The following is a 64032-nucleotide window of genomic DNA, read 5'->3' as shown; positions in this document are numbered from 1 at the left end:
CATGAAAAGTTAAAGTGTGGCTTAAATCCACGACCTTACAAAAATTGGCTTTTACGATATTCTGCTGAAACAGACATAAATGGAACAAAAAAAATGTTTTATTGTCAATTTGCAAGCTTGAGACTGTTCATTTGCCATTTATGGGTGTGAGTGCCTGTGGAATTGTAGCAATTGAATAGCGATTTGTGATTTAACTTTTGCGGACTTGCAAGATCAAAGGCTTAAATTGGCTCAGAGTTACAATTCTACTATGGTAACCGCAGCAATTTTCAGCCTGTAACCCAATTTTAAGGGAGTGGCTCATATTCGGGTCATGTCTTCCCCCCCCCCCCTGAATTTTAAAGGTGCAATTTATTTGCAGGTGTGGCTTATATTCAGGCCAATACAGTAGTAAGCCATTTAGAAATACTTTACAATGAATGAATGAATGAATGAATGCTGTGTGTGTGTTTGTGACAGTATCCCCTGCCCACTCCTCCAGAGGAACCCCACCTTCCTTTTTTTTTTTTAATTTTAAAATAGACTTTATTAGAAAATTTTAAAAGATGTACAGACACCAAAAAAAAAAATTTAAAGTAACTTAATAACATAAAATAACTTGGCAACTTAAATACTATAGTATATCAAGTAATATAAATAACATAACTACATATTTAAGCCACCCAACGTAACTTAATCAACATAAGTAAACAAATCAAGGTTGGTCTAAATAAATTAAATCCATCAGACTACAAATAATATACAAAATCAACTTAGGCAAACCTATCATAATATAACATAACATAACATAGCATAACATAACATAACATAATAATATAACATAACATAACATAACGAAAAGGGAAAGAAAAAAAAAGGAAAAGGAAAAAAGAAAAAAGAAAAAAAAAAGAAGGAAAATTAGCCCCAGCTTAGATCTTAACACATGGGCCTATCTCCATCAAATCCATTCATTTTAAATTAAAATTGGCTTCCAATCGCCAACATATCGCTTCTCTTGCTATTATTTCCCTCTTTAGTTTGCTTTCCCTCTTGTTAAATCCAACTAAGTTTTTCCTACATGTTTTCTCTATTCCAGACAAATCACTAGCTCTGTTTTGATATTTTCTTTTTTGAAAAACTCTTCTACGTATCTCCATTCTGTTATTATTCTCTGTTTTGGTATATTCCTAATTGCCGCCGTCATTCTTGCTAAGTTCATAAACTCTACTACTTTAATTTGCCGCTCTTGGATTGTTGGCGTTTCTGTTCCTTTCCATTTCTGAGCTAGTACTAATCTCGCCGCGGCACACGCATATAAGAAAATATTAATTCTATCTTTAGGTATACTTTCTGGGATTAAACTTAATAGAAAATATTCAGGTTTCTTTTCAAACGTAATTTTTATCATTTTCTTCATTTTTTCATATATCTCACTCCAGAATTTATATATTTTCTTACATTCCCACCAACAGTGAAAATACGTACCAGTTTTTTCCTGGCACTTCCAGCATTCTTTTGTTTCTGTCTTATAGATTTTAGCTAGCCTTTCTGGCGTCAGGTGCCATCTATATACGAGCTTCATCATATTTTCTTTAATTCCTGAACACGCTGTAAATCTCATTGTCGATCTCCACAATTTATCCCATTGCACTTTATAGATTGGTCTTCCTACATCCTGAGCCCATTTTATCATTACAGATTTTATCTCCTCATCTTTTAATTCCCACTCTAATAAAAATTTATACATCTTAGACAGTGGTTTAGCCGTATTATCAATCAAAATTTCCTGTAATTTAGATTTGCCCTCATTGAATCCTATTTCTTTATGTTTTTTAAATAAGCTTTGTATTTGTAAATAATGTAGCCAACTTGTACAATGATGTTTAATTTCTTCATATGGCTTTAATATAAGTTGATCCCCTTCTTTTACTGTTAACTCCTGGTAGGTTGGCCATTTTCTATTTTTACCTCGGCCATTTTCTATTTTTACCTTCTAAGCCGGCACTCCACTGGTTTTAACGCTGGCCTGCTGCTTGTTGTCTGTGCTAGTTGCCTGTGCTAACTAGTTGCCTTCTCTGAAAGCATCACAGACAGTGCCACTGGGAAAGACTTCTGACCAAGCAAGGTGGCAGAAAGGTAGCCAGTATAGACCATGCATTCCAGTAGGGATTGCATGTGCTCATGCATTGTGCTGTTCACATGACACACAGTGGCACATCCAGGGATGGAGAAGGAAATTCGATTCAGTTTGTACTTCAAGCCAGTCTCATCTAATTTGCACTTTCCAAAACTAAATGAGAAAGAGTTCTCCTTCAAAATCCAGACCTACCCAGCAGCGCTTTAAAAATGTATATTATAAAGGGGAAAGTAGGGTGCATACAAATGTGTATATTAGTTAAAATAGCATACAAAAATGCATTGTGTTAAGAGAAACTGCTTGCCAAAATTTGGTGTTCATTAGTCAAAACTGCATGCAAAAATGTGTTTACTAGGAGAGATTCACATTAAAATGCCGATTTAAAAAAATGTGGAAATTACTGCAGAAATGTGAAAAACTAAATTTATGGTTGGAAAAATTAGAAATGGAGAGAAATGGAAATGATGGATCTTTCGCTCCCTTGTGGCACAGCTGCCACCACAGATGCATGGCAGCATAATAATAATAAAAAAACAAATAATTTATTATTTATACCCTGCCCGTCTGGCTGGGTTTCCCCAGCCATTCTGGGTGGCTTCCAACCAAATATTAAAAACAATACAGCATCAAACATTAAAAACTTCCCTAAACAGGGCCGCCTTCAGTTGTCTTTTAAAAGTAAAATAGTTGCTTATTGCCTTGACATCTGCTGGGAGGGCATTCCACAGGGCGGGTGCCACTACCGAGAAGGCCCTCTGTCTGGTTCCCTGTTTGTTTGCGCAGGCAACGAGTGGGTGCAAGGGACAGCAAGGGACAAAATGGGATCCAGTGGAAACACTGCTGAACTGGAAGCACATTTACATGTGCTCAAGCGTTATGGCAGTCTTCCCCAACATGCTGCTTTCTAGATGTTGTTGGGCTAGAGCTCCCATCATCCACAACAACCAACCACACTGGCTGGCCCTGTTGGGACTTGGAGTCCAAAAGGTGTGGAAGGCATCAATCTGATCTATGGGACTATTGCTTGGAGGCCCTGGCACCAAATCTAAGGTGGGGGGGGGGCTGTCCTCTGGTACACTAATTTCCAGCAAATGCAATAAATGACTATGCTTTGGAATGGTCAAGGAACTGTTTGGACAGGCTATCAAATTTAGCATGTATATAAGTGCAAGTTGGCCAGAGAATCCAGCAAGGCCACATTTAATTTCAAAAGAGGAACCATTGCGAAACTGCAGAAATTAGTTGCAAGGAAATCGGAAAGGGCGTGTCTAGGGAGTGAAATCTCTTCAGGGTGGAAACAAAAAATAAATAATGATAATAATAAAATTCCTTCCAGTAACACCTTAGAGACCAACTAAGTTTGCCACCCTCTACAATCCACTTATCCTGAATGTTATTATTATTTATTTATTTATTTATTTATTTATTTATTGTTTTGACTACGTCAGACCAACACGGCTACCTACCTGTAACTCTTCAGGGTGCTTATTGAAAACCATAATAACTGGAGCTCTGCTAGAATGTATACCACAGATTTTAAAATGTCAAGTCCAAGTAGAGCAGGGGTGCCCAAACTTTTTTCAAAGAGGGCCAGATTTGATGAAGTGAACGTGCATGAAGGCTGACCAAGGTTGTTGAGCTTTTTTTTTAGGACATGCCTGAAGTAGAGGCTAGCATAGTTATGGAAAGAGTCGAGGAAACTAGGAAAGGCAAGAAGGCTTCTTTAAATAAATGAGACTTGCTCAAATGAGAACAAATAAGAACATAAATTCTGACTCCTAGTTCGAATACTCCTAGCTCATGAGGAGACCCTCCCCAGTGCAAAGAGGAAATCTCCAGGGTGCTCCCCATTTCTGGGATCAGCTTCTGGGATCCCACACCATGCATGTTCACAGTTGCACACAGGGGCAGGGCGCACTGCGGGGCCTGCAGAGTCTGACTGCCTCTTCCCACTCAGCCGCCCTACATCTGGGGGGCGGGGAGGTAGCAGGCAGACCGTTTGGGCAACACAGAGCCTGCGCGCGCACAAGCCATCATGTCTCTCCCAGGAGTGACGCATGGCTCGGGTGCACTGCAGGCCCCGCAGCATTTTGTCACCCCCCTCTGTGGTGACACCTGAGGCGAACCACACCCCGCCCCCTTCCTCCACCCCTGGATGCACGTGAATAGAGCACATGTAAATGGTGATTTGCTTGTAAACTTAAGGAAGAATAAATACTGTACCACCCCAAATATAAGCTGCACCTTTTTTTCCCCAAATAACGACCGTGAAAAGTTAAAGTGAGGTTTAAATTTGTGACCTTACCAAAAATGACTTTTACAATATCGCTGCTGAAGCAGACATATGGTAAAATGGAACAAAAAAATGATTTATTGCCGATTTGCAAGCTTGAGACTGTTGTGCAATTAATTCTAATGTCATTCATTGCTTTCCCCCCTATTTTACAGCGCAGTATTGATTATTTTAATCTCCATTTACAGTGCTACGAACGGGTGTTTAACCCACTTGTGGATCCTCTCTAGTATCCGTAGGATTTTCTTCTACATTTGCCATTTTCGGGTGGGAGTGCCTGCAGAATTTTAAGGGAGAAGCTTATATTTGGGTATTCTCTCCACACACACCCCCATGAATTTTAAAGGTGTGCCTTATATTCGGGTGTGGTTTATATTTGGGCCAATACGGTATTCATTAAAGAAGGACTCATTGTGTCCACCATCTCGCTCTCTTGATAAATATTAATTAAAAAACGAAATGCTCAAAATAGCAACCATAGCCTCCTCATACATTCAAAAATATGCTTTGAGGTGTTTGGAGGTGTAGCCTTCAAGGAAACATTTCTAAGCATCCTCAGGAGGCAGGGAGGGCTGCTCCTTACATCAGGGGCTGAAACACTGGCAATCATAATACTCAAATTTCACATTTTTTTTCCTGCTCAGAGACACATGTAAGGAATCTCTTTGCCATAGCTGCACTTTTTGATTAGGACTGGCTGAATGCTTCAAAGACCTGATTGGCCAGTGAACAGATTGGCAGAAATGTCTCCGCAAGCCTCTGTAAGTTCATAAAAGTATAAAATGTGTGTGGGACTGAAAGTAGGGGTGTGGCATTAGAGGCCACCCAATGAAATGTCACCACACATGTGACAAACAGCCCTCTGAAGGAAATGTGCTAAGAGCAGCGGCTGCAGGTACACAATTGGTTATTTTTACATATTGGCTTTTCAGCGGAAACCAGAATAAATGTATAAAGAAAAAAAAGGATGATATGGCATTATGATAGTGGCATAAAGTGAATGCTGCAAAAAAAGGGGGAGGGGAAGAAAAAAAGGTCATGCATAAGCAGAACTGATTCTACAATGAACTCCCATCTGGAAACACCCTTGGTATGTAAGCATACCAGTCATCTTTTAGGCGCTGAGTGGACAAAACAACCTGCATTACTTAAACTGAACACTAGGTGTCAGAGACACACCACAGTAGAGAGAAAAAAACATGTGGGCAGTGGGGAATGCTCCTGTATAATTACTGACATAGGGTCCAACATTTCTCCAATGAAAATAGGGACGTCCCATTCCATCATGATAATTTTACTATTTATACTCCACACATCTTACTGGGTTGCCCCAGCCACTCTGGGCAGCTTCCAACATATGTAAAAACATAATAAAACATTTAACATTAAAAATACCCTTCCCTATACAGGATTGCCTTCAGACCGTTTGGGGGTTGGATAATTTCATAGCCTCCAACATTTCTCCAATGAAAGCAGGGACATCCTAAGGAAAAGCAAGACATTCTGGGATCAATATAAAAACAGGGTGGCTTCTCTAAATCAGGGATGTCCCTGGAAACCCTGGAAATTAGGGACACCTGGAGAATCTTTCCCAATGGAATTGTATGCTAATTTACATATAGCCCTGAAAGTATCTGTTCAAGCCGTGTATTTTTCTGAATAGAATTGTTATCTGTAAACATACATATTACCAGTGTTTTCTTTTCCTTTAAAAATGTTTAGGGATACTCTCATTTTTACTCAAGAAAACCACCATTTTGTAGTTCAAATCAGGGGGAAAAATACAGTAAATGGACAAAAGTACAAAGATTCACAAAATGTTTAGGGGTATGTGTCCTCCTGAGTCAAAAGCACTGCATATTACTCAACACAAGTATAACCCTTCAATTCTGTCAACATTTAAAAAACAAGTCATGTTGCACCTTAAAGACTTATGTCCGAATTCAACCAAATAGTTGTGCTTGTGCAAGAGGGTTCCACCCCCTCCTTTTCCTTCACCCCTCCTAATAACTTTCTTGTTGCCGTTACAGACTGCCATGACTTCTCCTCTGTAACATTTTGAAAATATGGTTACATTTAGCAAAAAGTATCTTATAATTGTTAATATGTAACATTTTATAAAATTATTGTTCTTTTTGTTACTGAACTGAACTCTGGATTGGGGGTTTGTGTGTTAAGGCTGTTACAAAATATGAAAATACAGTAAAGGAGGCAGGCAGAAAACTCAAAAATAAGCATTCAGAGTAAGAGTTTAATTTGTTTGGTTTACAATTAAAAGTTACAAAGAATAAGTGTTTTTGAAATTGAATATTACAATAAGCTACAAGAAAGCAGGTTCCAACTAAGCATCAGAAAGAACTTTCTGATAGTAAGAGCTGTTTGCCAGAGGAATGCACTTCTTCAAGGTGCAGATACCTGTATGCATGTTGGTCGTTTGGGAGTAGTCAATGAATTATCCCAAGAGAAGCATGCATTCTGGCCTTATAATGCTTTCCAGTGCAACCTTATTTAGCAATAGGTTCCATTAAATGTACTGGGTCCTGCTCCCTAGGTAAGAGAATGTGGGATTTCAGACATACAGTACAGCCGAACTCTATGCATATCTACTCGGAGTAAATCCTGCTGTGGCCAATGGGACTCACTCTTCCTCGGCTTGTACGCATAACTATAAACTACAATTCCCATAATGCCGGCTCGGCCGGCAGCTGCGCAGTTCTAGCCGCGAGAGCGGAAATGCGCGCGTCCTCCGCAAGTCCCGCCTCTCCTCATTGGACGCCATTTTGTCACCGACTTTCACCCGCCACACGACGGTGCTTTTTTTTCTTAAAGGAGAAGCTACAATGTTTTTTTTTTCCTTTTAAATCCTTCCCGAACGTGAAGCTCCGAGTAACGAGGACGGCGTGAAGCTCAGGGAAACAGGTTTTCGGAAGGTACCGAATCTCTTTTCGTTTCTTTCGTCAAAACAAGAGGCTCTGGGTTACCAGACCGGCCCAAACTGCGGAGCGGACGGGGGGGGAGGGGGCGACAACGGCAGGACTGAGGGCTTGGCGGGAACAGCGTCACTGCGCGGCAGTGAGGGTTCCATAGCTCGAGATAGAGAGAGAAGACTCAGCAACGATGCCCCTTCCTCAGTGTAACGAAGGACATTTGGCGCGCGAGAGATAACTGTTAAACGGCTCCGCTCTACGACGCGCGCGCCACGGTCAGGATTCCGACAGCGCGCGCGCGCCCCCGACGAGACTCGCCCGTTGATTGGAGTGTCCTGAGCCAGCCGGGCTTGGCGACGCCGATTGGTGGAGTCGGGAGAGTGGTGGGTGGGGTGTGTCCGGCACCTTCCCTTCTGACTGGCTGGCGCAGAGCGAGGGGGGCGACCTTGCGTCCGGCCTGAACTCCGAACTCGCTCTTGATTGGCCTCGCTCGTTGCGGGAGGGCGGGGGCCCGCTGTACAGAGGCGGGGTGAGCGCTCGGCGCTGCTGTCACGAACAGGAGGGGCAGCAGCCGCCGCCGCTTGGGCCGCCCTTTGAGCCGCCGCCGCCAGCTGCTCTGATGCCGGGGGCGCCCGAGCAGGCGGAGACGCAGGAGGAAGAGCCGCAGCAGGAGCCACGAGAAAGCGAAGAGGCAAGCGCTCCGCCTCCCAGCGGCCGCCGGCGTCCCCCGCCCACTCCCGCAGCCGCTGCTGGACAGGGGGAGGAGTCCGGCGGCAGTCGGGTGCTCCGAGGAGGCCGAGACCGGGGACGGGCGGCCGCCGCCGCTGCTGCTGCTGCCGCCGCCGCATCACGCCGAAGAAAGGCCGAATATCCCCGCCGCCGCCGCAGTAGCCCTGGCGCCCGGCAGAACCAGGAGCCCGAGACGCCGTCGGTGCCCGGCTCCGAGGCTGAGCCGCAACCAACCGCCGCTCCGCCTGGCGCTGCCGGCAGGAAGGAGAGCCCGCGCGCCTCGTGAGTATTGGCGGTGCTCGCTGGTGAAAGAGAAAGGGGTTGCTTCTCCCCCCTTCCCTGTCGCATCCTCACTTTGCCCCTAATGGCTTTGCGAAAACGTACATTCAGTAACTTGGCCGCGTTGCTTCACTTTGTGCGCCTCTTTGCGTTATGGCAACGACCGGAGACGAGAATGCCGCGCGCTTCGCGTGCTGTGTAATCCTGAGCATGTTTACTCTGAAGTCAGCCCCACAGAGTTCAAGTCGGCTTTCTTCTAGGTAAATATCCCCAGAATTATTTCAGGCTGCAAAGTAGGGAAGTCTCCACGGGGAAGCACACAGCATCTCTGCGTGTTCATGTTAATTAGGTACGGTTACATTACTAATTGGGGATTAAGGCACACGCCCCTGACTGTTGTAGGGCCAGTTTCTATACAGCAGGGGTCAGCATCCTTTTTCAGTCGTGGACCATGTGGTGGGCCGGACTATTTTTTTTTGGGGGGGGGAATGAATTCCTATGCCGCACAAATAACCCAGAGATGCATTTTAAATAAAAGGACACATTCTACTCATGTAAAAACACACTAATTCCCGGACTGTCCGCAGGCCAGATTTAGAAGGCAATTGGGATGCATCTGACCGCCAGGCCTTAGGTTGCCTGCCCCTGCTATACAGGGTCAGCTTAACTTCATAGGAGACTAGTCCAGTGGCTAGGGAGGGTTGAACGTTAGTGGTAATAAATGCTTCCAGGGGTGCGGGCCCTGAAGTGGGGTGGCATTGTGTGGTCTTTGCTGAAGAAATCTGGCTTAGACTCAGTACTTTTGTTTTCCCCTCCCCCTTTTTTTTGGTGGGGAAAAGTGTTGGGAGAAAGTTTGGTGCTTTCTTTCAGACTTGGCCCTGAAAAGTAATGAATAACTGTAATAAAATAAATCAAATAGCTTAGCACTTGAATGTCGTCAGGAATCACAAGACAGAGTCTAAACCAGTAGGAGAACACTTCAATCTCCCGGGACATTCTATTACAAAAGAATTTCAGAAATAGACTGGAAAGGGAAGTTGCAACTTAATACCAAACTTAAAACCATGGAGAGACCTGGTCTGAAAAGAGACATTGGATTCTTATCTCATTATACATGATAAAGCTGTTTTTAGCCAGCTCACCCCTTGCTTTTTCCTGTAAGACCAATTGCAGTTGTTAACAGTTGTCAACAGGTTTACCACACCTATCAGCCAATCACCCATTCCCACCACCCTTCTGAATGAAGTAGTTGTGAGAGAGAACTGGAAAACCAGGACTGACATTTAGGACATTTCTCAACATTTGTGGCCCAAAAAATACATTTTCTGAAATTTTTCCTAAACATATAGTATTAGCACTTGTGAGCACAGCTGTGTACCTTTTGCTTAATTACAAAACGTTATGTCCTCTCTAAGGAGCTCAAAGCAATATATGTGATGCTTTCTCTCCCAGCTTTCTCCTCACAACAATCCTATGAAGTTGGCTAGAATAAAAGATAGTGTTTGACTGAGTGGAATTTTGGACATGTATTTCCTTGTTCCTAGTGCAATGCTTTAACCCAGGCATAGGCAACCTTCGGCTCTTCAGATGTTTTGGACTACAATCCCCATCATCCCTGACCACTGGTCTTGTTAGCTAGGACATGGAAGAGTTGTTAGCTAGGACATGGGAGTTGTAGGCCAAAACATCTGGAGGGCCAAAGGTTGCCTATGCCTGCTTTAACCCCTACAACCATCCTTAATTATGAAACTTCCTGAGAAGGAACATATATTTTGTTGAAGCAGATACAATGCTTAGAATAAATCTTATTTATCATGCTGTTGTGTTAGTGGTTTCAGCAGAAATTCACCATGTATTTAATTTCATTTCAGATGCCTGGATAAAACTGTGGTGAAAGGTAAGATTTGAATGTGTCACATAAAATACAATTAGTCTCCTCAACTGTATTTAGCCTGGCAATCCATTCCCTACTTGTAAGCATCTGGATATCCTGGAGAGGTTCACATGAATAGTAGAAATTGTTTCTTACCAACTGTAGAATCACGGAGATGTATTGCTTCAGTCCATTGTTTCATTTTTAGCTATTATGGGTAATAACAGCTGATTGATAGAATCTGTTCTGAACTTAACTAAATATTATAAAAAATGATCTTAACTCTTATGGTTATCAAAACATCTCATGTAAATGAATTCCATGAGTTGATTTCACATTGTCTGCTCTACTTCAATCTGTTTGTCTTAAACTACCGTACTGTCAATTTCATGGGCTAGATGAGTCCCATCTGGATCTGCTCACTTGTCACTTTTTTGCCAATTATAATTTAAAATGTAATATGATCACTTCTTTTATTGGTCATATGTACGCATATACATTGGTCATATATCTTGTCAATGAATGGTGGGTCAGATGTGGCTATGTCTGATGCACCTTTAGTTACAACTGATACCGATCATTCATTTGCCTGCTATATACCTTTAATTACTTCAAAACACACTTTAGTTTTTGCCATCCAACAGTTTTACTGTCTTTTTATCTGTAGCTGATGTATTTAAAGAAAGCATCTCTTTTTAGATATCTTTAGTATATATTTCCTCTTGGGTTTCCTGATAATATAATTAATTAAAATGTGGGAGACCTACTTCCAGGATAGCTACATTTCATTAATAATCAAATAGTACATTATTTAATTATTTGAAACTGGCATGTCTGAAGCAGGGTATGGTAACCGCATCCTGTGTCTTCTAATATGAGTTGCGAGTCCTATTTCCTCTTTTCTGCTAGCTAAGATTATGAGGGGTGAGGGGGGTTGATCAGCCTTTTCTTGGACCTTGAAGGAGCTGTTTCTGCCAAATAAATGTAGTTAGACATAGACATATAAGCTCTACTTTCTTTCAACTTGCTGAGGGCCCTCTGTCAAAGACTCAGCTACTCTGTAGTAGTTTTTTCTTTCTTTCAGAAGGTTTCGGGTCCTTTGTAAAGACTCGTTTGCTGCTGTTTGTACCAGTGAGAAATGCCTGTCCACTGAATTAGCACTCTTGTTTCTTCCAAAAAGCCCAATGTTATTTTTCTCCTTCCTTAAATGTAAAAATTAAGAGTTTACCCAGAGAGCAAAATATTTCAGGAGGGGTAGGACAAATTGTTTCCTATTGGAGAGCTTTGTGCGCAGGTGTCTTTCTCCTTACTACTGTTGGAGCTTTCCTATAGCCAGATTTAAATTGCCTTATATTAGATAATCACACAGCAAGTGTCCTACATGTCAACATTTATTGATTTATTATCTACTTGCTCATACAGACTCATAGGTTAGGTTGTGGAAGGTAAGAAGTACTGTATTGGGATTGTTAGAGCAAACATTTTTAGATGGTGTATAGATGTATTGGTAGCTTCAGACAAGTGTTGACAGTTATCTTGGAACAATGTGTCCATTTTGTGTCAACTATTTTTAAGAAATGCATTTGATCCAGAATAGGTGCAATGAACAGTATCAAAAGCAATCACTGGAAGAAAGAATGAATAAGAAGAGGTTATTTGTTTTGTATAAAAGTGATTGCACAGAGCAGCCTATTATAAAGAGCATTGCCTATTTACTTATTACAGTTTATATTCCTCTTTGAAACTAGAAGTTGCCAAAGTAGTGTACAACGTAAGTCAGTTCATGAAAAATCAAGCACATTGACCACCATTAGAATATAAAAAATATATCTGTATCTAAGAGAAAGTAAAACTGGTATAACATATCAAAGGCCCAGGTGAACAGGTTCATATTTACTATTGGTGCTGACTAGGTATTGACAGGAGACTACCCAGGGTGGGTAGTATCACAGCAAAAGCAATATTTATAAACAAAAAATTCTTGATTCAGATAAACTGACCTGGTCTCTGTGTACATCATTTGAGGCCCTTCTCTGTGGGCCCTGGGAGGTCTGTAGGATTGTAACAGGAGAGCAGGCCTTTTCAGTGGTGATTTCCTGCTTGTGGAATTCTCTCACCAAAGAGTCTTGCCTGGTGCCATCTTTTAGGCACAGGGCAAAAACTTCCCTTTTTACCTGCGCTTTTTGGCCCTTGGAAGCCTTTAAAATACATCTATATTTAAAATAAGTGAGGCAAGATCTGTAATACAGGCAACTCCTCATTTGCGTGGCAGTTGCATACCAGGTTATTGCATGTGTCAGAGGTTGGGCGTCAGCCCTCCCTGCTCATTCTGGGGACGAAAGTGGTGTGATTGTCGGTGGTCATACATCAATTGGACACACACTAAATGGTCACTGCCTGTATCTTTTATTTGTAAAAAGTTGGGGTTTTAAGGTTTTTATTGATCGTGTTTATTGTAATTGGTTATATTATTTCTGTTGTCCCTATAAGTTCCTTTGTATCATTTCCATGAGTAAAGCAACTAACAAATAATCATCATCATCTGTTACTTATATTTATATTACAGATCCCAAAGAAGAGACAGAAGAGGAAGAAGTCTCAAATATTCTTGCTGCTGGAACCCCAGTCGGAATAGCCAGGCCCAGTCGGGGCTGGCGTAGCAACAGGGCAGCGGCTGCTGTTCGTCAGTGTGATACAGATAATTCACGGAGCTCTAGATCCAAGACTGGGTCTTTGCAGCTCATCTGCAAATCAGAACCAAACACAGACCAGCTAGAATTCGGTATGTACTGCTTTCAGTCCTTGAAAAATGCAAAGCAGGACCAGTAAGGAGTGTGGCCTAGGGTATGATGTGAAGAGAGTCCTAAGCACCAGATGGAGAGGCTTGGAAGACTGCATTTGAAGTTCCCCAACCTTATTGTAATGTAAAGCATAAAATTTATAGGATTTGAAAGCCACAAATTAGTATTGTGCCTTAAGGTTGACAGTTACTAAAAATAGTTTTTGCCCATGTAGTCATGTGCAACACAGACCAGGTGCAAATATAGCTTAATTGTTAAAATGCAAGCTATTAGCATTTCACACAACACATTTCATTACTATTGATGCCTGTGTGGCTTGGGCTTGTTATTTTCTCATGTATTCTTATGTATTTTCGTTTTTGTGCAAAACTGGAAACAGCATCTCCATACATAACCATGATATGGATATTTGACATGTTGCATCATTTTGATGCAGCGCTATAGTTCTCAGGTGCTGATGATTACTGCCCATACTTATTAAGATAAAAATATGCTTTTGTTTCTAACTTTTAGAGGTCACAGAAGAGCATTCACCTCCAGCTGGAATCAGGTAAGAAGTTTTGATTGCCGTGTTCTTCCATACTTAGTGTATTTAGAATATTGGTTTGCGCATAAGAAACTGTTCCCAACAAGGTAGCTGTCAGGCTAAAATATCACTCAAAGATGCTTGAAGCATACAAATGATGGTCTAAAGTTAGGGGAAGCTAACCTGTGGCCCTATTATGTTACCTGATAGAAATATTGCCAGTAGCCGGGGTTTGAAGCATTGGGGATTAACTGTCTACCGTATAAATAAATGCTCAGCCAGTTTTAGAACTGGTGAGGGCTAAGTTGTTAACCATTGAAATTGATAGAAAAATAGAAGATATACCTAAAGAGATTGTTACAAAGAGAATGATTTAGATAATGTTAGTTCAACTTGGACTGCAAGAAGATCAAACCTATCCATTCTGAAGGAAATCAGCCCTGAGTGCTCACTGGAAGGACAGATCCTGAAGCTGAGGCTCCAGTACTTTGGCCACCTCATGAGAAGAGAAGACTCCCTGGAAAAGACCTTGATGTTGGGAAAGATTGGGGGCACAACGAGAAGGGGACGACAGAGGACGAGATGGTTGGACAGTGTTCTCGAAGCCACAAACATGAGTCTGACCAAACTGGGGGAGGCAGTGGAAGACAGGATTGCCTGGCGTGCTCTGGTCCATGGGGTCATGAAGAGTCGGACACGACTAAACAACAACGACAACAAATTTGATGCAGTCTCCAACAGAGTCAGATAGCTTGCTGTCTCTGTGGCATGTTCCAGAAAAAGTGCCTTTTGTCTAGTGTGTACTCTGTGCATAATATTGTAGGGCCCAGAAAAAGTGTATGAAGTTTATACTGTTCTTTCTATGTCCAGGAATATGTTGATATATAACTTCTGTTCATCCTTTCACTTTCTTTTCTCCTTTTCACTGCATCAACAGTGATGAAGAAGAAATGCTTATCAGTGAAGAAGAGGTTCCTTTCAAAGATGATCCCAGAGATGAAACCTATAAACCACATTTAGACAGGTGTGTTTCATTTTCCAAGCAAAGAGGAATTGTATGTCGTTAGTCTGATGGGCTAATGGAATAGCTGCCATTCAGACCCATAGTTAAACACACAAATATTAAGTTCCCACTTTTGTGAGCAACTGGAGTCTTTAAAAATCGGCAGAGACCAAGGCATGTTTACTAATTACAAGGATAGCAAACATGAAAACTTGAAGCGCCTCAAAATCCATGTTGAAGAAAAGTCTAGAAGATTCAGGTTGTTGCCAAACTGCAGATGAAAGGTTTCCTGAAGTAGAGAATATGTGATGTCTTAGAGAATATGTGATGTCTGTTTCTGCAGGGAAGCTCCAAAGCAGAAGAAAAAAACAGGGAAGGGAAAAGAAGAAAAAGAGAAACAGAAAGAGATTAAAGTGGAGGTGGAAGTCAAAGAAGAAAGTGAGTTTCGAGAAGATGAGGAGCCACCTAGGAAGTGAGTAAAATTCTATGGCTTTGTGCACAAGCCTCTTAATGTGGTCAAAATTAATTTCTATATCACCCATGTTATGAAGTCTGCAGTTGAGTGGTTCTGTAGATTTTTAAACCAAGAAGAATGTCTGGTTCATTACTTTCTGCTAGCTGGTATTCTAGCAACATTGAAGTTATCTGCTGCTTTTGCATGGCATTACACTGAGTACAAATAAGTTATTGAATTGAATCTAACAAAGTCAGTGCATAAACAGAACAACTTTCATTCACCCAATGGAACTTCACTTCTCTCTTTTCTTCTTCCCAAATTGGCTCTTGAGTGTTGAGGAGGAAATCCAGAACAGATTTAGGATGGGGAGTGTTGCATTGTACAAGCACATTATATTCATTTGTTTCTGAAGAACCTGTGGCATCTGATCATTTATAGGAGATTTCCTGCACTCATGGTTTTGGGTCTTTGTTTACTAGATAAGATATAGAAACTTGCAGCATTTCTCTTTTTGAGGGCAAGGGGTACTAGATCCTACAGTTGTGTTGTGTACACAAATTAAATTCCAGAATTTTAAGGTGTATGAAACATTGTGTTCTTGTAGCATCCATGCTATATTGATGGTACTGAGGGTAGGGGCAAATAATGATCCTGGAGTTGGCTAATTGTATCCCTCCCAAATAGATGCTCTGGGCCAAATTTAGGACTGCATGCTAGGACTTAGTGGGCAGGGAAAGACACCTCACTTTTCTCTTTGAGATCCTTCATAGAGGTGATGATCAGGGATTTCTCACCCTTCCCATGGGAGTGTTCTAAGAAACAGAAACAGTGAAAAGGATATTGCTTGCATTTTCTGTAAAAGCCTATCTATATTGTTATAAATCACTTTGAGTTTTTGTAAGTAAATAAAAAACTTAGTAAGTTTAATAAATAACAATAATCTTGTGTGAGAGAGAGACTACCTCTTCTTCCCTCCACAGAGGAGAAGGAGGGAGGGATTATATCTCTTCCCTCTGCTTTTGAAGTAGAAGGCAGCAGTGTACTTTTCACAAAACCCCATTGCAAAGATTTTCCTTTACTTTGCCTGCACACATATACCACAAGACTAGAAGGGAGGGGTTGACAAGACCTCAAGGAATTGGTTTGATTAGAAAGCCAGGTGAAGGTTTTAGGTCTCTGGAGATATCCCTTAATGAAAAGAAGTTCCTATTAGAAAAAACGTGTTGCAGTACTAGAATTTATGTCTTCTGAAAGTTGTACGTTGGGACGCAGGTGACACTGTAGTCTAAACCACTGAGCCTCTTGGCTTGCGCATTGGAAGGTTGGCAGTTCGAATCTACGCTGTGGGGGGAGCTCCCATTGCTCTGCCCCAGCTTCTGCAAATCTAGCAATTTGAAAGCATACCACTGCAAATAGATACGTAGGTACTGCTGCGTTGGGAAGGTAAACGACGTTTCTGTGCGCTCTGGCACTTGTCACAGTCCTCTGTGCACCAGTAGTGGTTTAGTTATGCTTTCCACATGACCCCAGAAAGCTGTGAGTAAACACCGGCTCCCTTGGCCTGAAAAGCAAGATGAGTGTCACACCCCAGTTGCCTTTGACTGGACTTAACTGTCCAGGGGTCCTTTACCTTTACCTTACATCTGCTTGTTTGGGGGTTGGTTATGTTAGAATGAGTTCTGTGGCAGCCGAATAACAGAAATGTATGTAACTAAGTTACATTTTATTGTGAATAAGCTACTTGTTCTGTGCTGTACATGTTCTATTTTAGTGGTAGATTTTGTCATTAATCAACTTGCCATCTGAAGAATAGTTCCCTTTGCTTGTACATCAGTAATTGTGCTTTCTTTTTCTCTTTGTTTTTGTTTTTGCCCTGGTGGTCTTGTTCTAGAAGAGGAAGGAGGAGAAAAGATGACAAGAGTCCACGACTTCCCAAAAGGAGGTGAGCTCCTTTTACTTTTTCTATATTAATATAGTGATACAATATAAACTTAGCTAACTGGATACTGGTTATCTAAAGTTCTGTTGAGGCAGATCCTCCCCATGCATTTAGTTTTGCATATAAAAAATGAGAGAAGACTTCTGTGTATCCTAGCAGGAGCGAGTTTCCCTTCTCTGCAGTCTGCATGGGAACGAACTAGTACCTTCTGTGGGCTTATTTTAAGGCTTGCTTACACTAGTCTCTTTTCGAGTAACCTAATCCCATTTGATACAGTATGTTTACAGGAGTGATTAAATTTCTATCCTCGATTCAGGTCCATTCTGTGCTGTTTTTTCTATACTGTATTTCATTTTCCTGCTCAATTCTTGCATACTTTGTAAAAGTGAGTTGTTTTGAAATGTTTAATTATGCAACTCTAATGGAACCATTTATAATATTCATGTTTAAACAAAAGCAAGAAAACCTAAACAAAGCTTCATAGTCCCAACTGCAAACCATCCAGTTAAGAGGATAATGACGCAGCTTGTATACAGTTCTAACTTCCAAATACATTGTGATCCAAAAAGTTGCTTCTGGGGATGGCTGACCGTTTCAGTGATTGTCCCTCTAAGAGTCATGCCCTGAAGAAAGGGGGTGCAGAAGTTGTGTTGAACACAACAGTGCAGAGGTTTTTCTGCAAAGGATTTTAGAAAACCACAATTACTCTAGAAAAATCTTTTTTTCCAGTAACATTTTTATTGATGTTTTTCAAAGAATTTTTCCATGTCAAAAGACTAATGTGGCTTCTTTTACTGCTGACCCCTTGCAGTCCACCTCTCTGTGTTCATTAGAAAAGTATACAGTATTGTCTACATTTGTAATAGTACTCCATGTCATTCTGTCCCCATCTTCTTCTCTCCTGTTTTTTTTCTTAGGAAAAAGCCCCCAATACAATATGTACGTTGTGAGATGGAAGGATGTGGCACAGTTCTTGCACATCCTCGCTATTTGCAGGTGAGAATAATTTATTACTATCTGTTTGCATCCATTTATTTTTAGTTATAAATAATTCCAAGACCTGTGCAATCAGTACTGTTTTCCTTAGCGCTCATACTACCATGAGTTGTTAGAAAATCCTTTAGGAGGAAAGGCAGGATGTAAACTTAATAAATAAAATAAATGTTGCATTATTGCCCTTTATATGCATGTACTAAAGTGTCACAAATGCTGGGCTTGACTTTACCAGTGAGCCTTTTTTCTGTTAGTATTTTTTAATATTTGTGAACCTTCTAAGTTTTCCTTGTTTTCAGCATCACATCAAATATCAGCATCTGCTGAAAAAAAAATATGTATGTCCTCATCCGTCTTGTGGGAGACTATTTCGGCTCCAGAAGCAACTTTTGCGGCATGCCAAACACCATACAGGTAATATAGGCTATAAGACAAAATTCCCACACTCTGCTAAAGAATATAAGACTAAAGCAATAGTGGCCAGCAGGCTGGTGTGGTGTTGTTTACCTGGATTCCCAATGTGAAGGTTGTTGCCTCTAATGGGGGCGGGGGGGCGGGGAGAGCAGTGCAGTGCAGGCACAGTGACAGAGCCAGTATGCTCCTCCCAACACTGCCGTCTCTCAGTTACTGGTGGCAACCTCTGCATTGGGAAGCTAGGTAATCAACATGGCCCCACCAGCTGCTGCTGGAGGAAAATGAATAGTTTTTCTTTTTGGGTGTGTGAAACCTCAATCCAGGTGTGACGTGCACAACAAATAGAAATTGTAGCAATTTCAGTGTTTAATAAAATGCAGAAATAAAACCTTCAGTGCAAAGGTGGAGGAATTCTCTTTGTGTATTTGGGCCTTAAAATGCCCATTAGGTCACAGCTTAAACTAGCTTTGAAAATAAGCACTTGCAGATTATGCTAGATCACAAAGTTTTTTATCACAAGCCAGCATCAAACCAACCCAAAAATATGAACTTGATGTGTGTGTGGAGGGAGGTTAATCTGTATACCTAGTACTAGTGGCTTGTTCATCAGTTTCTTCCATATAGTAGACTAGTGTCATTCAGCCCGTTAAATAAACGGGCGCTAGAACATTCGGCCTCTTTCTGCGGCGGCGGCACGTGGGGGGGCCAGCTGGCCCCTCCCACGGCTGCCGCTTCATCGGGGCGCTCCACTGAGCCCAGCTGGGCAGCGGGCGCCCAGGAGAAGGCCGCGATTCGGCCTCTTTCTGCGGCAGCGGGGGGGGTGGCTGGCCCTTCCCACGGCCACCGCTTCGTCGGGGCACTCTGCTGAGCCCAGCTGGGCAGCGGGCGCCCAGGAGAAGGCCGCGATTCTTCTGAGGACTGCGAGGAAAACTGTAGGCAGGGGGGAGTGTGCGCACGTGTGCACGACGCCCGTTTGCTGCTGGTCGCGGGGGGGGGGGAGAGGAAAAGGAAGCAGCCTCGCGCAGTGAGGCGCTTGTCCGGCCGGGAGCGGCGGTTGGCGGCCGCAGGTAAAGGGTAGGCAGAGGGATGGGGAGAGTGTGTGTGTGTGCGTCCAGTCTCTGCGTCCAATCCCTGTGTCCGTGGGGCACATGCGCAGTAGCGTGGACACAGGGACACAGGGACTGGACGCAGAGACACTTGCACATTATTATATAGGATGTTGGCATCCTTTTCCATATGAAAGGAGCTGCAATTACTTTTAACACACTTCTGGTAAAGGTTAATATTAAACTTACTATTTACTTATTATTACACTAATAGCCCACCTTTTCTCCAATGAGCACACTTCTCCCCCTCTCCGTTTTATTGTTGGTGCCTGAAACTTGTCAAGTGTCAGTGTTTAGATCTGAACAATCCTAAAGAATGTTTGTCTGGATACATATATTCTGACATTCATAAAAAGTAAACTGAAATGTCAGTATTCAGATAAGAAAGTAGACCATCTGCTACACATATACACTCAAAATGTTGAAGATGACTAGTACAGAAGAAAGCAGTAGGCAAAATACTAGGTCCAACCTCCTAAAGTTAGTTGGGTTCACCTGCTGTATTCCCCTCATACTGAATCTGATCTTTAGGGCAGGAGTGGAGAACCACTTTTAAAAAGTAGGCAGATGTATCAGTAACCTGATAGCAGATCAAAAGGATCTGAACCCACCAGAGAGTAGTGGTGCTTGCATTCAGCAGTCAGTTTGAACAGTGGCAAATGGAAGCCCTGCTGCAAAGGAACAATCAAGAGAACAATCTAAGCTGGATGCTTCCTATTTTCCCTTGGCAGTGGGGCTTGTATCCTGCATTGTTTAAATTTGCCAGCTTTTACTAGACATCAGGTGAATTATAGATGACCACGGCTGGTCACAAAGAGCTGTGATGGCCAAATTGGCTGGTCTCATGAGCCTGATTTAGCATGGTCTGGAGGTTCCCCAACTGATGTGAGGAAGAGGGGAAACCAAGTGAAATACTAGTTATTTATATATAAAAAAGAAATGACCAGCAGCTGTTACTCAGAAGCAAATTAAGTATTTTACATTATATCTATCAATACGTTTTATTTAATGTCCTTATAGAGAAATCTGGCCCTACCTCCTATTTCTGGCTACATCTGTTTGTTCTTGCATTTGTTTTGATCTAACCCAGACTGCTTCTTCCGAGGACAGTGTCTGTTATGGGTGAAGTTTTGAAAGGGCTTTGTGCAAGTATGCACATTTTCCCGCTTGTATATATTTGTATGGAAGCTGTGGCCTACAGGCACCTTAAAATGGGCAATGTGTAACTTTAATAGTCTTCAAAGAGAAATACTATTTACCTGTGATTGGCCCAGGAAAAAAATATAGTCTGGCCTGGATTCAACTAATGCAGCACAGTAGCCACCACAAAGGTTCCTACTAGTTCAGTGGGGCTTCCCCTCCCATGCCTCCCTTAAATACATTGAGTTCAGAAGAGTTCCCAGAACAGCATGGGGGGGATTGGTCCATTGGGCAAACAGAAATGCTTGCACTTATGGAGCAACTAGAAGAGTGTGATGCTGAATTTCTCCCTGTGTACCTTGCAAGTCCAGTGTGGAGGTTTTCCATACCTTCCCTCTTCATTGGAGTCCTTGTGAAAAAGAAAAAGTAAGAATGCATGAAAGCAATGTCTAGAAATGGCTTAGTAGTGATACACAAATGTATTTTCAGCTGAGAAATATATCCCTGTTACTGTTAAACTTATTATTGTTGAACACTCTTACAAGGAAAACATTTTAAAACATGAGTATTATGATTGGAGCATTAAGACATTTTCCAGATCTACAAATAGGGATCTGATTAGGAACAAGACTTGATTATAGAATACTGTGTGCTGCCTTACAGATCAAAGGGATTATATTTGTGAATACTGTGCCCGTGCTTTCAAGAGTTCTCACAATCTGGCTGTTCACCGAATGATCCACACAGGCGAGAAGCCATTACAGTAAGTAGTGTCATGTTTTGTCCTGCATCTCTAGTCCTGAGGGATTAGACCAGCTATATCTTTGGGTGCCTTTCTTAGGCTACCCTTCTGTATTCCAGTCTTATTTCTTTCTTAACTTATTTCAAATTATTCTGTCCAACTTGATAGGCCAGAGGTGCTCTAAAATATTTGTATAAAGTATCAAATTCCTGTAGTATCAGCATCAGAAATAACATCTGTATGGTGCCAGAATTATTCAGGCAGAATTTCTCTGCCCTCACCCTGGTGACACCTTTCAGCTACTTGCCTAACAGGGAACAGGCAGGTCTACTAAGGACCTCTGGGGCAAGGAAATAAGTACGGCTGAGCAACTCATTTGGCCAGTGACTGAGGCTAGGTTTCCCTTCTCTTGTAAATTACAATACTTTATTCTCACAGCCATATTTAATCTTGCTTTTCCCACCCCACTTTTTTCTTTAGATGTGAGATCTGTGGATTCACCTGCCGACAGAAGGCCTCATTGAACTGGCACATGAAAAAGCACGACGCAGATACATTTTACCAGTTTTCATGCAATATCTGTGGAAAGAAGTTTGAGAAAAAAGACAGCGTTGTAGCACATAAGGCTAAGAGTCACCCAGAGGTGCTTATTGCTGAAGCCCTGGCAGCCAATGCAGGCGCCCTCATCACCAGCACTGAGATCCTGGGTACCAATCCAGAGTCGGTTGTCCCGCCCACTGATGGCCAGGGCCTCCCCCTTCTACCAGATCCCCTTGGAAACACCACTCCTGGAGAATGTCTACTGCTGAACCCTGACGGGATGCCCAAGGCATATTGCAGTGGGGGTGACCGGGTCAATCTGATGGCTGACGGGAAGATCTTTGTTGGCACTGCTAGTGGCGAGAGTACGGAAGGGCTGGTCATGAACACCGAGATCCTTGGAGCGACCACTGAAGTTCTAATTGAAGATTCTGATTCTACAGGACCTTAGTAGGGAAAAGGAGCACATGGGTGTTGGGACAACTTGAACTTGTATTTAAAAAAGTAAATAAATGGGAAAAGCTTATTCAGTATAGAGAAACTAAAACATTTAAATTACTAGTCAAATAACTAAAGGGCCTGCTCCCCCTCTGCCCCACCTCTCCTCCCTCCCAGAGTGGATCACTACACATTCTTTCACCATTTCCTTCTTGTAGAGGAATGTTGCCTTTACACAGAGACTGACAAAGCAAGGAATTCTTGCAATGCAGTGAAGGGAAGCAGCCAGAGCCTATCCCTCTCCCTGCCCTTCCAAAGTAAGCAAACTTCCTGCTTCTTGACCAGTGTTGCAAGATTGAAGGTGTTTGTACTCTGGATCAGTATCTCATTTTCAAAACCCTACTTTGTGCCTCCCGGTCACGTCATCCTTTTCTATGCATTCTTGAATTCTGACCCTTTGCAGGCTCCTACTTCTCCTTCTAGGGCTTGGGAATATAGCTTGGCACTTTAGGACCCTTTAGCAGGATGAGCTGTAAAACAGCATATATTCCCCCTTTCTCTCATCCTTCCTTCTGCCTCAGTAAGGAGAGAGAAGGGGATTCTGGCACTCGGGTGCTCACTTTTTCATGAGGGGTGCCATCCTTTTCTACAGTTGCTCTGGCTGCAAAAGCCCTGTGTAGGAGAGGCAACAAGAATGGGTGCTAGACTGGTAAAAGAAAATTTGCACTTTGAACGTGTCTTGTTTTTAAGTTGTGATAACAAATTCCTTATTTATTTTTATTTTTTTTAAAAAAAGATCTCTTAGCTGCTGTCTAGGGAAGATTTTCTTTCAAAACCAATTCTTAAGGGGTATAAAATGGAAGCAGCCTCTTCAGCAAACCATGTTAAGGAATTGTCCATCTCCCTGCTTGAAGGAAGTGCTAGTGTAGCAGAATACTGTAGGTCTTTGTGCCCTTTCTAGTGAACAGGGAGATTTCAGCATTTGTTGTTGTTTGGAGGGGGAGGATTTCTTTGTGAAGAAGTAATACCCACTTCAAAGCTTTGTCCTGCGCCAGCCATTAATCTCTCCCCCAGCTTTCCTAACGCTTTGCTCACTTAGGTTGCATTATTAGTTTTGTGTTTCTCTAGTTTTGGTAAGCAAATGCCATTAAGGAAAAGCCTGTTTGTGAGGATGTGTTATATATAGACTGCTGAATAGATTGACTGTCCAAAGACACTTGGACCCAATCCTTAAAAACCTATTTAGATGCAAAACTGACATTGAGTGGTGGCAGCTCCAGACCTCCTTGGCCATATATCCAGCATTTTCACATAGGTGCATATCCTCTTGTCTCTGTCATACTTGGTGATTGGGGTATCACAAAGGAGTGCAATATGTCTAGCATTTTGTGGAGAGCTTAGAAAAGCAACTGACACCTCAAAAATTTACTTTGACATAATTTGCATGAGCTTTTGACTGTTACCTGACAGCTTGTGGTGATAAAGTATCCCAGCGAACCTACTTTTCTATTTTACTGGCCTAGTATATTCATATTAACAGGAACTGAGAATGAGGAATGATCTTAGGCATGTTGCCACCCTCTTTTAAATCAGTGGTTATGGATATAGGTTTTTCAGTCTATACTGTAGTTCTACCTCATGTAGTTCCAAATTACTCTGGATAGCACTAGCTAGCATTATTCCTAGCCACAGTTTTGATTATCTGGAGAGATGTGTAAATGGAGCTCCTTTATTGAGTTGGAAGCTAAGCATCAACCGGGTATTTCCATGGGGCACTAAAATGATGCAAACTATTGCTGTCTGCCTGGGTTTTATTTACCAACTCATGTTCCTTCAGTTTCTGCAGACTGGTTGGAGGTTTGCCAATAACCTGCTAGGCTGCAGTGTGCTGCATGTGGCTTTAGGCTGCATGTTTTACAGGCTTAACGTGAAGCTACATATCCTGTGACTAGGGTGGACACCAGAAAGGTATTTGCAGTTGAGAGCTTCTTCTGTATACTGCTGAAGGGGCTGCCCTCTTATCTTCTACAGTACAAGGAATTTCACTGCTGTACCACCAAGAGCAGATCATAGGCTCTTTTTCAGTTTTGTAGGGGCGATTAACTTTCGCTGTAGGTAGGTAGTCGCCAAACTACTTGAAGTTCTTTCTCAGCTTGAGTTGCCCATCAGCTTATTACTTGCCTTTCCTAGACAGCTCTGTTGATCTTCCCCCCCCCTCTCTGTTGGTGTGTTTGTTTTTTTGTATGTGTGTGTGTATGATTTTGTCAAAGAAACATTGTCTTGTGTTTAACCAGGTCAGCTCCTTGCACTCTGGGGTGAATAACTTTTGGTCTAGATTTATGAACTGAAACCATTTGCCTTGACATAAAACTGTTCCTGCTGCTTCTCCTTAATGTGTCTCCCACCATACGCATGCAGTTTTGCTTCAATCAATTATTATAATACTTGCAATAAACTATTTATATTTTCTTCTTATAAGCTTTTTCCCATGGGAAGGAAGCATGGTGCTGGGAGCTGAAGCTATATAATCTCCTTTCCTCTGTAATATGGGATAGTTTACAGTAACTAATTTGATACTGACCCACTCTGGAAGCAGTTTGTAGTTTTGTCCAATCTGTAAACTCACCTTGGCTGTGTAAGCATTGGATCCCCTTCCTGTCAGTGTGAGAGATGGTGTGCATCCTGCACCCCAGCACCACACAAAAAAAGAGCTAACATAAGCCTATTTCCTAATCTGATATGTATGGATTCTCTCTTCGGCATTTATATGAACACCAATAGAAGTGATGTCAACAGGAAGCTCAGGGGTTTTTCAATGGTGGGTGAGCTTAGTATGTTAGAAATGGTCCATTTACTTCAAATAGTTTCTGAACAATGGCAATATGGTGCAGTCTTTGTAGGGTGGAGGAGAACTGCTAAATCCCCGAAGCAGCTTTCCAGGATGATAGTGAAGAACTAGAGGCAAACTGCACTAGCATTGTAAATTCCTACCAGAGAGGGAGCAGAATTTGCGATACTTAGCAGAACTACCTGAAGTAGTAGCCACTGGGTGGCAACAGAGCTGTGTTGCATTGTGGCACACCCCTATTTTTAGTGTTAAGGGAAGGGATGGTTGAATTGGCAAGTCTTTGATTGTTTAAAAGCCTTGTTGCATATAAAAATTTCCACCAAGTGATGGAGATTTGGGGCAGGGTGTCAGGGGAGGGCAGTGATAAATCCATGTTGATTAAGGGTTATGTAAACAAAAATAAATAAAACAATAAAAAGGGATACTGTTTTTCATCTCTTGTGTTTAAGCTGGGTAAGCCATAACCAAAATAAATACATAAAGGGGAAAAATAAAATATTTTGTGTCTCATTGCATGCTGTCTATATGGAGAAGACAAAGGAGGCTGCTTTCCATGCACCTGCATCAGTGCAGGAGCAATCCCATGCCACTGAAATGTCTCTGAATGAAACAATTCTGATATGAATTACACCACCTGGTGCCAGATTGTTTCCAACTGATGGGACGCACGCCAATCTATGTGGTTGGGTTCTACCTAAATGGTTGATTCATTCACATTCCTGAGAGATTATGGGCAGAATCCAATGAAGTAATTCAGTTAGCGCAAGGATCTATGGTTGTGCAATGAAACTTTCCCTCTTCATGTGACCTCCCCAAATCTACTTGGGAGAACTACCGTACTGGAGATCACATAGGGGGGCAAGGAGGGAGGGGTAATTTCTGTTACACAGCCAGAAGTCTTCGTGCTAATGGCACTACTTCATTAGATATCACCTTACATTATTTACACTGAAAAGATACTGGAAGAATAGCTACGGTTCATTTAAAGTGTAACTGGATTCTGTCTGGGAGACCTACTGTTTACTTCCACAATAAAGTATAAGTCTGTGGGTAGGTCACCCTTAATACAAAACAGAAAAATGAATTAATTGGCACCCATTTCAAGATTTTCTGGAAGAAGTTGTGTGGGATACAACAGACTGATGAAGGAAATAAGTTATTGGCCTCACTTGCATTATCAGGCAAGTACTAAGCAGGTTAGGTCACTGAATAGAAGCAAGCCCTGTTGTTTGGGGTAGATATAACCAGATTAGGATATATAGTGTCTTTAGGAAAGTTGCACAGGAGAGGAGTGGGCTAGAAGTAAATGTCAAACAAGAGGGCTGTAACATTTCAAGCCAAGTTCCTTAGGCAGCATAATACTGATTGGTGACTTCTTCACTTTGGAGTTGCTACTCTTTGCATATCACTAGTATTAACAACAAACAGATAAAATACATTGTACCAATTGTATCCCATCTGAGATAGTGTGTTTGTATATAAAGGGCAGAAGGGAGGCATTATGCCAAGCTGCTAAACAGATCTTTTTTTAAAAAAAGAAAAATATTCAAACTTCCTAAAACCATGAAATGAGAAATACCATTAGAACCACATAGAAATTTTGGCTGTTGTCAATTGGAACTGAAAGTGGAGGCAGTAATGAGAATGGAGGTCATTCTCGGTGGATTTGTGGATGAAGTTCCAAGTGTCTATGAATCCCCGATCGTTGGGGGGGGGGGCTGTCCCATACCTTAGAAAGGGGTTAAACTTACTTTGCAGAGACTCATGTTGTCTAAATGCTGTGTGACAGATAGTTAGATTTAATTTTTACAGACAATTTAGGTACGTATTTGTTGTACATATCTGAAGTAGAGAATTTCCTGCCTCCGTGCAGTTTGAACTGGGGGTACCTTCTAGCTCTTGTTTCTACTAAGGATTCAGTTGACACTGTCATATCATAAAGCCTAAAGATAAACAAAAAGGCATGCAACCTTCACTGAATGTTTGCCTGTTTGGAACCCACATGACATACTCCCATACAGCAGTGATGGTCAAACTTGGCCCTCCAGCTGTTTTGGGACTACAATTCCCATCATCCCAGGCCACTGGTCCTGTTAGCTAGGGATGATGGGAGTTGTAGTCCAAAAACAGCTGGAGGGCCAAGTTTGACCATCACTGCCATACAGCGTTGTGTAATGTTAGCCTGATGGCGGCTTTTCTGCTGCAAAACATGGAAGGGGGGCAATTTGCAGTGGATCATAGGAAATGCTTAATTCCCCCCCCCCCCCGCCCGGTGAAGGAGTAAATGTGTAGAGGGGCACAGCATGTCTGTGCTTTCCATGCCAGTGTAATGCTGACTCACACCCAGTTGCTTTTCATGGATAATGTGAACAGCGTGTATTACTGAAGCAGTTTGCACATGTCCTTGTATAAAGTAGGGAGCACCATGCAGAAAAAACCAAGAGAGGAACGTGGATCAATAGCTTGTTCTCAAAAGATAAGGCACACACTTTAGAATGTGCTACCGTAGATGTCTTCTCCGGCTTTAAGTGTTAGAGCTGACAGGGAAATGTGTTGCATATCCAGGCAAATATGTACCTAGCTAGCTGAGTCAGTCAGGTGGTGGTGTTTTTTTAAAAAAATGGTTCTGAGCAAAGAAACGGAGCTGGAGTATAAATCCTGCAGCACCAATTTCATGTTTGTTTTTTTAAAAAATGTATTAAATTTTCCATTTTAACAATCCAATAAAAACCACATTATCTGCAGCACCAATTGGACTAGACCTTGCTGAAAGGATTCACATTACAAGCCCAGTCCAAATGCATAGTGATGAATGGAAATGTTTGATGTTGGGAATCAAGCAAATGCAAAGCAACTCTTTGCTGTGTTGCTGGTTCCATTTGGGCTTTTCACAAGGTGTGTAGAACAAGCAAGAAGGAAGACAGTTGCTGGAGATAAAAATTGAGAACCACACAAGGTAATAATGCCTGAACTGGGAATGGTTCATTGGCATTAGACTCCTGCCGCAGAAAGTATCCGGCTAAAGGTGCTGTCAGTAGGGCAACTGGCTTCCTTTTGTGCCTTTTTTATCACGGATGGTTAGGCCTTTGTGGCATCGAATTTACAGGGATTAGTAGGTCGTTGAGCCAGCAAGGGCAAATCAAAATAAAAGCGTTAAGAAATAATGCAAAGAAGCCTCAGAAAAGCGGGGGACGGGACGTGTGGGAACAGACAACTCTCTGGTCTCAACATCTTGTACTGTACTGAGTGGGTTGGAGGTTCTCAGCTGGGGGGGGGGGGTGTCTGTGTTGCTGTCAGAGAGTTAAGCTCTGCTGCCAGGAATTTGCAGTTTCTCCCTAGGCCGCGGGGGATGGAAGAGGGCGGGAGAGCGGGCAGGCTATGCAACAAGTGGAGAATTCTCTATTGGCCTCTGGAATGCATGAGCTGAGCAAGGGATTTCTGTGGACACCCAGCCGCATGTGAGCTGTGCCTCTGCTCTCGCTGTCCCCTCTGGGGCAGCCGAACCGGGTGATGGCTTCATCAGAGCGGCCCCCTGGGATCTCCCACCACCGCGACCTCTGCCGCCAGACCGTTCATCTCCTGCGGAAGATGCGCTCAGATGTCAGTAGCCTCCTGGAGTCCTACGTGAGTCTTTGATTTGAAACTCTTCTTCCCACTCTGCGGCTCGGATGTCTTATATTATTTGCTTAGCCTCAAAAGCTCTGGTCACCTGTTTTCTTTGAATTTTGAAAGCAGGGCTTCATTTCAGAGGGGGGAAAAGAACCCTGTTGTTAATCTTAAACTTCGTTGAGCTTTCCTTCCACTGCAAGGAAAAAGCGATGCTTTAGCACTGATCAGGTGTGGAGCTTACCTAGCTGAGAGTGGAGCCAGAAGAGTCTTTCCCTTGAGAAAGCATAATGGGCTTTGTGCTCTTTCTTCTCTCACAAATTAGACCATAAGGCATCTTAATGCTCCCAGTCTGGGGTGCCTTTAATTTGGATTTCTAGTGAGATTCATAATTATAGATAAGTGGTGGTTTTTCCCTAATCAGGGCTTACCCAGAGCCTTCTGTGCATCGGGTTATTTAATTTTATTCCAGTTGAAACGATTAAATCGCTAATCTCTACCTGGTGTTTCGGGAAATCCAGACCTGCAGAGGGCATCTAATCTTGATGTGAAGGCACCGGTCAGCCGCTCCTCACTCCACTCCCTTTGAAAGCAGTCTTCGTAGTTTTACAATATTTAACAATGAAGGGGGAAATGAATCACTGCAGCACAGACTCAAGTAATTAGAAAGGGCTCTATATCTTCCCCAGTCCACTCCCTGCCCACAGGCAGAACCATCCACCCACAACTCGGCTGGCACTTTGTTACGGAACAGTGCAGGGGCAGAACAAATAGCTCCAGATAACTCATGCAATCATTTTAAGGCGCATATTGGGGATCAAAGAAAAATAAGGAAAACAAGCGGGTTTTGACCTGGAAGGGGTGGGGGGGCTTATTTCCATTGCCAAACCTTGGTGGTCCATCAAAGCAATTCTCCCAGAAGGAATATTTTGGAGCAGTCTTGCCATGGTAGGAAGTAGGTTTTCCATCCCTATCAGAAGTCAAGACAGAGTTCGAACCAGGGGTTTAATTTAATTATTTTGTGATAGACCTGCCCTGGGGCAGGGTAGGGGTGGAAAGAACAGGATAAGAACCGCTCAGGTCCTATAATATAGCGCCATCTAGTGGAAGCTACGTGTATAACTTTCTCTTCTTGGAGTACCTTTGGAGTCCATATCTGAATGTGGTTTATCACACCTCCACAGGCTTTCCACATTTGCCACACTGAATACCGTAATAATTAGTTATTAAGTTATATACTGATTACATGCCAAAATTGCTTAAGCGGTTTGCAATTATAAAATCAATCCGTAGTTAAAATACAGTGCACAATAACACTAAAACGTCCTGATTTAAAATATACAAGAAGGCAAGCAATTAAATAGCATAAGCATTAAAATAGCTAAAAACTTGATAAAGCAATAAAATCGCAAGTCCAGTTCAGGGGAATGTCAGGATGAACAGTTGTGGTGTAATGATTGCCTCGAGAAAAATCTGGGCAGAATTTCTGGAAACATTTTTATTTCCCCCATCTACTTGCTCACCTTCCGATTTCTTTTCTTCTAGGTTGAGAAACAAGAGTTGGACAAAAACTTCAACCTAGACTCGATTGACGGCGTGCCAACAGCTGGCACTGAACAATGGAGCGAGTTTTCAGATGCCGAGCGGCTAGGAGACAACCTGAAAGCTTATTGGGCATTTCAGATATTACTGGATGAAATCCTGGAAGAGCAGAGGTCCAGCTTGAGCCCGGATGACACAGATTTCCATGAGTCTATCCAGTCCGTTGTGCTCCAGGTCACGGGTCTCACTTATCAACTGGAGGAACTGATGGCATTGCTGGAGCACAATGTCCCAGCCAAAGAGTTGGGAAGTATCAGAGATGCTGGTGGAAAGAGCTCCTTTGAGAAGAAAATGAGGGGCATGAAAGTACTGCAGGAGCTTGCCCACTGGACTGTCCGGTCTGTCCGGGACCTGCACCATATCTCCAAGTCTGTTCAGACAGGCGCCATCCCACGTTTGAGTCACCGCTTGGCTCAAGCCCAGAAGAAATGAGGCTGCTCTTCTCTGTCGAGGTTCTTTCCTTTCCAAAGGCCGTACCTCCCTCTCAGCTGTGGTGTAGTGGATTGGTACAGTATGGTCAGAGTGAGCCCTCTGATGAGAGAGTTGGAGTGACTAGTGCTTTCCAGACGTTAGTATTTATTTCCTTTTGAGAAACCCTCAAATTCAAGCTGCATACCAACATTGATTTTGGGGTGGATTCACACAACCTTTGAAATGGAGACTTCAGTGACCGCATGCCAGTTGCGGCTGACTTACACACACTTTGTCCAAGGATTCAGGGTGGGTTGCAGTATGTGTAGCTTTAGAGAAACCTCGGGAATTAATCTGGGGGAGGTCAGCCAGCAGGTTTACAGGATGAACCAGAGATTTCAGCCTCTCCTTCCCACCACGTTCTGAACCCTGCAGTCTTATTTGCCGTTGCTGTTTGTTTGAAGTTTGCATCAAAATCCTTTTTGACTTCCATACACTGGGAGGGGGAGAAAGCTTTTACTTGAGTTTGACTTGACAGCAAGTCATGTGAATCCACCCCTGCTGAGTTTCACTTGGGCAAATTCAGCTACAGTGATTGTGTAAGCTGGATCCAATGAAGCATTGCAGGGGGTTGGACTAGATGACCCTCATGGTTCCTTTCGACTCTGCAATTCTATGATTCTATGCCATGGTACATGATAAAGCCCTGCTCAGATCTTGGAACTCACAACTTGTCACAGGCATCTATTTGGCTGTTCAAGAGGGTTGGACCTTTTAGGAAAGTGTGATAAGGTAGCACAGGAGACTACAGTAGAAAAAGTGAATTTGCAAAATCAGCTCCGCACTCCCTTTCAGCTCACAGAATTCTCCGCTGGAATAATGATTCTTCAATTCAGGGGAGGGGCACAGTACATGTAGGGTTGTATGGACCCTTTGAAGTCCAGTTTGTCCCAGTTCACCATGGGGATTCTAAAGTAGATCACAATCAGACCCAGGTCATGATCCACCCAGATCAGATCAGGTTAAGTCTGCTTTGGAATCTGGCTCCTGCGGATTCCTCCCCCAGCCCTAGATACACAAAGGCTAACAGCTGGGGAAAGAATATTTGTTGGCCTGGAGATCTGACGAAGCTCCGCTACTTGGAGTAAATAAAGATGAAAATGTGATGTCCAACAAATGGAAGAAATTAAAGCCACCCCTTTTCAAGTTCTCAGTTTTACTATTACCAGAAGAAGTTGTATAATCCACTTTCCAGGAATGCTTCATTTTGCTTATGAACTGGAACAGGATGGAGGCATAAGAGCTCCTGCAAGCTTTTTTTTTTTAAGTGCCAGGCAAACTAATGCAAATTCATTGCTAATTCATTCACTTCAATGAGAGGATATTATGGAAGTGTCTGAATAGGGTTCTAAAATTGCCTGTGCCCCTCGTGCATTCTTTGAAAAGTCTCACAGCAGGCTCCAGGAGACCCTGTTTCTTCCCATGGAAGGCTGGCTGTCGACAGAGAATGTTGCTTATGCGCCAGAAAGCTCCTGCACTAAACCTGCTTTGCTAACGCTTTGCACAGGGACAAGTGCTTCATTTACGCAGGAAAGGGGCCCATTTAATAGTTCTAGGCTCACTGACACTGAAACTATATTTAACCATGACGTTGAAAGACTGTACGTATACAAAAGCAGGTTAGTATTTTCTGGAAGTGGCTGCTTTCAAACCAAAGCAGTTGGCATTTTGTTTTTGCTAACCTAACCGGTTAGGTTTATTACATAAGGCTGCAATCCTTAGTAGAGAGAGGAGTAAGCGATGTTGAACACATCAAGCTTTACTTCTCAGTAAATTTGGAAATGCACAGCTTGGCAATGAGCTATGTGGCTGCAATACTTAGGATCAAATCCTACTGAACATAGGAATTATTTCTGAGTAAACATGGACAGGATTGTGGAGCTAGTCACTTAAATGGACTGCTGTTTTTTCTCTGGGGAAGGTGCAAAATCTTTTTTAAAAAATGGATTTAATATATAAATGTGTACAGATTGGCTAATCATTCATGTGGAGCCTTTAATCTATGCCAACTGTTATTTAAAATGAGCTAAAGGAGAGGGGGGTTTACTTTTTAATCTGCATTGGTTCTATGTTCTTGGAGCAACTAGCATGAATGAATTAACCCATAGGGTGACTTCTCTGAATGTGTGTGTGTGAGAGAGAGAGAAAGCAGGGGCAAGGAGACTTCAGAGTGTCAAAAAATCCCAGCAGGAAATGTTAAATGTTCGGTCCTGTGTGCCTAATTCAGAAGAACGAAACTAAAAGTGGCTAGAATGAGTTGTTGTTTGGGTCGAAGACTCTTTTAATTGGTGGGGAAGAGTTTCTGCCAAATGATCTAGGGCAATTATAGAAGAACAGAGTGTTTGTTAACCGCACAAAGGAGATGGTAAAGGGATGGGGTTTTTCAATCCATCTCTCAAATTAAAACAGGTTTGGTGATGGAGAGCGTCTGTGTGTTACATGGCTTGCACTAGCGTCCTGGGATTCTGCACCAAATTAATCCAAATTTTGCTCTCTGACTAAAAAGATCAGGATTGTAAGTCCTATTCAGAATAGATCCATTTACATTAATGAACCTAAGTTGGCCGTGTCTATTAACTTCAGTGAGTCTGCTGTGTGTGGAACTGGCATTGGCTGTCACTCATAGATGCCACTCATATATTTAACCTGCTTAACTGATAGGAGTCTTTTGTTGAATCTGGAATACTTTGGTGACAGAAGGAAAGAGACAAATAAGGGGGAAAGCAACAGAATGTCTGTGGGAAGGGGAACGTGACTAGAGTCCTTTGCATTCTTCCTTAGGGAGTGATTTCCATTGAACTCAGTAGGATTTACTTCTGTGTAAACATACTCAGGATTGGGCTGGGAAGGTTAAGAAGAGGAGCCAGGTCACACAGAAGCTTATTCTCTGAATACTGGACTTTAAAAAAAAAACCTACCTACTTCTGCTGTATAAAGGTGGGCTTTTTTTTCTTTCCCAAATATGACTTCCGCTGAATAAAGGTAAAATTCCCAACTTCTAACTCCAGATTCTGTGTAAAATTCAGCACTGGTGGCCAATGACCCCTTACCTTTCCTGTGAAGGTGTGTTGGGTGGGGTGTTTTGCTTCCGCTGCTATTCACACATGGGGAGAGAATGTCAAAGCACAGGTAATGCTTGGAGAGGTTAGGCTAGCCTTCCCCCATATGATGTCCTCCAGATGTTGCCAGATTTAGCCGCCAGCATCCCTGACCATTGGCTTGGTGATGCTACGGTAGCAGGGAATGATGAGAACAGGAGTCCCATCACAAACATCTGGAGGGCACCAGGCTGCAGAAGGCTGGATTAGACCAATTCACATTTCCATAATCCATATTTTGAAGGAGCTCCTCTGAAGGCTATGGCCTATTTTATATAGAGAGAAAATAGTGCTCTTTCATTGACTAGGATTCAGACTTAGCATTCTACGTATGAATGGATGGGCACTTTCTGTTCATAAAAGTGACTTGGTCTAGCAAGGGGAGTGGATTTTTGCTAATTTCCCTATTCCCCAATGCAAGTTCCCATGCTGTCCTCCCCCCCAGCCTCTGGATCAGATTTGGCAGAGACTGCATGGAAAGAGGAAATTAGTGAAATATATATGAATGGCACAATTCAATTTCCCACTAGAGGTCACCTTTATCCACTGTGCTGTTTCTAACTTGAATATTTATATTTATGCTATATTTTAAAATGTGAAATGTTTCTTCTAGCAAGTTTTTTTTTTTATAAAAAAAACCTTTAGAAATGTATGAAACCTATAATTATCGGAGGTGCTTCCTTATTTTATATTGTGAGTTAAGAAGAAATGCCTCCCGAAATAAAATTTTGAGTTTTCTAACTTGGAAGCAGAGTGAAAATATCACAGTTGCTTCCCAGTTGTGATCTCACTTGTTGCAAGAAGGCTTTTCGCATCTAGAAAAAGAAACGGCCTCGGTCCGGTATACCTGAAGGAGCGTCTCCACCTCCATCGTTCTGCCCGGACACTGAGGTCCAGCTCCAAGGGCCTTCTGGCGGTTCCCTCACTACGAGAAGCCAAGTTACAGGGAACCAGGCAGAGGGCCTTCTCGGTAGTGGCACCCACCCTGTGGAATGCCCTCCCACTAGAGGTCAAAGAGAACAACAATTACCAGACCTTTAGAAGGCATCTCAAGGCAGCCCTGTTTAGGGAAGCTTTTAATGTTTAATGGATTTCTGTATTTTAATGTTTGATGGATTTCTGTATTTTAGAATTTCTGTTTTGTTGGAAGCCGCCCAGAGTGGCTGGGGGAACCCGGCCAGATGGGCGGGGTATAAATAATAAATTATTATTATTATTATTATTATTAACATAACATTATTAAGAGGGTAATTGGTTACACACAACCAATGTAATTGCTTGAAAACCATTTTGATCAACTAAACGTGTCCCACAGTTACTCGGACAGATTTTTTTTAGAGCATACATTTAAATATAAGTAATTAGAAAAACTTTAGATGGCCAAGTGCAGTCTTAGGAGAAGCATTTCCCACCTCATCTCTCCCACATTGGAGAGAATGCCTCTCCTAAGAACATGGTGTCTAAAGCACATGCATCAATGGATCATCTAAAAGGTGGATGGGGAAACCTGTGGCTCTCCAGATGATTTTGGACTCCATCTCCCATCAACCCCAGCCAGCATGGCCAATGGTCAGGGATAATGGGAGTTGTACTTCAGCAACATTTGGAAAGCCACAGGCTCCCTACCCTGCTCTAAAAACAAACTATGCTTCTTACTATATGCTACCCATTTGTCAATTTAACCAATTAATGGATTAATCCCCAAACTGATGTGGTTAAAGATTTGTTTAATTGTTTGAGAGCCCTAATTATTGATTGCGCCAAAGTGTGTTAAAATAATTTGATTAAATAAAGTTGATTTATTTTTAACAGGATACTGTTCTGTTCTTGCTCTTTGTATTTGGGGTGATTATTTGGCGTTTTAAAGTTGTGCCACTATTTCGGGATGAATCTTCTGTGGGTGTTGGGTCGAGAAATTAGTGGAGCGGATCTTGTTGCTGCCAGCAGAGTGCAGCGATAGGAAAATGCACAGATTAGCCTCTTCTGCCTGTGGAATTTTGCCCATCGTAAAACAGCACCAATTTGGGCCAGTATTTCCTGTGCGCGCTTTGTTCCAAGGAATCTCATTGCTCAGGATTTTATCTCCGTTCACAACTCCTGCTCCCAATTATCAACATTTCTGAATCGGCTTGGTTGCCCTCATAGTGAGTCATAGGATGGAAGAGAAGAAAGGATCACATGTCCTATGGTGCAGTTTCTCATGTGGGCATTCTTTTTGGAGGCTGGACAGGTAGATTTGGGGACTGAGAGCTTGCAGTGCAAGTTATTCCTTCTAGTTGTTGTTTGCTAAATAATAGGAGTCAAATGGAAGCTTAAACCCTATGGATGAATGACAATACAGTGGCACCTTGGTTCTCAAACAACTTGGAACCCAAACACTGCAAACCTGGAAGTAAGTGTTCCGGTTTGTGAACATTTTTTGGAAGCCAAACGTGCTCTGTTTTGAGTCTTACGTTTCCAATTTGAGTGACACACTTCTGTTTTGAGTGTTACGCTGAGGTCTGTCTGGTTTTGCTATTTATTTTGCATTTTTGTTTTTGCAGCTTTTTTGTTTTGTTTCTGTGACTGTGTGGAACCCAGTTCAGCCACTGATTGATTGATTGTGTGACTGCAGTACATTGTTTATTCCTTTCATTTTATGGATCAATGGTCTCATTAGATAGTAAAATTAATGTTAAATTGCTGTTTTAGGGGTTGTTTTTAGAAGTCTGGAATGGATTAATCCATTTTGCATTACTTTCTATGGGAAACTGCGCCTTGGTTTCGGAACGGACTTCCGGAATGAATTAAGTTTGAGAACCAAGGTACCACTGTATATTAATGATGATGATAGCACCCTCCAAAATACTTTTTGGTGTCATCCTAGGACTTGGGAGAGCAGCTTTGAAATCCCCAAGTAGCTGTGATGACCGTGATGATAAAATGGAGAGGGGTAGAAGCATTACACCACCTTGAGCTGTATGTAGTAATAATAAACTAAATCACCGTTTCCCTATGAGATTCTCACCACCTTTCCATTCTGGAAACTGACTGCTCAAGGCAGTGAACATCAGTGGACCCACACCGTGGAGGTGCAGGAATAAAATGTGAAGGGTGAGTATTTATAACATCTTGCGGTGGGGCACATGCATTGTACGTGGCCAAGGGAAGGGAGGAGGAAGAAATGTGTTAAAACTGCACCCTGTCATTGTTCGTAGGCATGGGTAGGCAAACTAAGGTGCAGGGGCTGGATCCGGCCCAATCGCCGGCTAGATCCGGCCCGCGGACGGTCCGGGAATCAGCGTGTTTTTACATGAGTAGAATGTGTGCTTTTATTTAAAATGCATCTCTAGGTTATTTGTGGGGCCTGCCTGGTGTAGAATGAATACATGAGTACATGAGTAGAATGTGTGCTTTTTGTGGGGCATAGGAATTCATTCATTCCTCCCCCCCCAAAAAAAAATATAGTCTGGCCCCCCACAAGGTCTGAGGGACAGTGGACCGGCCTCCTGCTGAAAAAGTTTGCTGATCCCTGTTCTTAGGGGTTAGGAGTTCAGGGAAGTATGGAGGGGGACACACAACCTGCCATATACTGTGAACTTTTCTCCATCAGTCAACTTTCTTTTGGGCAGTATAATGCCTCAAAACCACCCCCTCAAGTCAGAGTCGACAATGCACAGCGAAACTTGAGAGCTTGTGGTTTATGTATTGACTCCTGGTCACGCTGTAAGTGACACTGTCTCCTTCCATCTCCCTCCTTCTTCTCTCTTTAGTAACCAGAGAGTATGAAACCCATGACTGATTTGAAACTGAGCGGAAATAAACACTGAGGCTGAGCCAAGTGCTCGATGAAGCTTTTCCTGAGACTCGCGGTAAACCAATGAAAGAAATCTCCCACCGGTGAACTTGGCAATTTTCGAAAATAACATAGCATTAGTTCAGACCTGATTAGCTGGGGAAATGTTCCCATGGTAAGAGTCTGACTTAATTAAACTGGCTCTTTTCTATTCATCTTGGTGCTTGAATCCTGCTTACAGGATGACCTTCAGAACATCACTCTCAGTTGCCTTTCATTTCTCCCTCTGATGGCGCTGGTGCCTGCCTGGCCAAACAACACATTATCCCTTTGGGTAGCAGTTGCTGGAAATCACAGGTAGACAGAGAGCTGCTGTGCTCATGCCCTGCTTGCAGACTTCTTCCCAGAGGTGCTGTGAGGACAGGAAGCTGGACTAGATGGACCATATGTCATGTTCATAACACAACCATTAAGTGAGACACAGCTCTCTTGTCTGATGTACACAAAACAGGTTGCATTTTCTTTTTGTTGGTTGATTACAGATTACCAATGTAGTAGTCGCTAATTCCCCATTTTTGAATAGGCAAACCTAGGTGGCCACAGAGGTATCAAAACTAGCAGACCAGTCTTGGGCACCAAAGCCCCTGTTAGGGTGAGCATGGTTTTGTTTCTGGGCTTCATGCAGAATTTGAAAGAAGGACCACTGTGGAGTTAAAATGTTTTACACTACATTCCTTCCATACTTGTCCCTTTTCCTGGAGTTGCCATCCCTGGCGGTTTGCTCAACATTTAATGGGAAACTCTCACATTGTTGTCAAGCTTTTATTCTGATGTTTTGTGTTGTCCTGTGTTTCTATGAAACGGGCTCTGGCCATTCCTCCTAAAGTACTTTGAGTGTAAATAATATACACTTCCAGTGCTCATTTAAAGCACAGTCGTACCTTGGATCCCGAATGCCCTAGAACTCAGACGTTTTGGCTCCCGAAGGCCGCAAACCTGGAAGTGATTGTTCCAGTTTGCAAACGTTCTTTTGGAACCAGAATGTCCGACGGGGCTTCCGCAGCTTCTGATTGGCCGCAGGAATCAGAAGCCACAAACTGGTTTTCGGATGCTTTGGAAGTCGAAAGGATTTCCGGAATGGATTCCATTTGACTTCCAAGGTACATGGTTTCCCCCCAAGGATCCTGGGACCTGTAGTTTACCCCTCACAGAACTACAATTCCCAGAACCCTTAAACTACAGTTCACAGGATTTGCAGGTGTGGGGGTGGAGTGATGTGCTTTAAATTTGTGGTGAATAATCTGTCCTTTGGGGAAACACTTTTACAAATATGAAGCATAAGTATTTATTTCAGACAATTCTCCAGTAAGGTGCCCAGCACTTTAGGTGAAAGCTGGCTGAGTTCACAGTGATTTTCTAATACACACTGGGGTACAATCACATGACCCCCTTTTGCTCTTGGGTATTAACTCAATAAGAACAAGAGAGATTATTGTTTAGCTAGTGTCATTAGTGTGCTTAACGGAGTAATATGAGCAAAAAAGACAGATCTCTGCCCCCAAAGAGTGTAGATACCAGGGTGGGGTGAGAAAAGGAGGGGGAACTGCTGTTTTGTCCATGATGCAGTGGTTGGCAGCGCTACACAGGAAGATCAGATTGCAAACAAATGTGTTTTGAACTGAATTCTGAAAAGTTCCCATCGGAAGCCCCGCCCACCCGTGACTTTGGCTCTTGGTGAAGAAGGCGAGCATCTGCTTCATCTGGAGCTAGAGCAGTTGCCACGAGGACTTGGCGTGTGCTGACTCGTCAAAAGGGTCATGTGCCTGTACATTGTCTGCTCTACTGTTGTGCAATCTTCCTATCCTCTAATAGAATGAGAGGACAGCTTATGCACCCTTCCTTTGCAGTCTGAGTAGGACAGGCGCAGGTTTATTCTCGGCAGCATACAAAACTGCAAGCTTGTCTGTACAAGTACGATTTCTGGCCTGAACCCGAGACAGGAGAAAGGGCTGCAACACAGTAGCTGAGCAGATGCTTTGCATGCAGAAGGAGGTCCCATGTTCAGGAGGAGCTGACAAAGCACTGGAAATTCTGGACAACCATTGTCTGAGTGTAGGCCATACTGAGATGGACCCAATGATTTGGCTCCATATGAGGCAGCTTTGTGTGTCCCTGCTGTGATGCCATATTTATTCAGATACAAGTCCCATCATGTTTGATGCATTTTACTCCCAGGTGTGTATGTGTGTATGCAAAGTATTGTAGCCTTGGACTCTTTTTTGGGGGGTTGCTCCAAAATATTCTCAGAGTAGAGGGTGTGATGCAGTGGGCAGGATATTGGACATCATCAGAAATACCTGTGTTAAAATCTCTGCTGAGCTATAGAATTTAGTGGGTGAAGATCAAACCTATCCATTCTGAAGGAAATCAGCCCTGAGTGCTCACTGGAAGGACAGATCCTGAAGCTGAGGCTCCAGTACTTTGGCCACCACATAAGAAGAGAAGACTCCCTGGAAAAGACCCTGATGTTGGGAAAGATTGAGGGCATAAGGAGAAGGGGACGACAGAGGACGAGATGGTTGGACAGTGTTCTTGAAGCCACCAACATGAGTTTGACCAAACTGCGGGAGGCAGTGGAAGAAAGGAGTGCCTAGTGTGCTCTGGTCCATGGGGTCACGAAGAGTCGGACATGACTCAATGACTAAACAACAGCAACAAACTTGGGCTTCAGCCTCCTGCAGTGAAAGGCAGAGCAGGGAAGAGGCAGTCATTGGCCTCCATCTATGTGTTGGAATGGAAACCTCTTTGTGGGACACTTCTCTAGTATATGTGCTGCCAAAGCGAGCGGGGGGGGGGGGGAGAGCACTTCTCTACCTGTGTTAAGGCCGCTGTGTAATTTAGAATGTTGAAAGATCAGGATTTTCTACCACACAGGGAGTCGTATGATTTGATGGCACAAGTACAGTATTCAATTCACTGATTGAGTTTATATACCACCTTTTCCTCCAAGGAACTGAAGGTGATGCACATGATTCTCCCCTCTCCACTTTATTGGTACAACAACCCCGTGCGGCAGGTTAGGCTGAGAGGCAGTGACTTGACCCAAGGTTGCCCAACGAGCTTCATGGCTGAGTGGGGATTCGAACCCAGGTCAGTCTAATACAGGCATCCCCAAACTGTGGCCCTCCAGATGTTTTGGCCTACAACTCCCATGATCCCTATCTAACAGGCCCGGTGGTCAGGGAAGATGGGAACTGTAGTCCAAAACATCTGGAGGGCTGAAGTTTGGGGATGCCTGGTCTCATATGTTAGCCAATACACCACACTGGCTCTTTCAATAGGATCCCCTTTGCAGAAGTTTCCCCTCCCAGGCTCTAGAAAGTGCTGAAGCTGGTGACAGGGGGGTGGGGGTGGAAGGGGGTGACATGGATGACATGACAGAGCAGGCAGGGTTAATACACTCATTGCTGTTGTCTACCTCATGTGGTGATGGGGTGCAGGAGAAGAACTACGAAAGAGGACTGTTCCCTCAGTCTAATCTACCAAATGGTGAGGATAAGAGATGACAGCATGTTTGCTTACCTGAATTCCTTGGATAAGGGTTGGATAAAGAAGTAATGACTCCTGAAAATCCAGCTCCTTGGGGAGGGGTATTCTATAATGCACTCAAGCGTCTTTTTCTTGAAGCTCCCAAGATTTAATTGCAGCATCCCTAATATAGGTTGGGGCTTGTGGCATGTTAAAGACTAAGGCAGGCATCCCCAAACTTCAGCCCTCCAGATGTTTTGGACTACAATTCCCATCATCCCTGACCACTGGTCCTCTTAGCTAGGGATCATGGGAGTTGTAGGCCAAAACATCTGGAGGGCCACAGTTTGGGGATGCCTGGACTAAGGCTTGATCAAATGCATGCTTCCTCAAACCCGGCCCTCCAGATGTTTTGGACTACAATTCCCATCATCCCTGACCACTGGTCCTGCTAGCTAGGGATCATGGGAGTTGTAGGCCAAAAACATCTGGAGGGCTGAGTTTGGGGGCGCCTGATCTAATGCTACATGGGTGGCATTCTGCTCGTGCATCAGAATGTCCCCATTCCCTCCTCGCATGCCCCTCAAAATTTTCTCCAGGTGGCCCCTCCCCCCACAACCCTCAATCAGATTTTGGGGCTGCAGGGGAGTAAAGAGGAGCATGAGTATAGCCAGGGCAGCTGGGGGGCAGCTGCCCCCCATCAAGTAAAACAATAGAAATACTTAACCAACTGACCAATCACATCAGTTCCCCCCCTAACGAAAGTCCTGCCCCCCCTAACAAATTCCAGCACCCCCCAACAAGAATCCTGGCTACACCCATGAAGAAGAGTGGGAAGTTCCATTGCACAAGTGGAACAGCTGCGTTGGATTCAGCCCAAATGGGTTTATTACGGAATAATTTGTCATGGATTAGAATGCAGATGTATCTGATGAAGTGGGCTTTAGGCAACAAAAAAGCTTAAGCTGTGATAAATCTGTTAGTCTTTAAGGCGCCGCAAAACACTGTTTTTGCCATGATATCAGGATAGGATTGCCCATCTGGAACAAGCAGGGATGTTGCATTGCTCAATCTCCTCTTCCAAATCAATAGCCCCCTCCTCCCAACACCACAAATTAGCACAAAGATAGTAATACGCTCATAAAACAAGCTGTCACACAAGTTGTAAAAGTCCTTTTTAAAAACATTGAAATTTATTTGATTAGGAAAAGCAGCTTTGGGCGGCTGCCCGAGGGATGTTTTGTGTGCATTTGTTGCATCACCTCATAACAGAGTACTAGGAGACGATGAACAGCTCGGTTTAGAAACTGAGGCAAAGCGCTATAGTATAAAACCCCCACATCAACCAGAGAGTGAGGAAGCACAACCTGATATATAAAAGGCTGAGTAACCTGACAAGGCCCTTATAATGTTGTTTCTGCTCAGGGCTTTGCCTTGCCCATTCTTCACAGAGCGATGGCAGAGCCTGTGACGTCCCATGTGCCCATTGGTCTTGCTGCCTGGCTCTGATGGGAGTCCAGCAATGTTTAGAGGTTCCCTTAATGCTCTTTGCAATAGCAAGCGTATCTTTACAATCTACACAATGCAGTGTGCTTTCAGGTGGGTGTTTATTGTGGGATGAGGGCTCCACATCCATGCTAATGCTTGCTTTCGCCCACCAGTCAGTATTCTGCCCCTGTTACCTGTGCACCTACTCCCCAATGAAAGTGTGTGTCTTATTTCTGGAGCCCTGGTAAAAGTTGCCTCAGGCAGCGCTGAGTTCTGGAGTAGTTTCTGTGGCTCCGTAGTTTTCTTCATCCTGTACTAGACGTTCGTTTGACAGCTCCTGGTACCCTCTGCTTTTAAAGTGCCGGATTTTGTAAACTGCGATTGCCATGGTAATGGCCAAAGCAGCAAGGACTGTTATTGAGATTCCAGCGATGGAACCTCCTGAGAGTTTAGAATGATCCTGCCCATCCAAAAGCAGAGCTATCTCTTTCTTATCAGTGGCAATGGCCAGCCTCCAGCTCCCGCTTTCATGTGTTTTCACCCAGGCTTGGCTACCGTCAGACTGCACCAGGATGGTGTCAGGAAGGCTGGAATTTGTGGAGGGAGAACGCAAGAAGGGTGGGAGCTTGAGGGGGGCTAGCTGCTGGGCAAAAAGGGTCCCGGCCTGCAAGCAATAGAGGATTTGGCAGCCATCGCTCAAGTAGGCCTTATGTTGGCTATGCCCAGCTGGGCATTTCATGGGGTATTTGGTAGGGGAGTCCTGGTAGAAAAAATCCTGGAGGACCCCAGGGCTCTGCCCCTTCAGTAATCCAGCCAAAGGATTGCCAGACTGGCAGCTAAAGAAGCCCCCAAAGGGCACCGCGAACCGAGATCCCATCTCATAGTCGCTGCTGACACACACCTTCAGATTATTAAACAGCACCAGGGGGAAGAAGTAGGCCGGGCAGGCACGGGTCTTGGTAACCGGGTTCTCGTTCCCAGTAGTGTACAGTCCTCCAAAGAGAAAACCTGAGTCTTGGGGGACGGGGCCCGTGGCAGCACACCAGTAGGCATTAAACTTCACCGTGCTGGGATAGTAGCGGATGCCGCAAACGGTATCGCAGCAGGAAAGGAAAAGGTAGCAGGTGTGGCACTGCTGGTGGCATTCCGTCTTGGGCTTGCTGGCGGTGCGTTGCTCGCCGTGCAGAAGGGCAGCAGAGAAGTTGGCTGGGCAAGAAGAGCCGCCGGTCAGTGGGTTCTTTATCCGGTAGGCCTGGCAGAGTTCCTCGGTGTCCCTGCCAGACACGCCGTGGCATTCCTGGAAGACTCCCCCAAAGGTGAAGTTCGTGTTGGGGTTTTGGCACGACCCGTCGTCTACGTTGGCCTGGAAGTTGAAGTTACTGGACTCGGGCTTGAGGCAGCCTGGGTGGGTGTTGACAGCGTAGTAGAGGAGGATTGCCCTTTCCACCACAGCGGCCACTCGCCGAACGGTAGGCTCGGGCAGTTCCGGCAAAGATTCGGGAGTGATGAAGAATGGCAGAGGCCTTCCAGACTTGCCTATAGCCACTAAGCTGTTAGGGATGCCTTCTTGCCACTTCTGGAGGGTGATGCCAGGGTAGAAGGGCACACTGCCCCAGCTCTCCATCTTGGAATCCACGGTGTTGTCGATGTAGCTCTTAGTCAGATTGTCCCAGACCTGCGAGGAGAAGCCCATTCCCAGGTTCACCTTGCTGAAAAAAGTCACTGAGGCTGAGGCAGTGATGCCTGCTTTCTCCGAGGCCTTTTCCAACAGAAACTTGCGCTTCACCTGGTCCTCCTGTATCAGGCTGGCTCCAGCTTCCAAAGCTGTGAGGACGTGTGTGCCGTAGTTGAGCACCAGCAGCTCTGCGAGGTACTCAGCAGACCGGCTCTGATTGTTCTCTAGGTGGTTGCCTATGTTCACAAGCTGACGGCGAAACTCCTCGTGGAAAGCCATGGACGGGAGAGCTTTGACGGAGTAGATGTGGTACCGGGCCTGCACCCGTGTGGTGACTGTCTCGTCATAGACGTTGTGCACCTTGGTCTCCTGGGAGCCATCCGAGAACTTTCCGTTAAGCACCGGAAGGAAGGAAATGTCAGCGTTGACAGACTGGGCGAAGGCATCCGTGTAGTTTTGCCAGTCCTGAATGATCTCAGAGTGCAGTTCCACCGTGCTCTTCTTGAGGGGCAGCACAAAAACATTGTTGGGAATGAGGTATTCGCCATCTTCTGTGGTCCGGCACTGGGAGTAGTTGAGACTCATCACCATCCCCATCTCTATGTTGCGCAAGTTGTCCCAGCCACCCCCTGGCAGTACCTCCAGCACTTTCTCACCAGGATCCCTCTTACAGGCCTTGAAGCTGACTGGATCCTGGGCTCCTGCATCTTCTGCCCTCAGGAAAATCAGGAGAGGCCAAAGCCAAAGTGCCATGCTGGAGAAAGGGAAAGGCCACTTACATGCACAGCCCTGAAAAACAACACACAAGTCATGTAGCCTCTAATAAACAAAACACATTTATAAAGTTTTTGTGGACTTCAGTTCACCTCAAGAAAATTGCCTCGTGTTTCTTTTTTGCCCACTTCTATGCTAAAATATCAAACTGTACGCCAGAAACTGTACGCCGGCTCCCTCGGCCAATAAAGCGAGATGAGTGCCGCAACCCCAGAGTCGTCCCTGACTGGACCTAACGGCCAGGGGTCCCTTTACCTTTACCTTATGGGATGCGGGTGGCACTGTGGTCTAAACCACAGAGCCTAGGGCTTGCCAATCAGAAGCTCGGTGGTTGGAATCCCCGTGACGGGGTGAGCTCCCGTTGCTCGGTCCCAGCTCCTCCAAACCTAGCAGTTCAAAAGCACGTCAAAGTGCAAGTAGATAAATAGGTACCGCTCTGGCAGGAAGGTAAATGGTGTTTCCGTGCGCTGCTCTGGTTCACCAGAAGTGGCTTAGTCATGCTGGCCACACAACCCGGAAACTCTATGCCAGCTCCCTTGGCCAATAAAGTGAGATGAGTGCCGCAACCCCAGGTAAAAGGTAAAGGTAAAGGGACCCCTGACCATTAGGTCCAGTCGTGACCGACTCTGGGGTTGCGCGCTCATCTCGCATTATTGGCCGAGGGAGCCAGCGTATAGCTTCCAGGTCATGGGGCCAGCATGACAAAGCCGCTTCTGGCAGACCAGAGCAGCACATGGAAACGCCGTTTACCTTCCCGCTGTAGCGGTTCCTATTTATCTACTTGCATTTTGACGTGCTTTCGAACTGCTAGGTTGGCAGGAGCTGGGACCAAGCAACGGGAGCTCACCCCGTTACAGGGATTCGAACCGCTGACCTTCTGATCAGCAAGCCCTAGGCTCAGTGGTTTAACCACAGCGCCACCTGGGTCCCTACCGCAACCCCAGAGTCGTCCGCAACTGGACCTAACGGTCAGGGGTCCCTTTACCTTTTACCTTATGCTAAAATATCAATGTAGGTTTTTAAAAGATGTATTTATGCTTGCGGGTTTCCTGTTGGCATTTGGTTGGCCACTGTGAGAAGAGGATGCTGGACTATTCTGCCTCGGATGAGAGACAATTTTGCACTCTGTTCTGCCTTGGTCAGACCACATCTGGAATATGGTGTCCTGTTCTGGGCACCACAATTTAAGAAGGATGTTGACAAGTTGGAACATGTGCAGAGGAGGGCAACCAAGATGATCAAGGGTCTGGAAACAAAACCTTATAAGGAACAATTGAACGAGCTGGGTATGTTCAAATAACTTAATGGCTGTCACATGGAGGATGGAAAAAGCTTGTTTTCTCCTGCTCTGGAGGGTAGGACTTGAACAAGTGGATTCAAATTACAAGAAAGGAGATTTCAACTAAACATCAGGAAGTACTTTCTGACAGTATCAGTTCTTTGACAGTGGAACGGTCTTCCTCAGGAGGTTGTGGAGTCTCCTTTCTTAGACGTTTTTAAGCAGCGATTGGATGGCCTTCTGTCATGGATACTTGAGATTTCTGCATTGCAGGGGGTTGGACTAGATGGCACTCAGGGTCCCTTTCAACGCTACAATTCTATATATTCTTTGACTAGAGTGGCCTTTGGCCTGACCCAGCAGTATTCTTCCAATGTTCTTATTATATTCCAATATATCTAAGGTTTTCATTAGATAACATTTCTTATGGTAAATATGTCTGGTTCTTTAAGTTTGTTTTGTGTGTAGTTTCTTTTTTTCTTTTCTAATAAAGTATTTATTTTTTAAAAAAACCCTGAAATGTATTTAATTGTCTCACAAGATTTATATACTGTTTAATGAACAAAAACTTCCAGAATAAAAAAACCATTAAAATAGCAATAAAATCAAAAGTTAAAAACCTATTTACGTCATCTTTATCTAAATATAAATAAAATGCATGCAAAATAAACACCATTCACAACAGAAGTGGGACATGGAACACCCACATATATGGTATTGTTTTTGTTACAAAATCCTAATGGTCAAGATACAAATGAGGTATGTTCACCTGGCCACTTTAATTTTAGAGAGAAAAACAGCCTGGGTGCCTAATATCCCAAGCCATAAGGTGGCTAGATTGGCCTCTACTAGGGCCAGGGCCTTTTCAGTATTGGCCCCAACTTGGTAGAACGCTCTTTCACAGGAGACCAGGGCCCTGCGGGATTTGTCATCTTTCCGCAGGGCCTGCAAGACAGAGCTGTTCCGCCTGGCCTTTGGGTTGGACTTAGTCTGACCCCTGTGTTTTTCCTCCCTCATGGCTTGGATTTATGGATTACTTAAAATGAGGCTGCATTTTAAATTTTAATACTGTATTTTAATTGTTTTTTATGTTTTATTGTAATTTTATTGGTGTGAGCCGCCCTGAGCCCGGTTTTGACTGGGGAGGGCGGGGTATAAACAGCCTGTTCCTGGTGCTATTTGCCTTCTGTTAATCATTGAATTGGAAGGGAACAAAAGGGTCAGATAGTTCAAACCCGAGCAAGGCAGGAATCTTTTGCACAACATGGGGTGACCCTGAGATTAAGAGTCTCATGCTCTACCGACTGAGCTATCCAGGTACTATTTATGACAAGCAGTGTGTGGTGAGGGGTGTGTGTGTCAAATAAAAGTCAGGGATGGGACCATTTCTGACAAAACTGGTATGGGCCCTGAGCTTTCTCCAAAGGTTGCTTCCAAACGACCCGTTCTTTGAGCATTCATTCTGATTTGTTTGCGTAAAGGCTATATATCCTGCAATGGTTGCCTCACACTTTCCCCTGCACATTCCACAGTGGACCGCGGGCTCGTGCCCGACGAGCTGGGTGGCAGAGCAGCCTCGCACCCACATTTTCTGTAACAATACAGGTAAAGAGTCCTCTTTTTTCTGGTGGGGGGAGTGTGTTTGCTGCACAAGATCACCAAATCCACCTAAACTGCACAAGATGAATTTGCCATGAGAGGGCCGAACCTCACCCATGAAATAGCAAAACAGCGATGATCCGAAAGCTTACCTAAGAGAGATGCCCCTCTAGAGGTCCCAAAAAGTTGTGCCTTACCTGACTTGTGTCTTCCCAGCTCCTCTGCTTGCTTCTCTCTTAAATGGACAGCTCAGCTTGCTTTGCACACTTGAATTCCTTTCCTTTTCGGGGGTTTTCAAAGAGGGCGGGCAGGCAAATCAGGGGAGGGGAGGGGGCAGCAAAAAGAAAATAAAAGAGGAACTTCAACTGCCCAATCCCATTGGTGGAGGGGGAACTTCTTGAGGGTGTGCCCATCTCTCAGGGGGCTGTTGTGAAATGAGTCATGGGTCATCTGATGTTGCTAAGGGAAAGCGAAACCTGTCCTGTAAAGTCCCTTCTGCAGTCTGTTTGATATTGTTTCCATTTGCCTGAACTGGCTCCCACCAAATGCTGGACTTTCCAGGCTTTGTTGGATACAGTACAAGAATCTGTCTCCAGGCCTTAATGAAAGGGAAACAACTTCTAGCCAGGGCATAATTCTGCTCTGTGTCAAAAACAGAAGTGAGGGGGTAGAATCCCAGTTTCTAATCTTGAGGTTCTGAAACAGGGATGGCTAACTTGTAGCCCTTCACCCTTGCTGGATAGCCTGGATTACAGCTCCCATTGTCCCCTGCTGGCTGGGGTGGATGGGAGTCAGATTCTGCCAGGCCACAGTGTCCCTATCTCTGTTCCATGCCAAAGAATTCTCTTACTTTCCCAATTTGTTAGGCACATTTAGTTCTCTCGTCTACCCCCAATTCACTCCCTTCACCCAGGAAGTTGTAAGAACATGTTATAAGAATTTTAAGGTCTTGAATATAGAACAAATATTCATAAATACATATCTAAATATATGAACCATGTGTCTGATATAGTATGGGAAAGCAATCCTGAAGCCATTTTGATTCTCCCAATGACTTCAAATATTCCTCTGCCGTAAGGGAGGCAAATGGGGAAAGCCTTCCCATTGTCTTTTTGCTTGCAAATCCTGCCTTAAGGGCGTATTTGTGTATGAATAGGGTGAGCCTGTGACCTGGATTCAGGAACTAAAGTATTAACCATCACAAAACAATGGCCAGACTGCTCAGGTAATGCAATCAGTGACCATGAACAGGTATCCTGGCAGGAATCATAGAATCATAGAGTTGGAAGAGACCACAAGGACCATCCAGTCCAACCCCCTGCCAAGCAGGAAACACCATCAAAGCATTCCTGACATATGGCTGTCAAGCCTCTGCTTAAAGACCTCCAAAGAAGGAGACTCCACCACACTCCTTGTCCTTGGCAGCAAATTCCACTGTCGAACAGCTCTTACCGTCAGGAAGTTCTTCCTAATGTTTAGGTGGAATCTTCTTTCTTGCAGTTTGAATCCATTGTTCCATATCCGCTTCTCTGGAGCAGCAAAAAACAACCTTTCTCCCTCCTCTATATGACATCCTTTTATATATTTGAACATGGCTATCATATCACCCCTTAACCTTCTCTTCTCCAGGCTAAACATACCCAGCTCCCTAAGCCGTTCCTCATAAGGCATCATTTCCTGGCCTTTGACCATTTTGGTTGCCCTCTTCTGGACACGTTCCAGCTTGTCAGTATCCTTCTTGAACTGTGGTGCCCAGAACTGGACACAGTACTCCAGGTGAGGTCTGACCAGAGCGGAATACAGTGGTACTATTACTTCCCTTGATCTAGATGCTATACTCCTATTGATGCAGCCCAGAATTGCATTGGCTTTTTTAGCTGCTGCATCACACTGCTGACTCATGTCAAGTTTGTGGTCTACCAAGACTCCTAGATCCTTTTCACATGTACTGCTCTCAAGCCAGGTGTCACCCATCCTGTATTTGTGCCTTTCAATTTTTTTTGCCCAAGTGTAGTACTTTACATTTCTCCCTGTTAAAATTCACCTTGTTTGCTTTGGCCGCCGCCTCCTATGATGTATGTATGATGTTTTGGGGGGTGGTCTTGGACTACAGGGTGGGCAATTTCAAAAGTCTATATAAGGGCTTGCACACCATTGTTCAGGATTCATTGTTGTACGGTAACAGTTCCTTTAATAAAGATCAGGCTTACTAGCCACTTTGCTTCTCAATATACCCTGGTTGGCCTCTGTTTTCTCCTGCCGATAGGGAACCCACTTAAGGACTGACTATATGGGCTCTGGAATACCCCATAAGGGAAAAGAGAACAGTTTTTCTTATAAGAAACATAAGAAAAACCTGCTGGATCAGGCCAACGGCTCATCTAGTCCAACATCCTGTTATCACCATGGCCAACCAGATAACGGGAAACTTGCAAACAGGACATGAGCCCCAAAGCCCCCCCCCCCAACATTCAGAAACATTACTGCCTCCATCCATGGGAAAGTCCCGGTGTAAAGAGATACGCAAAACAAGGGCAAGGATGAAGCAGATAAAGCGTGGCTGAAATCCCTACTTCAGGGAGATGAAAGCGCTGGCCTTTTAGATTTTGCCATTGCATGAAAAGGCCATTGAAGGCTTGCCCAGAGGGCAGCAGAGATGTCTGACCAACTGGGTTGTGCTTGTGTGTGAGAGAGAGGTACTCAGCCTGCAAGCTGATGCACATGACAGCATTTCCTCAGTGGAAATCTGAAAGAGTCCCTCAGCGGAGCCTGAAGGCAAGCACTTAAGTGACTCATTTAGCATTTCCCTTCAGATGCAGCAATCAGCCGGCATCCTTCTGAGCAGCAGCGACAGAGCCGCTACCAGCTCAGGGATTCCCAGTCCTCCCAGCTAGTTATGATTAAGTAACAAACACGTGGGCAGCAGGGCTGGAGTGCCTGCCAAGCCTTTGGCTGTGGTTTTCAACTGTGTTCCAGGGAGCCCTGAAGTTCCTTGGAAGTTGATCCGGGGATCCCTGAACATCAGTTACGGTGGACAGGCTCCCCTGGGAGAGCACCTACAGATGCCCAAACTACTTTGGGGAAGCTAGCTCACTCCTGGGTAGCAGAGGTTATTGATGTTGTATTGTTTTTAATATTTGGTTGGAAGCCACCCAGAGTATAAATAATATACTCTGTATATAATAATAATAATAATAATAATAATAATAATAATAATAATAATAATTTATTATAGCATCTGGCGGTGGAGCAAGGCAGATTTTGTCACATTGCCATGTGTTAAGAGGGTATCTGCAATGCCAAGTGGGAGCTGCAACAAAAGGTTGCAGCATGGAGTGCTCCTTTTCAAGACAATCTGTTCTACCATGTTTCTCCGGAAATAAGACACCGTCTTATATTTATTTTTCCTAAGCACGCACGCACGCACGCACACACACACACACACACACACACAATGGCTTATTTTCAGGGGGTGTCTTATTTTTTCCTCCTTCTGCCCCGGCCAGCATTGCTGCTGTGCCTATTACTATGTCTTATTTTCGGGGTATGGCTTATATTCCTTGAATGCTTAAAAATCCTGCTACGGCTTATTTTATGGCTACGTCTTATTTTGGGAGAAACAGGGTATCCTTCTTCCCACCTGGTTCCCCCTCCCTCTTTCTTTTGCCCCAGTAGTCAACAACGACATTTTTTTTTTTTGGTCAACCAAATACAGGTTATAGCCAAAAAGAAAAAAAAGGAAAGAGTTAATCAAACAATCTCAGAAGCATATTAAAACATATGTGATAAAATCCTGATAATACATAGGGCATGTATACACAGGTGGCACTTATCTCAATGCACAAGGTTGGACTCGGAGGCTTTTGGGAGGCTTTTATCGCAAACTTAGCTGTATTGAGCACGACTGGTTTGACCGAGCAAGACAGCAGCTATTTAATTTTGTCAGTGTCACTGACGGTGAGGCATTCTCACTGAGCATGCTCTATATTAATTGGGCTGCTTTTGGGAGAGTTTCCCCCATTTGTTTTCCCCCCTCCATCTTGTGGACAGGTGATGTAGTGTTGACTTTTAAAGAACCAGCACCCATAGAATTAGGAACCTAGGAAGCTGCCTATTTAGCTCACTGATTGGCGGCAGCTTTCCAGGAGGGTCTCAGACAGGCAGTGGCGGAGGAAGGGTGTGCGGTGGGGGCAGTCCGCCCCGGTGTCATCCTGAGTGGGAGGTGACATTCGGTGCACCGCCCGCCCGTGACTCCCAACTTCCCAAGCCTAGCCCGAGCTATCGGGGGAAGGGGGAGCTGGCTTGGGGTAGGCTTTGGGAAGTTGGGAGTTTCAGCCTGGCAGTGCACCATTGCCCGTGCTCCTGGCTCGAGGAGGTAGGCCGGCCAGCGGGGAGGGAAGAGAACGGGAAGGAGGCAGGTGAGCAAACAACAGAGAGGTGCAGGAATGGGAGAGGAAGTAAGCGGGGTCGGTGGGTGCACCTTTCATTCTGCCTGGAAGACCAGCGCCTACAGCTGGACAATCAAGTGAATTTAAAAAGTCACTAAGGGGTCGTTGCTGCAAACGCGGAAGATATCTTGGCCGGCGCTTAAAAAGGGAATAAAATGGTTGGTGTCTTTCTCTCTATCTGAGCTGGCTCCCTGCCTGTTACGTTATGTGTGGGGAAACCCACATGGGGTTCCTCTCTGTGTAAAGTCTTCAAGCTCTGCCTGCACGTGCCTGACAAATCTGCCCCATTGCCTTTCCCTTGTCAAAGTTCATCTCCCCCTCCCCCTCCAGTCTTCATTGTGTGTCCTGGCTGAGGGGGAAATCAGAAGACCGGGGTGTGGACCTGCGGTCCCATTAAAACCAATGGGGCATGTTAGGCATGACTTATGGTAAGTTTCCACTGAAATCAAGGGAACTCTAGTGTGTTCCATCCCTTCATCTTTCCCCTGGGGCCTGGAAACTACCAAGGGTCCACTTCCCTTTGACCAAGAAAAAAGTCAAAGACAGTTTGTTTGGAGCTTCTCTTGCGCACACACAAAATACCACACAAAACCGGAAGCGTCATGCTGGTTGCCACTAGACTGGGTTTGACCGTAAGGTCTGGCTCTGCAGCTACAGACCTTTGCCATGCGCCCCACCTCCCACTAGTCCTAGGCTAGATTCTCCGGTGGGTGAATGGGTGGTATCTCCTATGTTCTTCCTGGGCAGGCTTTTCCTCCTTTCGCGGTCACACCTGAATGCTGCTGGTTCAAAGTGCCTGCCACCTTGGGCATCCCTTTGCTGCAGGAAGAGAGGTCCTGGGGGGCACGGAGGGGAGGTGATGATGGCATGTGGAAGGAGGAGGCTGTGGGTTAAGGTTGGGGAGGAGGCAGCTGCTGCCATTGGACAACTCCCCCCCCCACTTGCCCCCTTGGGTTTTCTAGCAGCCGAGGCACTCCGTAGGGAGCTCACTTTCGCCTCCAGAACCAGCCCGACCACCCAGCCCAGGCAGGCGGGGAAAGTGCTGGATGCATCCCAGATACAGGACAAGGGAACTCCCAAGGTCCTGCCACCGCAGCTGTTGCTCGCTTGGTTGGACATTGCTGTCAAGGCACAAAAGTGCCTTCAGCGACTGGGGGGGGGGGTTGACATTATTATTATTTTTGCACCAGGTACCACCTGACCTTGCTACGCCTCTGCAGACAGGGGGCAAGGGACATTCCCAGCCCTACTCTGAGCTCCTATGGGATCATCAGCATGCAAAGCAGATGTTCTACAGCTTTTCCACTTTCCCAAACTGAGAATATTAGTAGTGTGTATGACTCAGCTTGCCCATTACTATCAATCTTTCTCTCCAAGGTGCAGCCACAGTAGAGTGGTTGTGTTTTTAAGTGCACTCTTGATTGACAGCCACCATAGCCTAAGCCCAGGGATGAAAGGTATTGTTGTTCAGCAACATCTGGAGGGCCAGAGGCTTCCCACACCAGACATACATAAGATACTGTTTTGGAAGAATAGCTTTCTGCATGCTGAACTGACTAGGGCACTAGGCTCTTGGGAGTTTGCCCCTAGGTTCTCCTGCAATGCCAAGGGGTTCTGAAGTGGATGAAAATAATATTTAAAAATTTTTAAACTGAGTAATGATGCCTTCTGCAACTAGGTGCCTTCTAGAAGTTTTGGGCTACAACTCAAATAATCCTTGAGCATTTGCTGGGCTGCCTCTGGCTGGTGGGAGTTGGAGCCCAACAATATTGGGAGGAGGCTGGTGTAGCATTGCCAAGGGTACAAAGCACTTTGTGTGCATTATCTAGTTGTAACTAAATGCAATAGATGAGGAAGTTCTTTCTCACACTAGACTTACGTAATTTATGAGATTCGTTGCCGCAAGATGTAGTGACTGTCAACTGCCCAGGCAAGTTTTTAAGGAGATAAAACAAATTCACATTAGAAATTTGGACAAATTGTTTTAGGGGTGCTTTGTAACAACATGCAACAGCAGTGTCTTCTGCTCATCCATTCACCTGTCCTGTATATTTAAGCTGTCACATTCAGCCCTCATCTGCATTCTGCAAGCGTCTAATGGACTGAATTGGTGTACAGATATTCTTATGTACATCTGTGGTATAAAAGCCAATAGGGAAGTCAAGGTGCAAAATCTCAGCCAGCTAACCCCTCTGGCATTAACTTCTTACGTACTTGGATTACAGTCCCTGCTACTACCGGTATTCCAACCCCAGTGGCCTGTATTCTGTTGAAGAAGATATCTTCTTTCCCGCACTATGCTGTTTAATGTCAACTCAGCTTTTTATTTCTAGGTTGGAATCTGCAAACTGTGCAGTCGTTCTGCAAGTTGGAATTCTTGACAAGATGCCCTGGCACAACATTTTTGCTTGAAAGTCTAAGATCCAAATCCTGCAACTGTTCTACTTTGGTTTAACACTGGGCCCATCATGGTGATCTGTATATAAATATATGTGAGTGTTCCCATGACTGCCAAAAGGCAAAATTTTACAGTGCAATCTTATGCATGCCTACTCATAAGTAAGCCCCACTGAGTTCAACAGTACTTACCGTACTTCCACATATAGGATTGCAGCTTGAGCCTCTTTTTTATTGTGCCTGCTGACCCAGATTTACACCACTATGGTTATCTAAATGATAACCGTGGGTCCCTTCCAAACCACCTGGGTCCCTCACAGCTGACCAGTTAGTACTTCCATTTACATGTTCAAAGAGATTGCCCTGTTGCCCTAGAAATAATTGACTAAGCTTTTTCCCACCTCACCTGGCTGGATGCCACCTCATCCTAGGATGGAGAACAGCAGACCAAGGGCAGCTGTATGAAATTTTGGCTCCTGTTGGAGGCTGGAAACACAGGCTTGTCTTGCTCTGTGCTAGACTCAAAGTTTGGGCCTGGGGACCTCCCTGAAAAGCTACAGGTAAGTAAGATCTGTGGAGTGTTAATGATGTGAACTCCTCCATCCTATCCTCAGATGGCATATCTGTGTAAATAAAGCCATATATCCTAAAGAAACCACAGTCTCCAATAACCTTCATTCCATGGAAACCAGACTCTGTACCCCTGGAGTCTCTCACCCTGTGGAGCTCATGTTGTGTGCAACAGTATTTACATCAAACTGGGTTGCAAAAGGCATCCCATACGCCCTACACAGGGCAGAATTTGAGTTGGAGTCTGTGGTGGAAAACAATGTCTATAACTCAGCTTGACCTTCTCAGCATGGCATGACCGCAGACTTGGCTCCTGTCTCGTGTTCTAGCACATTATCACCGGGGGAAGGGGGAGTTGTATGGCTGTTGCATTACATTTTTAAGTGCTTCCCACAAGTCCACCAAACAATCAAACTGTTGTATGGCATCTAGCTTGTCTTTTGGAGCAGATAGGTTGTTTGGGTGAAAAATAACTCCCATGGCCTGACAGCGTCTCATTTCAGCACTGAGCATAAGTTTTGTCTAAAGAGCCAATCTGGAAACAAATGCCTAATAGCTTGCCAGCATGGAACACAGAGGCAATTTGTTTCTGCCTTGTATAACCCATTAAAGCACTGGGTACATAAACCATGCCATTAGCCAGCTTTTTCCTACTGGAATAATGGCATGTGTTTGGATGTGTGTGTTTTCATTTTCATGTAAAGACAACCCACCCAACCCCTTTGCGGTGTGATGCACCTTTTCGTGTATTGACAACCAATACTTGGAGTCGAAGATATATAATTGTTGTTGTTGTTTGAATTATGGTGCTGGAGGAGACTCTTGAGAGTCCCATGGACTGCAAGAAGATCAAACCTATCCATTCTGAAGGAAATCAGCCCTGAGTGCTCACTGGAAGGACAGATCCTGAAGCTGAGGCTCCAATACTTTGGCCACCTCATGAGAAGAGAAGACTCCCTGGAAAAGACCCTGATGTTGGGAAAGATGGAGGGCACAAGGAGAAGGGGACAACAGAGGACGAGATGGTTGGACAGTGTTCTCGAGGCTACGAACATGAGTTTGACCAAACTGCGGGAGGCAGTGGAAGACAGGAGTGCCTGGCGTGCTCTGGTCCATGGGGTCACGAAGAGTCGGACACGACTAAACGACAACAACAACAACAACTTGGAGTCAGAAGCACACTCTGGCAACTAGCTCAGCTGGTGCAGAATCAAATTATATACTCCGACTGCAGTTCCCCCTCAAGCAAGCAGGAGGCTGCATTTTACAGTACAGTACCTGAAGCTACCAAACCATCTCTGTAGGTAACCCCCTGCAGAAGACATTACAGTAGTCTAGTCTGGATGTAATTGTGGCATGAATGCCTGGGGCAAGATCTGCTTTCCCCAGATGGGGCACAGCTGGTGAATTGGACAAAACAAATTTTAAAAATGCTCCTGGTCACCAATGTCACCTGCACCTTAGGCTGATAGTGCTGAGACCAGGAAAAGGTATAGGTAAAGGACTCCTGGATGGCTAAGTGCAGTCAAAGGTGACTATGGGGTACGGTGCTCATCTCGCTTCAGGCATTTGTCCACAGACAGCTTTCCAGGTCATGAGGCCAGCATGACTAAACCGCTTCTGGCACAATGGAACACGTGACGGAAACCAGAGCACACGGAAACACCATTTACCTTCCCGCCTAGATTTCGAATTGCTAGGTTGCCAGGAGCTGGGACAGAGTAACGAGAGCTCACCCCATTTGTGCTGATTTGGACCGCTGACCTTCTAATCGGCAAGCCCAAGAAGCTCAGTGGTTTAGACCAGTGGTCCTCAACCTTGGGCCTCCAGATGTTTTTGGCCTACAACTCCCATGATCCCTACCTAGCAGGACCAGTGGTCAGGAATGATGGGAATTGTAGTCTCAAAACATCTGGAGGCCCATGGTTGAGGACCACTGGTTTAGACCACAGCGCCACTCACATCCTAAGACCAGGAGAAACCTCAGGCAGCACAAGAAATCCTCCCAGAGAAGTGCAATACCATCCAGTACCAATTATACCTCTCCACCAGCTGTTTTTCTCATCCACAGTATCTCCATCCTATCAAAAACTACCTGTAGCCTCTCTGGGAATATGTAGTAGGTTGAGGGAGAGAGGTGTTTGAGATGTTTGGACGTTAGCTCAACCCTCTGGAAAAATTCTGCCAATGGCTTTATATAGATATTAAAGAGCATGGAGAGACAAAATGGAGCCAGGAGGCATCTCACACAGGTCAAAGGCCATGGGTGGAACAGAAGCTCCCCAGCACTACCTTCTGGGTTCATCCCTCCAGCACTACCTTCTGGGTTCATCCCTCCAGGAAGGACTGGAGCCATCATAACATTGTACCGTTCTAGCCAGGCAACCCAGAAAGATACACCAGCCAATGATACCAAAGGGACCAAGAGTCCAAGAGAACAAGGTTGCGCTGGCTGCTTTTTCAATCAGTGCATGGCAATTATAGAATGAGCAGACTCTTCTGAAACTGCTTTAAGGAAGGAGACTTTGTGAAATACACTAGTATCTCTCACATTCTCCTCATCTGCACAACTGCAGCTGTGTAGGTTAGATGTTCTTGCTTCAAAAGATCCAAGCCAGCAGTGTCACCAAAAGGAATACAGTCATACCTCGGTTTAAATACGCTTCAGTTTGAGTACTTTCAGTTTAAGTACTCCGTGGATCTGTCTGAGATGGATTAATCCACTTTCCATTACTTTCAATGGGAAAGTTCGCTTCAGGTTAAGTACGCTTCAGTTTAAGTACTCCGCGGACCGTCTGGAACGGATTAATCCAGTTTCCATTAGTTTCAATGGGAAAGTTCACTTCAGGTTAAGTATGCTTCAGGTTATGTACAGACTTCCGGAACCAATTGTGTACTTAAACCGAGGTACCACTGTACAATAACATCAGCAGAATAATGTATGAATACTAACTGATGAGTTCATAGGACGTCAGCAACACTTTAAAAAAAGTGTTTTATTGACTTTCAGTTACAAATGAATTCGATATAAAAAGGAGAAAATAACATAAATGATATCAGCAATAACAACAGCAGGTTAGAGTAGAGTCCATGATGCCACTGCTCAGGTGGTTCCACAACTCTGCCCCACCAGTGCCCCTCTCTTGCCCTAAAGGCTAGCAATAGCTACCACCTCACCTGTGGAAGGCAGTATGCCCCTGAACACCTGTTGCTGGGGACCAGGAATGGGGTATTATACTCAAGTCCTCCTTCTGGGTTCCTGCTAGTTGGCCACTGTCAGAGCAGGATGCTACACTAGATGGTCCTTTAACCAAGTAAGGCTCTTGTTATATTCGCAAGCACAGCTGTCCTGGTTTCTCACCACTTCTAGTATCAATAGGATATGGTTTAATTGATTTCTCTTAATTCCCCTGCCCCTGAACAAAGACTTTTATCTGAATTTCAGATTTATTTACAGGACAGCAAAGAAAGGAAAACAAGCAAACAAAACAAATGCAGAACAGTAAATAGATGTTTTACAGCATCATCTACAGGCAGAAGTCGTGAAAAGCAAGCAACTTGTGTGCTTCATATTCAACAAAACAGCTTTCCAGGAAATTGTTTGAGTAATAAATCCATTCCTGCTGTCACTGACCCTCGGGTTTGTGAAGATAAGATTCTCCTATTTTATGTGTAGCAGGTGATATCTAATGTTAATAACAGAGCTGGTCCATTGGTTTCAATGGGTCTACTCTGGCCATGACTTTGTTGGGTGTCACTCAATGTCCTAAGTTCATGGAAGGTGTCATTTTAATGTGGTTAGCTTGTTCTTTCTTTAATTCTGTTCCAGAGAAGAGTACAGTGGTACCTCGGTTTATGAACACAATTGGTTCCGGAAGTCTGTTCATAAACTGAAGCGTTCATAAACTGAAGCGAACTTTCCCATTGAAAGTAATGGAAAGTGGATTAATCCGTTCCAGACGGGTCTGCGAAGTACTTAAACTGAAGCGTTCATAAACTGAAACATGGGTGTAATTGGTTCCGGAAGTCTGTTCATAAACTGAAGCGTTCATAAACTGAAGCGAACTTTCCCATTAAAAGTAATGGAAAATGAATTAATCCATTCCAGATGGGTCCGCGGCGTTCATAAACCGAAAATTCATAAACCGAGGTGTTCATAAACCGAGGTTCCACTGTATTAAATAACAGCTTTGGTGATGTGTTGTAAATAAGAGCACACAGGTTTGTTTCCTTCAACAATACAGTACATGAAATATCTTCCTCCCATTAGCACTTGGATTTTCTTCTTCATATTTGACTTATGCTTTTGTAGGACTCTTTTGCAGGAAAGAGAACTAGATGTGGGATCAGATGCTACAACAGCTCCAGGATCTGCAGCGCGGTAAATTAAAAAGAACACCCAAAAAGCAGGTTCTTTGGGGAATCGCTCATCTCCTCGGGCCCTTCTGCTGCTGCGACCCGCGAAAGGCGGCGAGGGGTAACTGCAAGCACTCCTTCCATTTAGCTGCGTTACAAGCCTAGACAAATCTCGCCCGATTTAGCACGGTCGTCTATGGCAAGGCGGGCTTAGGCAAATAGTAAAACGAGGACTTCCTGTTTCGTTTTTCGGCTGTCGCTTTTCCCCTTTTCTTGGCATCGCAGCGTCTTCTTACCTTGCATTCCACGTTTTATCTTTTCCACTCCGTTCACTGCTGTTTATCACTATGTAAATTCCAGCTTGCCTGGAAACCTCCAGCTTCGGAGGAACCCGAAGGTACCTAAACCCTCACCACATTGGGAGAAACGCACTGGGCGGGTTATGGGAAATCAAATTACGTATTTCGAATAGAACCGGGATCGCGCCCTGTAATCCAATAGAAACATGTGATGCCCCAGTAACTCCCGCCCCTCTTCGACTTCCCGCTTCTTTCTGGACGTTCTTGCCGCGAAATTTGAAACAGGGAGAAAAAGGCCGCCTATAGCTTCTTTCACGCTCCTTGTGCGTCTGTGCCCCGAGGTATCACTTTGACGTTAAAGGGGCGGACTCTCCTACACTCCCCTTGCCAGCGCGCGGTGGGTGGACTGGGAAGGCTCGGGTAAGTAAGTCCCTGCTGCTACAAGTGAGGCTTGTAGTCGCACCCCCCCCCATCCCAATTCTTGGCTAAATCCCAGGAATCTGCTTGGACAGTGATATTGTAGGGAGCAGGTTAGCAGGCGGGGCCCATTACTTACATCATAACACTGTTGCTGAATGTAGGTTTTATTTTATTTGTTTTTTATCTTATATTTTGGAAATGTACGCCCAGTTTTTTTTTCCTTTAATTTTTTGGGCCCGCCCCAAGAGAGTGGGGTTCTAAGCTATAACTTGTTTAGCCAGTTTATACGTAAATCTGGCACTGATTTGGGCTGGAGAAGGAGGGGTAACTTCCTATGTTAGGAGAGAGCCGCTGCAAGTCTCTCTACGGCTTGAGTCTGCCTACAGAGCCGTAGCTAGGTGATATTGCGCGCCTGGCAGAACCGTCCAGATTGCGCCCCCTAGTCAAGGGCACCCACCCCCCTGGAAGTCCTCATGGTGGCACCTGCCCTTCCTTCCTTCTTGCTCTCTCCCCCCTTACCTTCCTCACACAACTTTCCTCTCTCAGCAACACTAGCACGAAATCTCAGCAGCCCTCCAGGTGATTTCCAGACAAGCCTTTCACCCCTAAAAAACTTCAGTGGGGGGGGGGAGAGAGAGGGGAAGGGGAGAGAGAAGGAGGGAAAGTTTGCTGAGGAGTCAAGAGGAGAGGAATTTGAGTCTGGTCCTTCCACAGGTTGAGGAGAAGGAGGGAGGAGGCAATCCCCAATTAGAAAACACTAGGGCGCTTCCCTTCTCTTCCCTCCTCCTTCGCAGTCCTCTTCCCGCCCAAACCGAGACCAGGAAAACTTTTATTCTTAGGAAAGCGAAATGGCGCCTGCGCGACTGAGACTCCCCTAGCCGTGTACGTCTGTTGACGGCTCGTCCTCGCACACGCTCTCCCGCCGCAGCCGCTGCTCCTGGCTCGGCTTCTCGGCTTCCTTATCAGCTTAAGGCGTCCAGGCGCTGAGAAAGATGGAGGGGGAAATGGAGGAGCCGGCTTCCACCGGGAGAAGCGGGAGCATAGCTGCCAAGTTTTCCCTTTTCTCACGAGGAAGCCTATTCAGCATAAGGGGAAATCCCTTAAAAAAAGGGATAACTTGGCAGCTATGAGCGGGAGCGCTCCCCAAAGAGGTTTCTCCCTCTCCCCTTTTGCAAAATGCCCGCTCACTTATAGCCCCACTGCTCAGCTTCTTCCCCGCCGCTACCCTCTACCTCACGGGCTGCTGTTTCAGCTGTTATTGTTCATTGTTAATGTATATAATGTATGTATCATCCGTTTATTAAAAAAAATAAAGTGTAAAAAGAACAAATAGCTGCCAATTCACTGATCTCTGAATCTGGTAACTTCCCCCCTTAGCTGTATCTGCTTGAGTAAATATGAAGCGCCATAGCAAGAAGAAGAATTCCATTACAAGAAAGAGTGATGGAAATATCCTTTCTTATCTGAAGGTATGACTTATTTGGAAAAGGGATTACCTAACCTCAGTCTTCCAAAGAACATAAGGGGTGGTTACTGAATATTTTTATTTGCTGTCTGTAACAATTATTGCTGGTTAAATACTGCCACTGTCTACTTTCGTTTACTAGCCTGATGTGTGAGTGTCAGAATGATTTTCTGGGTCCAGTATACTGTATGTGGATCAAGCTTTCCATGTCACATGGAAGAGGACAAAAATTTGCATAACATCAGCATAGTTTGTGTCATATGCAAGTTTGTGTCCTCTTTTGCAAGTGGAGTGATGGGGCCACACGCAAGTAATGAGATGTCTGACAGGCGGAAGCCCTATTCCGCCATTCTTTACTCCTGTGTTGTACAAGAAAGAGGAGCAGGGCTGCAGGCAGGAGCAATACAGGAGCAATGGTGGTGTGTATGTTTTTCTTTGATGCCCATGTATGCAGCTCAAATGCCTATAGTGAGGATAAAGGTAAAGGTAAAGGGACCCCTGATCATTAGGTCCAGTCGTGACCGACTCTGGGGTTGCGCACTCATCTCGCGTTATTGGCCGAAGGAGCCGGCGTATAGCTTCCAGGTCATGTGGCCAGCATGACAAAGCCGCTTCTGGAAAACCAGAGCAGCACATGGAAACGCCGTTTACCTCCCCGCTGTAGCGGTTCCTATTTATCTACTTGCATTTTGACATGCTTTTGAACTGCTAGGTTGGCAGGAGCTGGGACCGAGCAACGGGAGCTCACCCTGTCACAGGGATTCGAACTGCCGACCTTCTGATCAGCAAGCCCTAGGCTCAGTGGTTTAACCCACAGTGCCACCTGGGTCCCTTTAGTGAGGATACCTTGGCACATATAGTTGCATATTCCAGAGAAGCCTGCATGTGCACAATTGAAATACAGTACTGTATCACCTCGCTATGGTCATTCTTGCTGAATGCGCAGACATAAGAGGAGGGGCATGCAAAAAGCAGAAGTAGACAAAAGCTTCCATCCAACTCTTATGTAGGGTCTAGGGATTAAAGCTAAGCTATGTTGTTGCACTGAGGAACAAAACCACATAGGGCCTGTAGATGCTTACTGTGAATTGGGTAGCCCCAAGATTGCTCTCTTTTTGCCCTGTCCTTTTCATCCCATCCTTCTCTGTGTCCATTTGATTGATTGCCAGTGGTTGCTGGTTCTTGGCCTAGTTAGCAAACCTCGGCACCTGCCCTATGCATTTCACTTGCATGACTCACTAACTAGCACACCAGTACTACCCAGGGCAGCTCAGAACCTGCTTCTTTTACTCTTGAAGGCGGTGCAGTAGGTAGGGCAGGGCAGGGGAACATTTTTCAGCTGAAAGGATACATTTCCTTCAGGGAGCCACATGGTAGGCAGGTCCGGAACTTACATCAAAGGTAAGTTTAACCACTTCCACAAACTCTCACACACCCCTCTATCCTCCATTGAGGCAAGCAAGAAAAGTCAGTAATCAAGGGTGCAGATCAATCTAACCTATGGAATAAGATTTGAAATATCTCCTGCTCTGGCACTGCTGGGGATAGAGATAATCCCCACTTAGAGACCATCAAGTGAAGATCTGTTAGCCTTTCTATTGACTACTGCATGGATGGAAATTGGTAAGTATTGAGTCTTGGTATGCCAGAGTTTGGTCAGTTGCATTAGCCAAAAGACTGTCTAATTATAATACAGTGGAATCTCGGTTTACGAACACCTCGGTTTACGAATTTTCAGTTTATGAATGCCGCGGACCCATCTGGAACGGATTAATTCACTTTCCATTACTTTCAATGGGAAAGTTTGCTTCAGTTTATGAACGCTTCAGTTTATGAACAGACTTCCGGAACCAATTACATCCATGCTTCGGGTTAAGTACGCTTCAGGTTGAGTACTCCGTGGACCCGTCTGGAACGGATTAATCCACTTTCCATTACTTTCAATGGGAAAGTTCGCTTCAGTTTAAGTACTCTGCAGACCGTCTGGAACAGATTAATCCACTTTCCATTACTTTCAA

At 44.5% G+C, this 64032-nt stretch overlaps 4 protein-coding genes across 5 annotated transcripts in view; 3 read left to right on the top strand and 1 right to left on the bottom strand.

The window, feature by feature from the left end:
• Positions 1 to 7174: 7174 nt before the first annotated feature.
• On the top strand, positions 7175 to 25274 carry ZFP91 (ZFP91 zinc finger protein, atypical E3 ubiquitin ligase). Of its 2 annotated transcripts, none has more exons than XM_035124430.2 (11): positions 7175 to 8347; positions 10216 to 10241; positions 12784 to 12999; positions 13532 to 13568; positions 14482 to 14568; positions 14891 to 15019; positions 16899 to 16946; positions 17861 to 17939; positions 18236 to 18350; positions 21260 to 21359; positions 21819 to 25274. In XM_035124430.2, exons 1-11 carry the CDS (start codon positions 7956 to 7958, stop codon positions 22327 to 22329), a joined length of 1740 nt encoding a protein of 579 aa, XP_034980321.1. In that variant the 5' UTR covers positions 7175 to 7955; the 3' UTR covers positions 22330 to 25274. The 2 variants fall into 2 exon arrangements, with proteins under 2 accessions (XP_034980321.1, XP_034980313.1); XM_035124422.2 differs by having other exon boundaries at positions 16896 to 16946.
• A 140-nt stretch (positions 25275 to 25414) lies between these two features.
• On the top strand, positions 25415 to 35755 carry CNTF (ciliary neurotrophic factor). Its single transcript, XM_035124412.2, has 2 exons — positions 25415 to 28788; positions 30316 to 35755. The coding sequence occupies exons 1-2, from the start codon at positions 28675 to 28677 to the stop codon at positions 30802 to 30804; spliced, it is 603 nt and encodes a 200-aa protein (XP_034980303.2). The 5' UTR covers positions 25415 to 28674; the 3' UTR covers positions 30805 to 35755.
• Positions 35756 to 42076: 6321 nt separating this feature from the next.
• LOC118089640 (macrophage-expressed gene 1 protein-like) lies at positions 42077 to 48446 on the bottom strand. Its single transcript, XM_035124397.2, has 2 exons — positions 48257 to 48446; positions 42077 to 45196 (listed from the first exon to the last, which is right to left on the bottom strand). Exon 2 carries the CDS (start codon positions 45158 to 45160, stop codon positions 42989 to 42991), a length of 2172 nt encoding a protein of 723 aa, XP_034980288.1. The 5' UTR covers positions 45161 to 45196; positions 48257 to 48446; the 3' UTR covers positions 42077 to 42988.
• An 11969-nt stretch (positions 48447 to 60415) lies between these two features.
• Positions 60416 to 64032, top strand: part of FAM111A (FAM111 trypsin like peptidase A) — an 8572-nt gene continuing 4955 nt past the window's right edge. Inside the window, exons 1-2 of the mRNA XM_035126056.2 lie at positions 60416 to 60549; positions 61927 to 62018. Of these exons, the coding sequence (XP_034981947.1) occupies positions 61947 to 62018 (72 nt within the window). The 5' untranslated portion in view covers positions 60416 to 60549; positions 61927 to 61946. The remainder of the gene's footprint in view (positions 60550 to 61926; positions 62019 to 64032) is intronic.

Source organism: Zootoca vivipara, chromosome 1 (genome assembly GCF_963506605.1).
Source record: "Zootoca vivipara chromosome 1, rZooViv1.1, whole genome shotgun sequence".
Classification (NCBI taxonomy): domain Eukaryota; kingdom Metazoa; phylum Chordata; class Lepidosauria; order Squamata; family Lacertidae; genus Zootoca; species Zootoca vivipara.
This window is presented reverse-complemented; position numbering and strand designations above follow the sequence as displayed.

Bases quoted from the DNA above. Each gene is read 5' to 3' on its own strand.
- ZFP91 (XM_035124422.2), top strand. From the start codon at position 7,956: ATGCCGGGGGCGCCCGAGCAGGCGGAGACGCAGGAGGAAGAGCCGCAG. The intron at 10,242-12,783 runs GTAAGATTTGAA...TTTATATTACAG, and splicing joins GGATAAAACTGTGGTGAAAG to ATCCCAAAGAAGAGACAGAA. The intron at 13,000-13,531 runs GTATGTACTGCT...TCTAACTTTTAG, and splicing joins CACAGACCAGCTAGAATTCG to AGGTCACAGAAGAGCATTCA.
- CNTF (XM_035124412.2), top strand. From the start codon at position 28,675: ATGGCTTCATCAGAGCGGCCCCCTGGGATCTCCCACCACCGCGACCTC. The intron at 28,789-30,315 runs GTGAGTCTTTGA...CTTTTCTTCTAG, and splicing joins GTAGCCTCCTGGAGTCCTAC to GTTGAGAAACAAGAGTTGGA.
- LOC118089640 (XM_035124397.2), bottom strand. From the start codon at position 45,160: ATGGCACTTTGGCTTTGGCCTCTCCTGATTTTCCTGAGGGCAGAAGAT.